This window comes from Carcharhinus amblyrhynchos, chromosome 20 (genome assembly GCF_965287045.1).
Source record: "Carcharhinus amblyrhynchos chromosome 20, sCarAmb.v2.hapA, whole genome shotgun sequence".
Classification (NCBI taxonomy): Eukaryota; Metazoa; Chordata; class Chondrichthyes; order Carcharhiniformes; family Carcharhinidae; genus Carcharhinus; species Carcharhinus amblyrhynchos.
In genome coordinates this window covers 35,583,878-35,655,966 of record NC_137343.1, presented here as the reverse complement: position 1 = coordinate 35,655,966, position 72,089 = coordinate 35,583,878, and positions in this window count along the sequence as shown.

Sequence of the window (72,089 nt, the reverse complement as noted above, 5' to 3'; positions counted from 1 at the left end):
CGGGCGCTCCGGTTTCCTCCCACAGTCCGAAAGACGTGCCGGTTGGGTGCATTGGCCATGCTGAATTCTCCCTCAGTATATACCTGAACAGGCGCCAGAGTGTGGCGACTCGGGGATTTTCACAGTAACTTCATTGCAGTGTTAATGTAAGCCTACTTGTAATATGAATAAATAAACTTTAAACTTTTCTGCATTTTCAAAATTTTGCATCCTGGTGTATTTTGTGAATCGACAGTACACTTCAATTCCATAGTCCTTGCGGAAGGAGTGTTTAATACAATAAAGTTTCTTGGCACGAATGTTTAGCTGCAGGGAGTTTAAATTATATATAGAATAATACATGACCAGGTTGATCTAAGGAGGCATATGTGGTTCTGCATTGGTTTTGGTCCTGGGTATGCAGGAGTGGGAAAGCCACAAAAACCAGCTAAGCAGCCACGAATGTCCATGATTCATCCTCTGACTGCTTGTTTGTGTACATGGAGCTGCTGCATTTTATTTCTATTACACTTATGAAAATTTGCCACAGCTAAGTTTGGCTGAGGTTATTAGGTGAACTGTTGATCAGTGCATCATTCGGACAGTGGGAGGAAACTGGAGCACCCGGAGGAAACCCATGTAGACACAGGGAGAATGTGCAGACTCCAAACTATCAGTGACCCAAGCCAGGAATCGAACTCTGGCCCCTGGCACTGTGAGGCAGCAGTGCTAACCACTGTGTCACCCACAAAGACTTGATAAAACAAATGTAATTATATGCACTCTTGTTAAGGTATTTTCTTGCATTCATGCATTCTCCTGGGGGAAGGTAGATAATCTGCTTCCTAGGTTCTACCAGGACCACGCTAAAAGCTGTTACTCGGAGGTGGCAAATGCACAATCCGGTCCATCTGACTGCCCCTTCCCTCTACTGTGTGACAGTGAACTCCTGTTCAGGTGTCTCTACAGAAACACAGCTGAGGTCAGGAAACCAACACATGGAGGGTCAGAGGTCTCCGCTTATCTGTAAAGCTGGCTTCTGAGCTCTAGGGAAGTCATTACACAGGTGTTCCTTCTGATTTCCCAATAATTGTGTACTGGGAAATCTCCTGTCACCTCCCCACCAACTCCCCTCCCTACCAGCTCCCCTCCCTATTGACATCAGGAACCCCCCCGCCATGGATATTGCCACCTTCCCTGCAGATTGCCCCATTCAAAGCTCCATTCCTCCCTCTCCAATCACTCCCCCATCCTCCCGCTCGACGGTGATCCCCCTTGCCCCTCAACCCAACAGTTTCCTCCCTTCTCCTCCTTGACACGATCCATTATACAAGTATGGCGCCTGGTGGAGAGGACCAGGATGCCCAATGGGTAGTGTGAGGGTGCCTAGTGGGCAGTGCCAAGGCAACAGGTGGACAGTGCCAGGCTGGTTACTCCATGGTAACTGCCCTGCCCTGCCCCCAACCAGCCAGGGGCATCAATGGCCTCTGATTGCTTTGGCGAAGGCTATCACGGCTTGCCTCTGTTGGTGAGGATCATGCATGATTCTCATCAGGAAGAACCTCGGCCAGTGAGGTGGTAAAGGTAAGTGAGCCCAGAACTCAAAAACGACATTCAAATGATGTCATTAATGTTTAACTTGGCTTTGTGCCTTTTAAGGACGTGAACCCAATTTCACAGGTAAAACAGGGCGGGTACAATCAGAGTGGTGAAAAACCGGCCACGAACCTCATTTTTCACCTTCCATCCAATCTTACCACCTGACATCACCAAAAGTTGGGCGGGACAAGTTTGTAAGGTCATAGCCTTAGTGTTGCTGATAATGATAAAATAGGACACTCTTCACCTACAATTCTCCAAGATGGTACCATGAGATTTTTTACTTTCTCCCAAGATGGCAGAGATTAGTATTAACATCTCACCCAAAAGGTGGCACGCCTGTGGCAGGACAACATTCACCCGGAGATGTACGGGAGAGTCAGCCTACGTTACTCTGCTCAACTCTTTGGAATCTGACATGGACCGGAACTTTCTGATTCAAAAGGCGAGAGTACCACCAACGGAACCACAGCAAACACTCGCTAAAGGTTTTCCACTTCCAGAGGAAGTGGCTTATGCTGAGACACAGTTCCACAAACATTGAAATGCTCATTCTTCATGCATGGGTCCAGGCTGTGAGTGATTTGATCATTGTGGGGGAGGGGCATCCAACTCAGTCCAGCCTTTGCTCGGTAGTTACACGCGTGCTCTCTGAATCAGGGCTTGAACTAAAGGCTGGCTGATTCTTCCCCTGACTCCAACACACAATGGACAAACGTAGTGTTCCCAACACATTGTTAGCTGACAACAGCTGACTCAGCACACACCAGGGTCAAGCATGTAGCCCTCATAATTTAAATGGTTCAGTAATACAAACACTGGGTGGCACAGTGAATAGCACTGCTGCTTCACAACACCAGAGTCCTGAGTTTGATTCCTGATTCGGGTCCCTGTCTTGGCGGAGTCTGCACGTTCTCTCCATGTCTGCGTGAGTTTCCTCTGGCTGCTCCAGTTACCTCCCACAGTCCAAAAGATGTGCATTGGCCATGTTAAAATCTCCCTCAGGGTACCCGAACAGGTGCCAAAGTGTGGTGACTGGCGGATTTTCACAGTAAGTTCATTGCAATGTTAATGTAAGCCTTCTTGTGACACTAAAAAATAAATATATTTTAAAACACTGGATTCATTTATCCACTCAACTAGTGAGAACAATGACCAAAAAGTTATGGTATTGCAGCATGCATTTTAAGGCCAATTACAGCTGTGTTTTCAAATTCACTGAATTCACTTACATTGTACTGAGGGTGAACATAGCTCAATACAACATGTTGCATCAAGCTTGTGCATGTTTCTAACATCTGCTCATTTACTGACTGAGTTCATCAAGAATGAGACATCATTGTGGGTTCAGTGAGAATGAGACATCGTAGTGGGTTCATTGAGAATGAGACATCGTTGTGGGTTCATTGAGAATGAAACATTCCACTAACGTGCAGGGCAACAATACTCACCCAAGCTGGTGACCATGCCAAGTGGTGTACCTGCTTAAGAGCCAGTTAAACCAGTTCCCAGGATACAAGAGGAAAGAAAACCAATCCAGCCCATCAATAGTAAATGCACCTCACACAGACACACAGACACATACTCACATAGACACACATACTCACACAGACACACATACTCACACAGACACACACACTCACACAGACACACACACACATACTCAAGTAGACACACATACTCACACTGACACACACAGACACACATACATACTCGAATAGACACACATACACATACCCACACAGGCACACACACTCACTTAAACTCACACACATAAAGTCCCACACCTTGTGGAATTTCATAGAGTAGTGAGGGTGTTTTGGAGTAAAGTACATCAGGGGTCTCCGTTGTGAATAACTCCAGTGGAAAATGAGTGCTGACGGAAGGGATTTTTTTAAAGAAATTAATTTGGAGTGTGACCCTAACGTTGTAATTGGTTAAAAACAGAAAATGTAGAAAGTACTCAGTAAGGCAGGTTGTGAAGAGAATAGTCATGATGTAGAGATGCCGGTGTTGGACTGGGGTAAACACAGTAAAAAGTCTCACAACACCAGGTTAAAGTCAGACCAGCTTATTTGGTAGTAAACCCACAAGCTTTCGGAAACACTGTTCCTTCGTCAGGTGTGTGGAAGGTTCTGATCAGAGAAGGGCCTATAAAGGCACACACAATTTACAGAATACTGAATAGAATGCAAGTCTTTACAGCTAACCTGCTATTCAAGTCTTAAAGATACAGACAATGTGAGTGGAAATAGCATTAGGCATAGGTTAGGCATAGGTCCTCATTTGTGCAGAACTTGGCTATCAGTCTCTGCTCAGCGACTCTGCGCTGTCGTGTGTCGCAAAGGCCGCCTTGGAGAATGCTTACCCGAAGATCAGAGGCCGAATGTCCATGACTGCTGAAGTGTTCGCCAACAGGAAGGGAACAGTCTTGCCTGGTGATTGTCAAGCGATGTTCGTTCATCCGTTGTCGTAGCGTCTGCATGGTCTCCCCAACGTACCATGCTTCGGGACATCCTTTCTTGCAACGTATTAGGTAGACAACGCTGGCCGAGTTGCAAGAGTATGTGCCGTGTACCTGGTGAATGGTATTCTCACGTGTGATGATGTCATCCATGTCGATGATCCGGCATGTCTTGCAGAGGTTGCTGTGACAGGGTTGTGTGGTGTTGTGGTCGCTGGTCTCCTGAAGGCTGTGTAGTTTGCTGCGAACAATGGTCTGTTTGAGGTTGCGTGGTTGTCTGAAGGCAAGAAGTGGGGGTGTGGGGATGGCCCTGGCGAGAAGTTCGTCTTCATCAATGATATGTTGAAGACTCCAGAGAAGCTGTCGTAGCTTCTCCGCTCTGGGGAAGTACTGGATGATGATCTGTCCACCAGGATCTTGGGTTCATGTCACATTTCAGTAACCCCCATGACTTGCCTGAAATTGCAACATCTCACTTGCTGTCCTGTCTGGAGACAACACACATCTCTTTAACCTATGCCTAATGCTATCTCCACTCACATTGTCTGCATCTTTAAGACTTGAATAGCAGGTTAGCTGTAAAGACTTGCATTCTAATCAGTGTTCTGTAAACTGTGTGTGCCTTTATAGGCCCTTCTATGATCAGAACCTTCCGCACAACCGATGAAGGAACAGTGTTTCCGAAAGCTTGTGGGATTACTATCAAATAAACTGGCTGGACTTTAACCTGGTGTTGTGAGATTTATTACTATGAAGAGAATAGACAGAGTAAATGCTTTAAGTCTATGACTTTTCATCAGGACTTGTAAACTGGGAGGAACACAGCATTCTAATTTTTGAGTTTCACCACAAACAAATGTAACAAGAATTGGAGAAAGTGAAGTATTGTTACTAAATTGTTCTGTAATCTAAACACTCCAAAGGGCAAGACAGCAGCTGCAGTTTTTTTTAGTGTCTGCTCTGTTTTATGCTTCAGATCTTGTTTGGTAGCATACATTTGTACAGACTTTTCCATTCACCTGGCACTGTGAATACGAGCTTTACGAGATTGGGAGTGGAATATATAAACTGAGTCGGAACGAATCGACCTAATTGTAGTGGGTAATGTTAAATAACAGGGTGAGACACAATGAGCATTTTGAAGTTTTGTTGTATACCGTTTGACAGTTGGAAATAAAATGAAAGCTGACCCCACCGCCACCCCTAACACAGGCACACACACACACTGAGACACTCACACTCACTCACACACGCATACACATACACACAGAGACACACACATATACACACACACACTCATATACACATACACACACAAAACACTTGGACACAGATGCACATATACACGCACACATGCACAGAAACACACACATACATACAGACACACTTACACTCACACATGCATACACATTTGAGACATTCCACTAACATGTGCAGGACAACAATACTCATCCACCCAAGCTGGTGACCATGCCGAGTGGTGTACTGCTTAAGAGCCAGTTAAACCAGTTCCCAGGATACAAGAGGAAAGAAATCCAACCCAGCCCATCAATAGTAAATGCACCTCACGCAGACACACAGACACACACACACATACTCAAATGGACACATATATACATACTCACACAGACACGCAGAAACACACATACTCAAATAGACACATATACACATACTCACACAGACACGCACAGACACACACACATACTCAAATAGACACACATACACATACTCACACAGGCACACACACACTTACAAACACACACACAAAGTCCCACACCTTGTGGAATTTCAAACTTGAGGTTGGGAGTGACAGACTGGGTTGATTAATGTGGAAATTAGACAGATTTAAGGGTTTTCTCTAAATGCGATGTGGTGGTGGTGTTAACATGTACATGGGAACCAGGTGATCTGTGATAGCCTACTCATTCTGACTCGATGCAGTAATTCTTATGATTACATTTCAATCATAGATGATTGACAGCTCTGACTTCAGAAGCATTTCAGCTGATTTAAGTAGTGAGGGTGCCCCACCCCCCCCCAACTCAAAAATCTAAAAGTCCGGCAGGAAATCAAAACTTTATAAGTGAATTGAGATTTACATCATCCATGTTGTACATCATAGCATTTGGAAAGCAAACCTGATTACATCATGCAGACATTTAGTTGGTCTACAAGAAATACAATTTTTAGAATTAATTTGAATTCTTATGCACTGATTCTACTTATGTTGCATTGAAGTACTATACTTTCTGTATAATTTAGTTTCTAGACATTAGTTAGTTTAGGAATAACCCTCATGTTTTTATCTTGTACACATCAGTCTGACTGAATTATTCTCATCTTTGTATGAGCTGAAGGAAACAATGTATCGTAATTATAAAACCCTACAACGCAGAAGGAAGCCATTCAGCCCATCAAATCTGCACCTATCCCCACAACCCCACACTTTTACCTGCTAATCCTTCTAACCTACACATCCCAGGACACGAAGGGGAAATTTAGCATGGCAAATCAACCTAACCCGCACATCTTTGGGCTGTGGGTGGAAACTGGAGCACCCGAAGCAAACACACGCAGACAAGGAGAGAATGTGCAAACTTCACGCAGACTCAAGCCGGGAATCGAACCAGGTCCTGGAGCTGTGAAGCAGCAGTGCTAACCACTGTGTCACTATGTCGCACCTGCCTATGTTAACTTGTGTCTGATACCAACAGATTCAGGATATTAAAAAAACTCTGGGTCTAAAAGTCAATGTTGCTGGGTGGTAGAAAATGGGTGGTGGTGGATAACTCATTCACCCCTCCAGGCAGACAGAGAAGTTAAAATGCAACTTCTGGTCCAAATGGGGAGTAGTAGATGCGTCTCGAGGGCGTCGGCAATGAGGAGAGGTTGAATAAACTGGAAAGAAGGGGGCTGAGGGCAGACCTGTTAGAGGTCTATAAAATTGTGAGAGGCGTAGACAGGCTGGGTAGTCAGAGGCATTTTCCCAGGGTGGGAGTGTCAGTTACAAGAGGACACAGGTTCATGGTGAGGGGGGAAAGTTTAAGGAAGATGCGCGGGGCAAATTTTTCCCACAGAGACTGGTAGGTGCCTAGAATGTGCTGCCAGTGGAGGTGGTGGAAGCAGGCACATTAGCCACATTTAAGATGCATCTGCATGGGTTCATGAATAGGGAGGGAATAGAGGGATACGGACTGAGTAAGAGCAGAAGGTTTCTTTTTTAGTTTAGCTAGGGCATCATGATCGACACAGGTTTGGAGGGCTGAAGGGCCTGTTCCTGTGCTGTACTTTTCCTTGTTCTATTGCCTTTGATACGGCCACAAGTGAGACGAAACAAAAAAAGTCAGTGGGATATTTGACCACATAGGGCACCACAGCTCAGCCCTCTCCTTAAGTCAATGACCACCCTACATGGAGCAGGTTAGTGGGTAGCAATCAGTAGGTGAGTCATTTGTCAGAGACTATTGTAATACCAGCATTGCCTCCCTAATTATTCAGTTTCAACCATCATTCTGTCGCAATATAATTAGTAAAATGTCTGACATAGCAAGGCAATGGATAGTTATTGAAGAGCAAGGTGTAAAAAAAAAACTGATGTGGATATGCCGGTGTTGGACTGGGATAAACACAGTAAAAAGTCTGACAACACCAGGTTTTAGTCCAAATCGGTTGGACTAAAACCTGATGTTGTCAGACTTTTTACTAAAAAAAAACTACCAGAGACAGGTAGCAAGATGCAGGGAGAAAGCCTTTCTATTCTATCTATGTTACAATAACACGAGGTAGTTCTCTATTTCTCAGAGGAGACACAACAATAATCTTTAGACTGAGATTGACATTTTCTGTCAAATTCTATTGAAGTATGTATAGTTTGGGATTAGATTTTGACCTTGTGTCACAGTGAATCAGAAACCCATTTTACATTTCTCCTAATGGAAATAAAAATCTGGGAGAGATGCAAAGCGTTTTTACATAAGCACACAAGGCCAGAATAACCCCCGCTGTGTTGTGGAACTGTGTTCACCAGGCAGTGGGTTGACATGGCTAAAAATCATTCCGTGCAAAACCCTCAAAGGCAGCAAGGGGAAGAGGGAACTGCAATCCCATTAATCACAGATGCCAATGATGACATAATAGTACGTTGGCTTAGCAACACTGTGCAACTTAATTCTCTCACATTCTTTCAGATGCGCCGTACCACCCTCCGGAGCCAACTGATGTTTGTTCTGAAACAACTTAAGAGTTGCTCCTGACACTTTGATCTTGCATTCACACCTCCAAGCAGACAGAGAAGATAAAATGCAACTTCCGGTCCAAATGGGGAGTAGTAGATACGCTAATGGACAGAGAAATTGAGTTGTCCTCTACCGCCCATTGGGATCTGAGTTCAACGTCCCGCTGAACCTTCTTTGCACTTAGTAAAATCTTGGAAGATATCAGCTGGCTCTGGAACTACATCCCACTGGGTACTTGCACTAGCAGAAGAGAGGTTGCTAGTAAAACACCTAATGGCATCTCCGTGCTCACTGTATTGTGCTGGGCATTGTTAGAGGGAAAACCAATGCATCAATATATAGCACTGACATTGTTTTCCCAATAACCTGCACGCTCATCTTCAGATCGGAGAAGTTAGTTGCAGGGAATGGTTAAAGAAATGGATTAAACTACACAACAAATAACCCATTTTCAGTTGAGACAAACTTTAATCAGCTCTATGTTCCCAAGTTTACACAATCCAATATTATTTTACAGACCCATAAATGAAAGCCTGCTGATTTCCAGCATTGCTTTTACTGCTGCCTTCATTGCTTCCATTTACTCCACGTTTAAAGAGTATTAAAAGGCAATGCAGAGGGTAAGATTATGAGCTCTTTTCAGGAACTTCTGAAATTGCTTATTAGTCATGTAAGAATGATGTTAGTCCTGGTACCGTGCTGTTGTATATTCTGTAGTACATGGAAAGAAGTCAAGCTGTCATGTACACACCACCTAAAACAATTATTATTCTGCTTGCACTGCTACCTGCTCCTTTTACCACTGATGAAAATCGGATTCAGTCATATCCAGCAGGATGACATTGCATGACATTATTAGTGCAGCGAGGCCTGACAGTGGTTAAGTATATTCCTCAGAGAGCAGAAATGAGATCACATTGTTAATAGAGCATTTGCGACTGGACCTTTTTCTTAATAATCCTGTAATCCTTGTTGCTATTTGGTGAAATAAAGTGTTGAAATTACGTCTCCAATTAATAATACTCTCATTTCTGTAATATCTTCCACCTCAGCATGATGTCTCTAGGTACTTCACACAACAAAATACTTCTTGAAGTACAATGTATGAAGATTCAATAAGGTATAGCTCTGGTATAGAAGTATTTGATCATTAGTCATCATCAACCTTCTCTGTATAGGGACCATATAAACTCTTCCCCTGCTAACAATCTAACTTAGACCATAAGAACATAAAACATAGGAGCAGAATTAGGCCACTTGGCCCATTAAGTCTGTTCCATTATTCAATCTTGACTGATATTTTTCTCACCCCATTCTTCTGAAAGACATGATCATAACTATCATGATGAAAGCTGGCATAGTGACTAGCACTGCTGCCTCACGGCACCAGGGACATGGGTTCAATTCTAGCCTCGGGCGATTGTGTGAAGTTTGTACATTCCCAGTGTCTGTGTGGGTTTCCTCCCACGGTCAAAAGATGTGCAGTTTAGGTGGACTGGCCATGCTAAGTTGCCCCTTTGTGTCCAAAAATATGTAGATTAGGTGGATTAGCCATGGTAAATGCGCAGAGTTAAGTGGATAGGGTAAGATGCTCTGTTGGAGAGTTGGTGCAGACTTAATGGGCCGAATGGCTTCTTTCTGCACTGGAGGGATCCTCTGGTCAAAGCTCTCTGAATACCAACCTTCCTCAATCAGCCTCAACGCTGAAAGAATATTCTGTTTTTTGATCAAAGTGGATAACTTTACATTTCTCCATATTATAATTCATTTCCTACATTGTTGCCCATTCATTTAACCAGTCTATATCCTTTTACTGTCGCTTTGGGTTCTCCTCACAGGTTACTTTCCCACCTGGTGTCAGCAAAATTGGGTCTACTTCATTTGCACCCCTCACCCTCATCGATACACACTCTAAATGGCTGAGGCCCAAACATTGATCCTTGTGGTGCCCCACTAGTTCCATCATACCAACCTGAAAAAGACCCTCTGTTCCCTACTCCCTGTGTTTTGTCCATTAGACAATCCTGAGTTCAGGCTGAACTGTCATCCTCAGTGCCATAAACTCTATCTTTGTATCATAACCTTTTGTGCCGCATCCTATTGAACGCTTTTATAAAATCCAGGTTTGCCACATCCTCCGTACCCACCTCAACCTTGTAAAACGCTAACAGATTTTTCAAACACAACTTTCGTTTCACAAACCTCTGCTGAAAGAAAGTCGGCATGTGCATTTAACTTTACCTTTCAATATCCCAAAGTGCTTTACAGCTTACAAAAAACTTTTGAACTGTAACCAGCAAAATAATCATAATAAACATCACAAGATGCTATAAAAAACAGCATGACAACCATCAGATAATCTGTTGTGGCGACATTTGTTAAGGAATAAATGTTGGTCAGGACACAAGGATTTGGATTTGATTTATTATTGGGTCACATGTATTAATATACAGTGAAAAGTATTGTTTCTTGTGCGCTATACATGCAAAGCATACCATACATAGAGAAGGAAATGAGAGAGTGCAGAATGAACTCCTTTGCTCTTTGACCATGCAGCGCTCCCTCAATACTGCGCTGAAGTGTCAAAGAACGAAGAACAGTACCGCACAGGAACAGGCCCTTCGGCCTTCAAATTTCAATGATGCCTGCCTAAACTATGCACTTATGGATTCTGTATCCTTCCATTCCCATCCTATTCATGTATTCATCTAGATGCCCCTTAAATACCAGTATCGTGCCTGCCCCCACCACCTCTCAGGCAGCATGTTCCAGACATTCACCACCCTCTGTAAAAAACAAAAATGCCCCACACATCTCCTCTAAACTTTTCCTCACACACCTTAAACCTAGTTCCCCTAGTATTTGACTTTTCCAGTGTCACTCTAGATGTTGTGCTCAAGTCCCTGGAGTAGGACTTCAATCGACAATCTTTTGACTCCGAGTTAAGACTGCTACCACTGAGCAGACTCTAGACCCACATATGTGGTGGCGTACTGGTATTATTACTGGACTGGTAATCCAGGGACCGGGGTTCGAATCCCATCATGGGAAATGGTGAAATTTGAGTTCAATAAAAATCTGGAAATTTGAAAAAAACAGGCCTACTCATGAGTGGACTGCTCCTGAAATAAAGGTCTGTAGGCAGTTTCATTCAGTCTCCTGGTGACTTGAAGTGCTGGTGTAAAGGTAACATTGTAGAGCCACTTACATGTTGCTGTAACCTCACTCACTCGTTTGCGAAAACTTGGTGAAGGGGAGGGGTCAGAATGGTTGCACATCAGTCAGCTAAATGATCTCAAATGATGCAACTATTTGAAACTAGTCCAAGATGCATCTGAAACAGTTCCAGATCATTGCATCGTGCTCCCAGTATAAAGGGAGCTGTTAGCGATGATGTGACCTATTTGAGTTCTGAGAATATAATTACTACAGCAATGTGTCCCTTTACCCCAGTCGCTGAAACTGCCAGAAAACTTTTCATTCGCCACCATTAATAAGGTGACAATCCTTTAAATTTGCAATTCCAAGGGTGGATTTGAATTTGGTCTGAGAGCAATGCCTCAGAATCTTTTTCATTATTTACGTTACAGTTGTAAATGTCCGTTGCTGATTTATGACAACCTTGTGAGTTTAAGCAGTGTGCAGTTATTTACACGGTCCTTAATTCTAAATAAAAGCTTAATGCACTTTGATGTCAAGGACTCTCTGGGTCTGTTTAACTTGCAAACAGAAGTTGGATTCATCCCAATAGCAGGCCAAATACATTCTCTCTTTTCCATCATAAATCATCCAAATTGTACATCTCGAATCAGTAAACCAAACTAACCAAAGGGTAAATCTCATTCTGATACTTACTACTTTACACTGACAGCAGACGTGTCAGCTAAGCTCAGTCCTCCATACTGGAGGGCACAAGAGAAAAGCTTCCTTTCAGTTGATACATTTCCCCTTGTACCACCCGAATAATCCAGCCTGCACTGTTCACCATCGCTTGCCGCTGCAGTCTTTGCTGATCATTCCTTAAAAAAATTATTTGTTTAATATTACATATTGTCGAGCAAGCAAGTTTTAATTTCATCCTCAGGATAGAAACATAATCGGGTCCTTAAGGCCGGATTTTCCAGCTGCATCCGCCCCAAAACCGGAAAATCCCACCTGAGGTCAACGGAGCTTTGCATGATCCACCCCCATCACCCCGCCCACTATGATTAGTGGTGGGCGGGGTGGGAAAATTCCCCCACAGAAACTAGAAGCAGGAGTAGGCCATTCAGAACCTGCTCCGCCATCCATTTTGATCATGGTTGATCATTGAATTCGACCTGATACATCCTTCCCCCTATATCCCTTGATCTCTTTAGCCCCCAGAGCTATATCTAATTCCTTCTTGAACTCACACAACGTTTTGGCCTCAATTATTTGCTGTGGTAGTGAATTCCACAGATTCACCACTCTCTGGGTGAAGAAATTTCTCCCCATCTCAGTCCTAAAATATTTAGCCCTTATCCTTAAACTATGACCCCTAGTTCTGGACTCCCTCACTATGTTGGCGTTGCTAACAAGGGCCAGCATTTATTGCCATCTCTTAATGTCCTGCAGCGAATACATTCATTCCTTATTACATGGCCAGAGAGTATTTGATACACACTGAGTACAAAGCAGCACCGATTGAAATAATTTGACAAACCTTGGAACTGCCCTGTTGGAGCAACAAGGTAATCCCACTCAATCTTTCCATGTGGATTCCGTTGCCGAGCGCAGATTATGACACCACGGCTCAGCATGAGCGAGGCAAATGTGATTCAGTTCAGGCGAGGTACAAACAGTCTTGATTTAAATCCCTCGGTCACTTCCTACCCAGAGGAAAACCACAGCACATGCACTGGGCAGTAACTTGATTCTCTCTGACACATGAACTGATTTATGGCAGAGGTGAGTGTAAACACTCCAAGATCACATTCAGTTCAGATCAACATAATCCTAAATAAATGTGATAGCCTAGCGTATCAGTCCAGTGTCTCCCCCTCAAACCAAACACACCTCAACAAATATAATCAAAGGGCCCTCTTTTGAAATCGTAACTCAAGGAATGATAGCAATAATTTTGTGCAACACTGTTAGATTAAGGAATAATTACAGTATCCCTTCCTTTATTTGTTGTTTCATTGTTTGCATTCTTAGGAAAGGTGACAAATTAGCGACACAATGTTATTAGTGAGACTTGGAGAGTTGACTTTTAATCAGACATAACCTCACTGACAAAAGCCTTTTACAACCAGCAGGCTTATTGTTTTCTCTTTAAACTGAGGAAACGCTAGGGTGATTCTTTGAAACAAAAAAATGCCGGAAACGCTCAGCGAGTGTGGAGAGAGATTAGTTTCAGTTCCAGCCTGCCCTTTTTTAGAAATCTACACCTGAGTATGAAATATACATTCCTCTGTTGTATTAAGAAATGCTGACTGATGTGCTGAGTTTTTCATCCTAGATTTATACCTTAATGAGGGGAGGTTGGGGTGGGGGGGACACGCGTTGGGGTATCAGATCAGCTATCCACTAAAATGTCCTCTTGATATTCATGATGTTGAAATTGGTGGAACTGAATATTGGGCAGGTTCTGTAACAGATATGAGAAATGATATTGTCCAGTTTATGCCCCCACCACTGTCCAATCACACCATCCCTACAGTGCAGAAGTGGCCATTCAGCCCATTGAGTCTGTACTGACTTTCTGACAGAATATCTTACCCAGGTACACCCTATCTCTGTAACCTCACAGGCTAAAACCCCTAACCTACACATCTTGGGACTACTAAGGGGCAATTTAGCATGGGCAATCTACCTAACCTGCACATCTTTCAGACTGTGAGAGGAAACCAGAGCATCCAGAGGAAACCCACCCAGACACAAGGAGAAATGCAGACTCCACACAGTGACCCAAGGCTGGAATCGAACCCAGATCCCTGGTGCTATAAGGCAGCAGTGCTAACCACAGTGCCACCATACCACTCTTTGTGTTTATCTCAGACTTCTGGCGTCTGCAATGTTCTTGCTCGTGGTTTCTTGACTGTTTACTCTTGCCAAGAGGATGTTTTCTATCTCAGGATGACCAGAACTGCTTGCTAGTAACATCCAGCCCAGTCATGTGGTAGAATTTAATGCCCCCCTCCCCCGAGGCAAGTTTAGAGGTGGGGGGCATTTAATTGGGCAGGAGTATGCCAGGTGGGGACTCTGCCACCCTCCCACCTCCTAAGTCTGGAGTGGGAAGACTTGTGGGTGACCTTTGCACTCTGCCACCAATTAATGCCCACTTCAGGGTCTAATCTCACCGTTGCTGGTATTAACCAAACGGTGAGCGGGCAACTTGCCAACCAGAATGCCCAAAAACGAATCCTATTGTGATTGCTTTATTGCGGGTGCCCAGAGGTGGTAGTGTGTGGGGGAGTGCGGGTAGGGGGGGAAGGTTTGGAGTAGCCTAGTTCAAAGGCACTCAATGCCTAAGTGAGGGAGAGGCATTGGAAAGTGGAGAGCACCCCCGCCACCCCCCCACCACCCCTCTCCACTAAGAAAATGAAAAGATGGCTGCATTTGTTTAGCAGACGGTGCTGATCTAACCAAAGATGCAACCATGGACAGTATCAATATATACACACCTTTTCAAAAGCTACTTTTAGGCGTCTAAGTTGGACTGCCAAAACCTAGTTCATAGCATTTCTATTATCAAATTCACCTTCCTTATCTGACTAATGAAGTCAGAATAATGAGATCAGATCTTTATGGGGCTGAGTGTAAGGATACAAACATTGTGGCGGGGGGCGGGGTAATAACTGATGGATTCTGGATTTCATAAATTTTAGCTAAGCAAACTCCATTATGAACACTTGGACAATCAAAACCATTATGCTCATCTCCTCATGTGGTGGGAGATATTGAAGATTTGGAAAAGGTACACAAGATGGATTCTTAGTGCATCAAATTTACCCTAGGCCAGGCCCCTCAGGAAGCCCGGGCTGCAGGGTTTGCGGCCATTGTGATGATGCCTAACGTACATCGACCGCACACACCTCACCCTCAAGGCCCCTCCATAGAATCCACGGAGATTCATCAACAGAAAGGGGTTCCACTCCCAGAATGTTCAACTAGTGTGCAACCATAAGATAAATGTTATGCATGTCTGTGCAAGACATCCAGGTGGTGTGACTCCAGACCTAACTCAATGTTGCTGACTCTTAGAAGACCTCTGAAATGGCCTAGTGAGCCATTCAGCTGTATGTAACTGCTACAAAAAAATGAAACCAGACGAACCGCCCACTTCAGCATCAGAAATGACAATAACAAACCCAGCCCTGTCAATCCTACAATGTCCTCCTTACTAACAAAGTTGGAAGATGTCTCACAGACAAGTCAAGCAACAACCTGACATAGACATACTCATGGAATCATAGCTTACAGATAACGGGTGAGATTCTCTGGCCTCCCATCTGCATGTTTCTCGGCAGTGGAAGGTAACGTGTTGGCTAGCGGTGAGGTTCTCTGGCCCTGCTGCTGCCATGGGACTTCCTATTAATGTCACCCCATGCAGCTGTGAAACCCATGGGCAGACTGCGCTGCTGGCTGAACCGGAGAATCCCGCCGGCATGAACAGCCGGAGAATTCCGACCAATGTCTCAGACACAACCATCACCATTTCTGGCAGGACAACCCCAGAGGTGGCGGCACTCTGGTATACAGTCAGGAGGGAGTTTCCCTGGGAATTCTTCACATCAACTCCGGACTCCATGAAGCCCCATGGCACCAGGTCAAACATGGGCAATTATGCTGGTTACCATATACCGTTCCCCCCTCAGCTGATAAATCAGTACTCCTCTGTGTTGAACACCAGTTGGAGGAAGTACTGAGGGTGTAAAGGGCACAGGATGCATTCTGGGTGGGTACTTCAATGTCCATCATCTAGAGTGGCTCAGTCATACCATCACAGACCGTGTTGGCCAGGTCCTAAAGAACATAACATTTAGACTGGAACTGGGGCAGGTGAGAGAACGAATAAGAGGGAAAAACATACTTAACCTCATCCTCACCAACCTGCTTGTACCTGTCCACGATTGTATCAGTAGAAGTGATCGCCACACAGTCATTGTGGAGGGAAAGTATCACCTTCACACTGAGGATAGCCTCCATCGTGTTGGGTGGTACTATCATTGTGCTAAATGGGATAGACATTGAACAGTTCTAGCAACTCAAAATGGCTTCCATGAGGTGCTGTGGGCCATCAAAAGCAGCAGAACTATACCCTACCACAATCTTTAACCTCATTGCCTGGCTTATCCCCCACTCTACCGTCACCAGTAAACCAGGTAATCAAGAAGGCAGCAGGCATGTCAGGAGCAGCATGAGGCATATCTAAAAATGAAACGTCAACTTGGTGAAGCTACAACACGGAAGTACTTGTGTGCCAAACAGCGTAAGCAGCAAGTGATAGACGGAGCTAAGCCACAACAAACAGATCAGATCTAAGCTTTGCAGTTGTGCCATATCCAGTTGTGAATGATGATGGACAATTAAACAACCCACTGGAGGAGGAACTTCCACAAATATCCCATCCTCAATGATGGAGGAACACAGCATATCAGCAATGGTCCAAACATGAAAGAGCTGAATGCTCTTTCCATTCATACCCTGAGCTCCTAAACCTCCTATACCAAATTTTGCTTTCAACCCACCCATCCATGGCCCCTCATGCCCCCATCCCAAGATCTTCTCTTACACTCATTCACCATGACTCCTCATGCCCCTGTCCTCCCCCATCCCCCACCATGGCCCCCCATGCTAAGCTGTGACAAGTCCATGCCCATTGACCCACTATGCAATACCACAATATTAGTATAAATGTGATTTACATACAGTTCATCAAAATATATGTTAGATTTGCTTTGTAATAAGATGGATACTGTGGGGATCTTGATATATTTGATTTGATTTGATTTATTATTGCCACATGTATTAACATACAGTGAAAAGCATTGTTTCTTGCATGCTGTACAGATACAGAAAAGGAAACGAGAGAGTGCAGAATATATAATGCTATTGCTGGGTTCTGTCTCACTTTTAGGACATGCGTCTTACCACTCAAATGTGACCATATACGCATGTTTTTCAGCGTGTATTTCCTTTACAAACTCATGCCATTCACAATTGTAGAACCACAAAGAGAAAATAAAACAAAGATATTATCAGTCATTATTTTTAATTTACAAAATTTATTCCAAATTATTTTTGATCTTTACATGCTTATCATTCACATGCAGCAGTCTACTTTTTTAAGCATTCAAAACTTTCTTTGTATTGATCTGCTGGTAGTGTTGGAAGTTGTTCAGTGCAGCAACATGTCAAGAGGGTTATCGCACAGGGCAGCACTTTTCCATTAGTCTCTGTATATCATGATATTCAGTATCAGTTCCTAATCTTAGCGGCTATTATGTTTCAGCAACCCATTTGGACGCGACCATCTCGGTTCTCCGCCAATCAGCAAAATGAATAGATCCTCATAAAAGCTCTGACTTTCTCTCAGTTCCAGCTTCAACGTTTGTGACACTAAAATAAAGCTGCATATTTGAGAATGAATGGAGACGGATTATGATCTATCTCTACCTTGAGATAAACGATCTTTATGGTATTCAGTCTCACTTGCCAAAAGTATTACAGATCAGAAGAAAAGAGAGATAAAGAAGCACATTGTGACTTGCATCCTTGCTGATTATTATTGAAGACATTGCTAAAAGCCAGGTTTATTGATAGTTTTCATAGTTAATCATAAAGAAGGCTACCAAAGATATCAATATTTGATCTGGCCTGCTTTTTTTGAGAACTCTCCTCTTATGTTACTGAGCGTAAATGAATATTTCTGGGAGAAGCAAGAGAGAGCCTTGCTATGTGAAAATGACCCACACAGAGAAAGAACAGTGACACTTCCTGAAAAGATGGGGAGAAACATTAGCATTGTCCTCTCACCCTTTTCTGACCTGAGTGGAATAGACTGCATTCCACATTCCATTGTCCAAACTGTAAATGGTGATAAGGAATGCAATGTGTCTGTCATTCCATTAAAGATGTCCTAAGTTGATATGAATCTTTGATTCTTTTATACAATTATTGCCTGCTATCAATCTATACACGGTGAGGCACTAACTTGCAGGCATTTTAGTTGGCAGACGCATAAAGCATTTGTATTTGTTTTTATTCTATTTTATTCCTGCCATTCATTAATTCACACATTCAGAAAAGTTGATTCCTTCAAATGTCAAAGGCCACCAATCATTTCTCATTTCCAGATACAAATTAAAGCAAAGTTAAAGTAAGCTTGGGGAGGGGGGGTTTGTTTCTGTGTTGGTGAGGGGCTGGGGGGAGGGGGGTGGTCAGGGTGGAGGTGAGGCGAGGCAACAGAAGACTGAAAACCGACAAAATGAAATTGCTATGCAAACTCCGGTGAGTGAGCGCTGCCTGTGCTAATCCTGTCCATGTCCATTAATTTGCTATCAATAATGTATGAATTGAAATCCCATATCCCCCAGTGAAACACTGAACACTGAGCATCCTGCAAAATGGATAAAACACTGTCCAGCAGCAAGCGAGGCACACAGGAGACTGTAGTCAAAGAACAATGACCCAGTTTCATGCTGGGATTTATTAAGCATGTGAGAGAGTGTTCATTTGTTCTCAATCATACGGCTTAAAAAGGCCTCAGTTACACACACTATCTGAAGCATACTAAGTTTTAATATGTATGCACATAGTTGGATTTGTTTGTTTAAAGTATCATAGTTTTTTTGGCAATGTAGCCTTTTTCTAAAGCTTTGACTAACCAACGTGTGTTAAAAGCTTATTAAAGCACAAGAGGCCCCCAGTACGGTATCAGAAACATTGATGATGCTTCATCTCTCTAGGAGGCAAGATTATGCTGATTGAATCTCACAAATGTTTGGTACACTGGTTAGCTTATGATCTATGTGTGTGCTAGGAATCTCCCATCTGTGAAGAAAATTATAAGTTAGATTGTCAGCAACACGAAGGGCATGGCTAGTTATAATCCCAACATTACGAATAGTGATGCAAATGCTTCAGATGAAATGACTGAATACTGGGGCACTGTTGAATACACAGGGGTTGAATTACCCCTTGGAGCACTGATACGAACATTATTGTTGGCACAAAACATGCTTTTATCAGTCATGCAGAAGTAAGTGTTGGGCAATAAGTTTAAGTGGTTTATTATCCATAAACACTGGTCCCTGATGTATTCTCTATTTATATAACATTAGCTTTTCAAAAAAGAGTCTGAGCTTGTTCTTTGCTATTCTCTCAATTTTAGATTTACCAGACCACGAGAAGAGTCAGGCTTCAGGGTGGCACATACACTGACGTCTTTCTCAGCAACTGAAAATCTTCAAGCAAATGAAACAAAGCAATTCTTTGAGAAAAGAATCAACATGTTAAATACATTTGTTGGGAGTGAATTCCTCTCTTCCCATCCGGAGGAGGGATGGGGTTCTTGCTGGAGAAGGCTTCTGCCGGTGTCTTGCTATTTCTGGTAACTGTATCTAAATGGCCATTTGGCTAATGTAAACCTAGACAGCAAGTATCTGTCGACTGCTAGACTGTGAATTCTTGCCTTGCCTGAAAGTTTTCAGCAGTGGACACTGGCTGGTATTCCAACATCCATCCGTTTCCCCCCCCCCCCATCCCAGCCCAGGAATGCAGTAGCAACTTTAGAAGCGCAGCCCCCACCCCCAATCACTATTGTCATTCTAGCCCAGATCTGCTAGCACAGTACATGCTGAGGATTGAACCTGGAATTGTAAAGCATTGCTTCACCCCAAGCAGTGCCTATTACAGCTGAGCCGTTGCAGGAGTAGGGTGTGTTTGTATGTGTGTGTATATGTGTGGGAAGGGGAGAGGGGTGCTATTGGAGGAATTAATCCACTTTTCCCCTATCAAGGTTTCTTGCTAGTAGTTGGACGGAGGCATTAAGAAGAAGTTGTAAACTACTACTATATTCCAGACATGCTCATTTTGATAGTGCGTGCTTCACTGTGTACAATGACCTCTCTGACATTCTGTAAAATACAACATGAGCCAAGATCATATATGTTTGAAGAAAATCACTGCTACAATCAGTTCCCACTCTAAAGCAAGTTTTACTTTCCAAATCAGTCAATTTTGTACTTACTTGTGAAAAGTTCAGAAGTACAAATCACATAAAAAAAATAGTAATCAAGCAGCAAATAAAGCTGCAGAAAGCGAATTGTTACAGTATAGATTTTTTTAAAATTGCTATTTTTGAGATATAACAGGGGAGGGGGGAATGATCAATAAATAGTAGTCTGAACTCACAGAACTGCAATGTGACCTTTCAGGGCAAGGCAAAGGAACATATGCATAACATTAGCAATGTGTTCAAAGTCAAGAAAAATGCCCATAATTTATGGAAACCCACAGAGGAGGACTCTATTTTTGTACTTGAAAAGCTTGGCAATTCTCTTGCTCTTTTTCTTGTGCTGTGCTTTCTCAAGGTTTGAAGTTCTTGTAAATGGATTGTCCTGAAATAAAAATACTCGACGCTAAGTGATTTTAAAACGTTACTTAAGCCAAATTCAACATTTTTAATAAATGTCTCTGATGAGCCAGGTCTCATCGTAGAGTTTTAACTAAAGTTAATCTCGGCTGTTTTGCTAATTTGTTTAACATGGGGTTTTCTGGTCTTTCTCTTGCTCGACTGGATATCTTAATCTGTAGGTCAGTAACCTCTGACGTCACTGTACTTGCACTGCTTTCTGCCCCCGACCAAGGGAATTCTTGCAGACCTTGGTTCGTACACATTAAAATTACATGTGCATGCTTTGCTTCCCTTGTTATGAGCCTGAAGTGTGCCGACGCATGATCTGAAGTTGATCCAAACATGCACACAGAGACCGGACCATTGACGGGTTTTATAGGCATTTACCATCAGCATCTCCTCGTTACTATATTATTGTATACCACATTAATTTTAAATGGATTTCTTTGTTCTTTCAGCTTTGAATTGTAAAAAAAACTTTTATTGAAGCCAGTTTGTTTAATAATCCAGTTTAAATTGTCATAGATTCATTACTGTAATTGCCCCTGTGTCTGATTGCACCATTAACAGAAATTACAGGTGTTCTATTTATTTCCTTTGGCCAATTTTGACACTCTATTTACTTTCTGACAAATATTTTTTGATGTTCTGATCCGTTAGATAGTTATCAATGGAAAACAGAGTTTTCAAATAGTAATTTTCAGAACAAAGGAATATGAGAACACAGTTCTGCAACTGATCCATTAGCTGTAAGCTTCATTGACAATGTTTGATGAGGAGGGGTGAATATAGATTTGTTTCAGTGTAACCAGCATAGGCCTGTTAGTTTGAATGGCTTCTTTGTGTGCTGGAAATTTTATGTAATTCTTACTTAATAAAGGCTCTTTGCTGCAGAGGTGAGTATTTATTTAGCAGCTTTTTTCAATTTTGCTGATTAGTCCCAAGGTTTTTTAAAATTTTTACAGTCTTCTCCTTAAAACTGATCTTCACCTACACCTCAGCCTCTTTAACCGGACTTTTTCCTGACTTTTGTTTTTGTTTTTCTGCTCATCAGGGTTCGTGATGTTCAGGGCAGGGGTGGAACTCTTCCCAGTTCAGGTCTGCAGGGCAAATTCTCAGGTGAGATATTGCATGGTTAGCTGCAGAGGAAAGTTTCCTTAACCACTTTGGTCTATACTGGCAATGCTTCATGCAAGTATCAGCTCACACTTTTCCATCTAATTCTTCCGACCTAGCCTTGAATTCCTTTCCCTTTCAAGCGCTTATCTAGCTCCCCCTTAATGCATATTCAACTCTTTCATCCAATATTTTACTTTCTCGGGGGCTAAAGAAATTTGGCGTGTCCAATACGACTCTCACCAGCTTTTACAGATGCACCATAGAAAGCATTCTTTCCGGTTGTATTACAGCTTGGTATGGCTCCTGCTCTGTCCAAGACCGCAAGAAACTACAGAGTCATGAACAAAGCCCAATCCACCACTCAAACTAGCCTCCCATCCATTGACTCAGTCTACACTGTCTGCTGCTTTGATAAAGCAGCCAGAATAATTAAGGACTCTACACACCCCAGTCACACTCTCTTCCACCTTATTCCATCAGGAAAAAGATACAGAAGTCTGAGGTCATGCACCAACCAACTCGAGGACAATTTCGTCCCTGCTGCTATCAGACTTTTAATTGGGCCTACCTCGCACTAAGTTAATTTTTCTCTACACCCTAACTATGACTGTAACACTACATTCTGCACTCCCTCCTTTCCTTCTCTATGTACGCTATGCTTTGCCTGTATAATGTGCAAGAAACAATACTGTTCACTGTATACTAATGCACGTGACAATAAACCAAATCAAATGAAATTTTGGCCCAGACATTAAATCAAGGTCCATCTTCCCTCGCAAGCAAATTTAAAAGATCCCATGGTAAATTCGATTAGTTAACATACCTCTGGCAGACTGGACAATATTTATCCTTCAGTCAATATGGCAAAAGCAATTTGTCTGGTCATTATCACTTTGCTGTTTGTGGGAGCTTGCTCTGTGCAAATTGCCTGCCGCATTTCCTAGGTTACAACAGTGATTACACTTCCTATTGGCTGTAAAATGCTTTAAGGCTTATCGAGGTTGTAATGCATATTAATACAACCTCCATTTTCTTTTCTTGTTACTCTGGTCCAACAACATGCTAGAGTCCACAGCAAAGAAGCAATTTCTACCCCATCAGAGAGGCATTTTCTTTCCCATTTACCACACAACCAATTCATGGCCAACTGAACACAATTGTCCACCAGTGCAGTGCTGGGAATAGTTCTGTGTGTGACCCCCAAGTCCATGAAGCTGGATTGAGGCTGTCCAAACTTACTTCGCACTGGACCCCACAACTAAGAGAAGAGACTTTCATCCCACTAGTCAGGGCTGACTTTGACATCTGGCATCATGAGTGAAAAGCCAGCGTGACCTGGTGCCCCATATGGTTCCACACAGACCAGGATATTTCAGGAAGTGCTGTCCAGTAGGGTAACTCTAACCTAAACTCATCTCCTAGCAAGATACTGATAGAATGGGATCAGATGTAGGCATTGCTGGCAATTCCTAATTGTTTTTGAACTGAATGACTTTGTCGCCCATTTCAGAGAGCAATGATGAGTCAACCAAATTACTGTGGACCTGGAGCCAGATAAAGGCCAGATTTCCTTCCCTAGAATGTATTATTGAACCTGAGGGGTTTTCATGACAATTGATGCTTGTTCCATAGTCATTAATGTCAAGACTAGCTTTCAATTCTAGATTTCATTTATTGAATTTAAATTGCTTCAGGTGGGATCTGAGTCCTTGTCCCCAGAACATTACCCTGGGGCTCAGATTTGTGAGTGCAGTGACATTATCACCAGGCTACTGACTCCACCTAAAAACAAAATTGAGCAGGGTACATATCAGACAGCACATCCAAATGCATTGGTTTCCTGCCAGGAAGATTTAGTCAAAGTGACACCCAACATATCCTGAGATTGTTCCATTTTTAAAGGCTTTGAAAGGAAAGAGTCAGAAAATGGTAGTGCACGTTGAAGGCAATATGCTTAGTTAGAATCTGCTTTTGCGCTGTCTCATGTTCGTACAATGGACCTTTACAGAATCATAGAATCATTGTATCCCTACAGTGTAGAAGGAGGTCATTTGGTCCATCGAGTTTGTACCGACCACAGTTCCACCAAGACCCGATTCCCATAACCTCACATATTTACCTTGCTAATCCCCCTGACACTAGGGGCAATTTATCATGGCCAATCAACCTAACTTGCACATCTTTGGACTGTGGGAGGGAACCAGAGGGCAGACACAGGGAGAAACAAGATCTGGACAATATCCAGGCTTGGGCTGACAAGTGGCAAATAACATTCATGCCACACAAATGCCAGGCAATGACCATCACCAATAAGAGACACTCTAACCACTGCCCCTTAATATTCAATGGTGTTACTATCACTGAATCCTCCGCTGTCAACATCCTTGGGGTTACCATTGACCAGAAACTCAACTGGACTCAACACATATACACAGTGGCTACAAGAGGAGATCAGAAGCTAGGAATACTGCTGCGAGGAACTCACCTCCTGACTCCCCAGAGCTTATTCACCGTCGACAAGGCACAAGTCAGGAGTGTGATGGAATATCACCCACTTGCCTATATGGAGACAGCTCCAACAACACTCAAGAAGCTTGACACCATCCAGGACAAAGCAGCCTACTTGATTGGTACTACATCTATGAACTTTCAATCCCTCCACCACCAACACTCAGTAGCAGCAGTGTGTACTATCCACAAGATGCCCTGCAGCAACTCATCAAAGATCCTTAGACAGCACCTTCCAAATCTACGACCACTTCCATCTAGAAGAAGAAGGGCAGCAGATAAATGGGAACACCACCACCTGCAAGCTCCTCTCCAAGCCACTCCCATTCTGACATGGAAATATATCACCATTCCTTTGCAGTTGCCAGGTCAAAATCCTGGAATTCCCTCCCTAATGGCATTGTGGGTCAACCCACAGAACACGGACTGCAGCGATTCAAGAAGGCAGCTCACCCCCACCTTCTCAAGGGCAACTAGGAATGGGCAATAAATGCTGGCCAGCCAGAAACACCCATGTCCCACGAATGAAATTTTTAAAAGTGCAAACTCCACACAGACAGCGACCTGAGTCCGGAATTGAACCTGGGTCCCTGGAGCTGTGAGGCAGCTGTGCTAACCCCTGTGCCACCATAGCGCCGTAACTGGACTGAAAGGAGGCCATCATTTTTGTAACTACATTAGGAAGGAGAAGATGGACAGGAGCAATGTGAGCTCCTTGAAAACTGCTCATGGTAATATTGTTAACGTTGAATTATTGCTTTGCATTTGCAGTAGAGGAAGAGGTTAATATTCTGACATTCTCCAATAAAATCTTGAGTCAGGGACAGAAACTCATGAAAATTCTTAACAGTAAAAATAACAGCAGTGAAGAAATTAATGGTATTAAGGAGTGCCGAATACTTGTGAGTCCTTGGGCTTTAAAGGAAATCGGTGAGAACATTGCAGATTCATCAACTATGATCTTCCAAAGTTTGGGAGCTTGATTTGAGAACTACTCCTGTAAACTGGAAGATTCTGAATGTTGAATGGAAGTTATAGACCAGTTAGCCTAAAATGTATTGTTGGGAAATTATTGAAGTCTATAACGAAGCATAGAGTGACGGAGCATCCCATAACTTGTCAGCTTAAAGGACAGAGCAGGCATGGATTTTTAAATGATAGGTCACACTTGACAAACCTGACTGAAATTTTTGAATAGGTGACTGAAGTTGGAGAAAAGAGAATGTCTATTGATGTTATTTACACGGAACTGCAGAAGGTATTCGATAAAGTCCCTCAGAAGAAATTGTTGGATAAAGTTGAAGCTCATGGGATTGATGAGTAGGTTAGGAGATTGGCTGAGTGGCAGGACACACAAAGCAGGGAGAATGGGCAGGCACTTAAAATGAGAGAATGAGTTCCGGAAAGATCTGTAGTAGGACCTCAACTATTCACTGAATTTATTAAAGACCTAGATGATGAGGTAGAGAGCCCCATATTCAAGCTTAGAAATGAGCAAAGATAAATGTAAAGAGATGTAAATAAAAGCAGAAAATACAAAATTATATTGATTATGTTGCAAAGCCATGATTTACATTGAAAATAACATTATTTATTTACTAGCTGAGAAACCACTAATTGAGTTTTTTTAAAAATCTGAAACAGAAGCTGCTTAGATGGCCACCAGCAGTCAGGTAACCTTAGGTAGCTGGAAAGTTTTTAATTCAGTGGCCATGGGTGGGATGCCCTCCATGGAATAGACCACTTATGAAGTTTACACTTCCTATTGTCTGAGTGCTTACCAATGCGCAAACTCCATGGACCTCCAGACTCACTGGGCGGGATTCTCCAGCTACGTGAGCCTTGAAACCGGAAAATCCCACCTGAGAGCATCGGGCCTTTGTGTGGCCTGTGTGACACCTGCTCCGATTCCCGTCTCAGGTGGAGTGGGAAAATTCCACCCACTGTCTCTGAGCTCAATACTTAACAAAGAGAGCTCCAAAGAAACCTGTTTATCAAAAGAAGGATTGAACAACCATCGTGCATTCCCTATTGTGTAGCAATGGCTTCTGAATCATTTGTGTAGAAAATAGAGACATTGATCATGTAGTCACATGATCGAAACTGACTTCAGACAACTGATTTTATCACTCCAAGAACCAGGGAAAGTATAGCCAGTCTGAAAATCAATAGCCCAGGGCACAGAAAGTCCTTAAGTGGACACCTTCTCTCTTGCTCTCTCTCCAGCCATGTTGCAAGCTCAAACACCGTCTGCTGTTTGACCATTCATGCGCCACAGGCAAAGGTTTTAAAACTTGACCTGGCACCTGCTGTCTCTCGAAGTAAAGGTAAAAAGACCTTTAAATCACCTGGACACCAAATCTGGGGAGCCAATGAACCAGACTGGAAACATGCAAGTCATCAAACTACAAGACCAGTATATATTTAATTCATATCAGACTCTGAAAAGTCTGCTTAATCTGTCATCCCACTCTGTAATTCATTGCTGTGTGTGCGTGAACTTCAAGTGCATGTTTTTCATTACTCTTACTTAGACTGGATTAAGTACAATAAGTACTACATTATCATAGAATTATAGAATCCCTGCAGTACAGATGGAGGCCAGTCGGCCCATCAAGTCTACTTAAGGCCATCTGTCCCATCCTATCCCTATAACTCAGCATATTTCCTTGGCTAATCCATCTAACCTACATATCTTGGTACACAAAGGGTCAATTTAGCATGGCCAATCCAACTAACATGCACATCTTTGGGTTTTGGGAGGAAACCGGAGAACTCGGAGGAAACACACACAGACATAGGGAGAATGTGCTAACTCCACACAGACAGTGACCCAAGGCCAGAATTGAACCTGGGTCCCTGGAGCTGTGAGGCAGCAGTGCTAACCACTGTACCACAATGCTACACTCTTTTAAAAAAAACCCAGGGAAACCTGGTTGTGTGTAAATATTTAAACACTTACTGAATTAAGCATCCCTTTCGAAAAAAACTGTTGTGGTCAAACAAGGAGTGGGAGAGGTTCGAAGCCATTCTATCTTGCCTCATCTGCTCGATGGAGTGAATGGGCAAAATGGTGGCAAGACAATTTCAATGTCGGCAAACATGAGGTGATTCACTTTGAATCTAAATGAACCAAATGAGTTAAATCTAGAAAGAGCATCAGTGCAAAGAGACTTACAGGATCCATGTTCAAAGATCATCAAAATATCATCAACAGGTACCGAAAGGGATCACAAAGTCTGGTGGAACATGGCCTTCATAAGTACAGGACAAGATCACCAGGGCTAGAAATATACAAAATACAATTGCTTAGACCACACTTGGAATCCTGTGAGCAGTTCTGGGCACCACATACTGGCCTTGGAGGATGTGCGCTGTAGATTTACCAGAATGATACATTGATTCCAAGTTAAATTGCAAGGAGTGTCCCTGGAATTTAGAAGGTTAAGGGGCTGATTTGATCAACATTTGCAAGATATAAATAGTTCAGACAAAGATAAATTATTTCTGCTGGTTGGAAATTTTTAGACCAGGAGGAACACTCGGGCCTGACCTTTCAGGAGTGGCAGTAAAAAAGAATTCTTTGCACAAAGGGTGATAGAAGTTTGGAATTTCCTTGCACAAACAGCAATTGATGCTGGACCATTGATGCTAAATCATTGTTCATTTTACATCTGAGATTGATAGATTTTTATTAACCAAAGCTATTAAGGGATATAGGACTAAGGCCAGAATGTGGAGTTAGATCTTAGATCAGCCATGATCCTATTGACTGGTGGAACAGGCTTGAGGGTATAAATGACCTACTTTCCATGTTCCCATCTGGAGACAGTGACAATGGTTCCCCCAGGAAATTGCTCCTGAACTGGACATTGTCCTGCAAACCATTTTCAGGATGGAGATTTCTCTTTCAGCCGCTGTCAAGGTAACTGCTACCTTGAACACTAACTCCACAAGGGTTCTTCCAAACCACATCTATTACAAGCCCAAATCTCACAATCTGTGGGCCGCAGTTGAATTACTTTCTTGAACTGCTGAGTTCTTCCCATCGCCCCATGGGAAAACAAGCAGCCAGACAAATTTCACTGGACAATGGGGACTTGCCATTGGGGCAGCAGGAAAAGCTGGGCCGCATTAATTATTGCCAGAATACAACTTTGACTAAAAGCCAAAAGATACGTCTACTTAACCAACCCTGCCATTCAGCTGAAGTGTAAACATAGACAACAATAGATAATATATTAATTTCTATACCTGAAAGATCCTATGCAAACAGCCTTTTTCACATGTGCCCCACACTCTATCCAGGTAAACTATTGTGGTTATTTTCCTATCTCACAAAACCAATCACCATGCATGACAATCCAAGAATCTAAATTTCCCCATTTTAAGTGATGTGTCAGGATGGATTATAATTCCAGCTATCCAAAATGTTAGTAAAGGTAAAAGTCACCATAGTCCCAGATGACCATACCCTTTGAGAAGGAGAGCTGACTAGCAGTGATTTAACTGAGGATCATCACACCTCCGGCAAGGGGCAAATTTAAGAAGGGGCCTTCATGAATAACCTCAGTCGGGACAGGAATTGAACCCACGTTGTTGGCTTCGCTCTGCATCACAAACCAACTGTCCAGCCAATTGAGCTAATCAACCATAACCAAAATGTCATTCACCCCAGTATCGTGTATTTCAGGTGTGTAAGGTGTATTTGACTTTGAAGCTTCATCTTTGTGATAGTGTATTTTCTGAGCTTTATTCCAAATATCTGCTTCTTAGGAACCTACAGCACAGAAGGAGGGTGTTTGCCCCATCGAGCCTGTACTAACAAAACGTACTCAATCCCCGTAATCTTGTGTATTTACGCTGCTAATCCCCCTGCCACTAAGAGATAATTTAGCATGACCAATCAACCTAACCCACACATCTTTGGCGTGTGGGAGGAAACCAGAGCATCTGGAGGAAACCCACGCAGACACAGAGAGAATGTGCAAACACCACTTAGACAGTCACCTGAGGCCGGAATTGAACCAGGTTCCCTGGAAATCTGAGGCAGTAGTGCCAACCACTGTGCCACTCAATCTACTAAACATCTTTGCAGTGTAGATAAAATGATGGCTACTGAACATTAGTACATAGTCTGGTAACCTAGTAAATCCTCAACTGGGGGCTGGAGATGTCTCTACAATTCCAGGTGCCATGAAGTTTCAGGAAGTGCACCCACAAGTTCTCAAACACATCCACTGTCATTGAACGGGAGCACTGATTTGTAGCATCACCCTGAGAGCCACCTCCCTCATCTACGGTGACCCCTTCTCAGATGACCCGAGTAGCATTTGGTTACTTGGCTACATGACGTGTTGATGCTGAGATCTGAATCTCTGAAATCATTACTCCATGGTATGTTTCCTCCTGGGTGCTAGGGTCAAGGATGTCTCAGAGCAGCTAAAGAACGTTCTGGAGGGGGAAGACGTACAGCCAGTGGTGGTGGTACACATGACATAGGTTAAAAAAAAGGAATGAGGTCCTAAAAGCCAGATAGAGGAAGTTAGGAAGTAAGTTGAAAAGTTGGATCTCAGGGATAGTGATATCAGGATTACCACCATGCCACGGGCTAGTCAGATTAGAAATAGCAGGGTTGGCACAGTGGTTAGCCTCACAGCACCAGGGACCCTGGTTCAATTCTACCCTTGGGTGACTGTTTAATTGGAGTTTGCATGTTCTACACATGTCTGCATGGGATTCCCCGATTTCCTCCCACACTTCAAAGATGTGCAGGTTAGATGGATTGGCCATGCTAAATTGCCCCTTAGTGTCCCAAAATGTGTTGATTAGGGGGATCAATGGGGTAAATATGTGGGGTTATGGGGATATAGCCTGGGTAAGAATGCTCTGTCAGGCTGAATGGCCTCCTCCTGCACTGTAGGGATTCTACGATATATCAGATGAATTTGTAGCTGATGCATGGTGGCTATGTAAATGGTGCAAGGGGAGATTTCAGATTCCTGGGACATCGGGACTTGTTCTAGGAGTGGTTGGACCAGTACAAATTGGATGGGTTACACCTGGGCAGGACTTGGACTGGTTTCCTAGGGTGAGTGTAGCTGGGGAGAGTTTAAACTAGAAAGATAAGGGAATGGGAATCTAAGCAAAGTGACAAGGGAAAGAGAGATAAGGACAGTAATAAAAGTAAGAACAGTGAAATGCAAAAACAGTAGACTGAGCAAAAACGGCTAATGTTTGGGGGACTCTACGTACAACTCCTAATAAGATCTTCTTTCCCTTACTGTTATTTTACCTCCATCCCAATGGACCCTGACATTCAAGGGAAATCTTGCTGAAACTGTACAAGGTACAGGTGAGGTCATATCTGGAGTACTGTGAATAGTTTTGGTGCCCTTATTTCATTCGAAGCAATTCAGAGAAAGGAAGATTGTCTTAGCAGCAAAGGTTAAACAGTTTGGGGCTCTACCCATTTGGAGTTTAGAAGAATGAGAGGTGATCTCATTGAAACATAGAGGATTCTGGAGGGACTTGACAGGGTATGAGATGATGTTTCCACTCATGGAAAGAACCTAGAACCAGAGGACATAGTCTCAGAATAAATTGGTGCCAATTTAAGACTGAGATGTGGAGGAATTTCTTCTCTTAGAGGGTTGTGAGTCTTTGGAACTCCTTGCCACAGGGATCTGTGGGGGTAGAGTCCTTGTGTATATTTAAGGCTGAGATAGATAGATTTTAGATCAGTTAGGGAATCAAAGAATTATGGGGAAAGGGCAGGAAAGTAGATATGAGGAATGGTGGATCAGGCACGATCCTATTGAATGGCAGAGCAGGCTCTAAGGGCTGAATGGCCTACTCCTGTTCCTATTTCTTATGATCTTAATCCACTCTGTGTATTAATTACCTGTAGCTATGCTGTTGGATTCTCCCACCTTTTCTGCAGCTAGGATTCTCCAGTCCCGCTGTAGTAAACGGAGGATTGGCTGAACAGCCTCCTGCTGCAAGCGGATATAAAAGGCACACAGTTAAGAAATAGCAATGTGAGAGAAGATGAAATGCCCAGGATACTAACCTCCTTTATGTGTGAGTGAACCTGCAACATTAGAGTCAGATGCTGCCATTGCACTTGATTCTTGTTACTTGTCACTTGTCACAAAGCATGGTCTGAACTATGATATAATAACATTGCACAGTGCCGGGGAAGAACATGAGTAAGCCTGGGCATTTAGAAAGATGAACAGTTAGCAAAGTGCACTACATTCTCCCTATGTGATCACGTAACACGTAGCTACAGCACAGAACCTGGCCTTTCAGCCCAATATGTCCAGCTGATGTTTATGATCGACACAGGCCTCTTCCCTCCCTTCTGATGGTGCATTCATCTACAAAGATGATGCTTTGCATGGCAACATATTAGCAAGCAATATATTATTGTGTAGCCTAGTGTTTGCACTTCAAGAAAACTCGCACAGAACAGTAAATGTCTTTCTCATGTGTTTCCAGATTTTAGGCCACACTGAGACTGTGTTGGTATATTCTATGATATTTTTATTGCTGGGCAGCCATCTCGTTTGAAGCAAACCTGGTTGCTGCATGCCTTCCTACTATTTGTGTGACAACTTCCTGCCGTAGTCTTGCCAACCATCTGGGATTGTCCTGAACTTTCCTGCTGTCCTGGACACTGCAACTATTGTGTTTTATTTTTCATTTTCTTTGATTATAATAATATTGGAAACGGGGAAGGAAGACTATCTGAAAAGTAGTCCAGAAGTATCCATTTGGGTAAAGGTGGGTTTGTTTGGTTTCCGTGGCCAGAATTTTCAGGAGACACCCCCCCCCCCACCAACCATCCAAAGTGTTGATGGGGAACACACCCTCACTGACTCCAGCAGCACTGATGCCATATTACACTACAATAAGAGTTGATTGATATGAGCTGTGACTTCCTCTCCTCACTTGGGAGGAAGTCTCGCCACGGAGAGCTGCCAGCCAATCAGACTGGCCAGCAACTCTCCAGTCCCTCCTGGCACAGCGCTGCAGTGGCTGGAAGAGGCACTGCAGGGAGCTGCCTGGCACTAAGTTTTGGGAACTGGAGCAGAGATAGAACAAAGAACAAAGAAAATTACAGCACAGAAACAGGCTCTTAGGCCCTCCAAGCCTGCACCGACCATACTGCCCGACTTAACTAAAACCCCTTAGCCTTCCGGGGACCATATCCCTCTATTCTCATCCTATTCATATATTTGTCAAGATGCCCCTTAAAACACTATTATATCTGCTTCCACTACCTCTCCTGGAAACGAGTTCCAGGCACCCAGCACCTTCAGTGTAAAAAACTTGCCTCGTACATCTCCTTTAAACCTTGGTCTTTGCAACTTAAACCTATGGCCCCTAGTAATTGAGTCTTCCACCGTGGGAAAAAACTTCTGACTATCCACTCTATTCATGCCCCTCATAATCTTGTAGACTTCTATCAGGTCGCCCCTCAACATCCTACGCTCCAGTGGGAACAAACCAAGTTTCTCCAACCTCTCCTCATAGCTAATGTCCTCCATAGCAGGCAACATCCTGGTAAATCTTTTCTGTAACCTCTCCAAAGCCTCCACATTCTTCTGGTAGTGACCAGAATTGAACACTATATTCCAAGTGCGGCCTAACAAGGGTTCTATAAAGCTGCAACATGACTTGCCAATTTTTAAACTCAATGCACTAGTCGATGAAGGCAAGCGTGCTATATGTCTTCTTGACTCCTTCTCCAGCTGTTTTGCAACTTTCAGTGACCTGTATACCTGTACACCCATATCGCTCTGCCTATCAATACTCTGAAGGGTTTTGCCATTTACTGTATATTTCCTATCTGTATTAGACCTTTCAAAATGCATTACCTCACATTTATCCAGATTAAACTCCATCTGCCATCCCTCCGTCCAAGTCTCCAACCGATCTACATCCTGCTGTATCCTCTGATGGTCCTCATTGCTATTCGCAAATCCACCAACCTTTGTGTCATCTGCAAAGTTGCTAATCAAGCCAGTTATATTTTCCTCCAAATCATTTTTGTATATTACAAACTGCACTGATCCCTGAGGAATGCCACTTGTTACAGCCCTCCAGTCAGAGACACACCCTTCCACTGCTACTCTCTGCCTTCTGTGACCGAACCAGTTCTGTGTCCAAATGAAAGATAAATGGAAGGAGTGCCAGGGCAGGGAGGGTACAGAACACCTGGGGGAATTGCATGGGGGTGTTGGGGGTCAGACTGAGAAGGGATGGTTGGAAGAGGGCCTCTGATGGAGACATCACGATCACCATCACCACTCTCTCTCTCTCTGTCTGTCTCTCCACACCCCTTCCCACCCACGATTCAGCTATGTTCACTCATGCAGTTCCCCCCAAGCTATTATCTATCTGCAGCTGAAAAATGAAGACGAGTGGGAAAAGGCCCTTAAGTGGTCAATTAAGGTCTTTAATTGGGACAGGGACAGGCTTCCTGCCTGAGGCTCTGCCCTCCCCGTGTAAAATCACAACGAGCTGGGGGGGGGGGAATGCTTTCCGTGCAAGTTCACACTTCTCCCTCACCACTTTAGGAACCCCCCACCCAACCCCGGCACACACTACCACCACACACACACCCCCCCCACCCCCACCCCACCCCGGCACACACTACCACCACACACACACCCCCCCACCCCGGCACACACTACCACCACACACCCCCCCCCCACCCCGGCACACACTACCACCACACACACACACCCCCCCCCACCCCCCCCCCCCCACCCCGGCACACACTACCACCACACACACACACCCCCACCCCCCGCACCCCCCCTCCCCCACCCCACCCCGGCACACACTACCACCACACACACAGCCCCCCCCCACCCCGGCACACACTACCACCACACACACAGCCCCCCCCACCCCGGCACACACTACCACCACACACACAGCCCCCCCCACCCCGGCACACACTACCACCACACACACAGCCCCCCCCCACCCCGGCACACACTACCACCACACACCCCCCCACCCCGGCACACACTACCACCACACACACACCCCCCCACCCCGGCACACACTACCACCACACACACACCCCCCCACCCCGGCACACACTACCACCACACACACAGCCCCCCCCACCCCGGCACACACTACCACCACACACACAGCCCCCCCCACCCCGGCACACACTACCACCACACACACCCCCCCCCCGGCACACACTACCACCACACACACAGCCCCCCCCACCCCGGCACACACTACCACCACACACACAACCTCCCCCACCCCGGCACACACTACCACCACACACACAGCCCCCCCCACCCCGGCACACACTACCACCACACACCCCCCCACCCCGGCACACACTACCACCACACACACAACCCCCCCACCCCGGCACACACTACCACCACACACACACCCCCCCCACCCCGGCACACACTACCACCACACACACAGCCCCCCCCACCCCGGCACACACTACCACCACACACCCCCCCACCCCGGCACACACTACCACCACACACACAGCCCCCCCCACCCCGGCACACACTACCACCACACACACAGCCCCCCCCACCCCCCCCCCCCACCCCGGCACACACTACCACCACACACACAGCCCCCCCCACCCCCCCCCCACCCCGGCACACACTACCACCACACACCCCCCCACCCCGGCACACACTACCACCACACACACAGCCCCCCCCACCCCGGCACACACTACCACCACACACACAGCCCCCCCCACCCCGGCACACACTACCACCACACACACCCCCCCCCCCGGCACACACTACCACCACACACACAGCCCCCCCCACCCCGGCACACACTACCACCACACACACACCCCCCCACCCCGGCACACACTACCACCACACACACACCCCCCCACCCCGGCACACACTACCACCACACACACACCCCCCCACCCCGGCACACACTACCACCACACACACAACACCCCCCACCCCGGCACACACTACCACCACACACACACCCCCCCCACCCCGGCACACACTACCACCACACACACAGCCCCCCCCACCCCGGCACACACTACCACCACACACACAACACCCCCCACCCCGGCACACACTACCACCACACACACACCCCCCCCACCCCGGCACACACTACCACCACACACACAACACCCCCCACCCCGGCACACACTACCACCACACACACAACACCCCCCACCCCGGCACACACTACCACCACACACACAACACCCCCCACCCCGGCACACACTACCACCACACACACAACACCCCCCACCCCGGCACACACTACCACCACACACCCCCCCACCCTGGCACACACTACCACCACACACACAACACCCCCCACCCCGGCACACACTACCACCACACACCCCCCCACCCCGGCACACACTACCACCACACACACAGCCCCCCCCACCCCGGCAGACAGGGGAGTGTAAAATTCTGGTTCACATTGAGTGAGAAGACAGTGTGCCATGAAAGTGGAAGTGTTGGCTAAGCAATATCGGGGACATAAAGCAGTGTGGTGCAAAAGGCAATAAAATCTCCTGGAATACATCCAGTCAAAGTTGACAACTCTTTGCTGACATTAGTTTTAAATTTGCAGTGCATTTGTTTAAAGCCAAATCACCTTGTCCTGCCATCATGATTTACTCTGAGACGACATTACCAATTTATCTTTCCTGTGCTGTCCGCTGCTGATTTACTGTTGTGGTTACAATGTCCAAGGCGCCCTCATGTTTTGAGCAAATATGCTCCATAATAAGTTGGTTTGTACAAAATGGCATTAATGAAACTGGAGATTAATGAGGGGCTGACAATACGCTAATGATTCAAATGATTTAAGAATCCGGTCGCACTGCATAAGAGGCAAACAAAGTGTTGTGGTGAGAGGAATTAGATAACACTGCTGACAGTGCGTTAGACTTGCACCTTACCACTGAGAACACAGTGTTACAACCTTTGACCCCCCTCGAGGCAGCCAGGAAGAAAGATAAAAAGCCTGGCTTCCAACATTTTCCCTGAAGAAGGTTGGAAACTATAGTACGAAAGCATTTAATGATGTTGCATGCAGAATAAATAGAAGCCAGTCAGCATTAAGAAGTGACTGGGAAGAATAAGCAGCTCCATGGTGTCTTGACCCTCCTACTTTGATTTCATCCAATCTATCTCAGGGGTGGGCACAGGGCACATTTGCCTCCAGTTCAGAGTCAGTCAGGTGGCCGGGAAGGACATAAGGGTAATGGATCTACTGGGAGTCAGAGTACTGGGAGAGCGTCAAACACAATGATACACCAACACCTTCAGCAGCCAGTGAAGCTTCATTCTTCATCACAAGAGAATGACGGCAGAGTCCCACCAGAACATATTGGTGAAAAATAACTCAATAAACTGTTACAATATTTAATGTGAAACTTTTACCTACATTTAGTCCATTTTGACATGATCACCCCAACCACACCTAATGGTATTCCATCAAATGAATAGGGCATGAACTTGAATTGTATACCCTTTAAATGTTTAATTGCTAAAATTTTGCATAATTTCCAACGGGTTTTCTTTTTTACAATATTACAGCCATTTTAGATTTCTAATTACTTTCAAAAGCAATTATTCTATTGCTGCACAGAATTCTAATGTTATATACAAGTTGTGGTCAACCAATGACAATACATACAGTATATATTCAAATTACCTCTGGCAAAGCCCACACTTGGATACATCATTTGATGGAAATGCAACCTACAGAACACAACAGCAGTGGAAATGAATTTTCATGGGCTTGAATACAGAAATAAAAGTTATCACGGAGGTCAGCAAGCAGGAGAGCCTGGACATACTATTAACTCTGGATGAGTTGACTTCCAGATGAGTAAAACTCCTGGAAGCGATGGCTTACTGGCCAAACTGTATTTGGTGCTGTTGGGACTGCATCAGTGATGTGGAGATGCCGGCGTTGGACTGGGGTAAACACCGTAAGAAGCCTGATGTTGCCAGATTTCTTAATGGGACTGCATCAGCCCAGAGGTATATGAGAGTATGGTTCCTGCCAAGAGCCTGTTAGAATCCATGGGGAAAGGCGTCTTCTACGAGTGGAAGGGAGAAGGGAAAAAAATTAGAAATTGGTGACCCATCTCACTGTTGAACGTGAACTATAAAATTCTGTCCAAAGGCATCACTATTCGAGTCAGGCCTGCACTGGAGTGGGTGATCTACCTTGATCAGACCTACTTTGTTTCCAGCAGGATGATCTCTGATAGCTACTCAAGAATACAATCATTTATGTGCGGAACAGGGGTGTGGATACCTGCCTCATCAGCCTGGACTAGGAGATGGCCTTTGACAGAATATCACATACCTACATGATGGATTTGCTCTCCAAAATGGGGTTCAGGAGGAAATCTACAATTGGATCCACTTGTTCTACACAAACAGCAGTGGGACAGTTTCAACTAGAGGATGGGAATTGGACACTTTTCCAATTAAATCTGGAGTCAGATAGGGACGCTCTCTCTCCCATCCCATTCATGTGTTGCATAGAACCCTGTGCTGAGTCCATCAGGAAAGACTTGGGCAAAGAAGGAGTGATAATCCAGGGCAGCGAAGGCACTCAGGTCAAACCCTCCCGTATATGGATGATGCCACTGTCTTCTGCTCGGGTCTGCTGCTGACTTGCAGACTGATCAACATCTGTGACCAGTTCAAACTGGCCTCAGGTTGACCGACCCACTGTGGAGTCAGATGGCATTAGAAACTGAAAGGAACAAGTAAGTTTAATAAACCAAAAACTGGTCATGTGGGAGCGATATGCCCTGTCCATTGCAGGTAAAAACCTGGTTATCAGGTGTGAAACTCTCTCGGTATTGCTGCTTGTGGCACCGGTCTGGCCCATTCCTCACTCCTGTCATGTGGCATTCATCCGAGCAGTTGTCCACTTTACCTCGGGGTCAAAAATGAATCATATTCGTAGGCATTTGATGAGCAAACTCCTAGATAAAGGGGGGAAAATGTGGCCAACATCACCCTAATCCTGTGGAGAGAAAACAGAGCCAATGTTTTGAGTCAGGATGTGTGTTTGTCAGAACTGGCATGGTGCTTTGACAGCTCTCAGGAAGAGTCACCTAGACTCAGAACTTTTGCTCTATGCTCTCTCCACAGATGCTGTCAGACCTGCTGTGTTTCTCCAGCATTTTCTGTTTCTGTTTCAGATTCCAGCATCCACAGTGTTTGCCTTCCCCTAATTCTGATGGCCATCTTTGTGTTTGGCTGCATCAAGCTGTACATAGATCCTCAGTACATAAACACCAAGTGCTTGTTGAGGTTCAACCTGTCCCAGGTGTTGCAAAGGATGGGTCTCAACATGGAGTAGTGGAATGCTCCATGTACCTGGACTGCACAGTAATACCTGTCCCTAGTGGAAACAGTCATGCGGAGAAACACTTTTAACCACAAGTCCAGCAGGCAGCGATCTGCGCGTAATCCCCTAGAGGTCCTATGGAACAAGGAAGTGGTGGGTCCTTTTGGCAGACTGCCAGAGTCATGCAGCAGAACGCCTCATCACCAGGGCCAGAGGTCTCTGGCCGTTCACGCCTGCGGGATTCTCTGGTCCCACTGACAGAGCACCCCCGCCCGCAGATTTCCCACCGACATTGGGTGACGTCAGTGGGAATTTCCATTGACAGTGGTGGGATCAGAGAATCCCGCCACGAGCAAACAACGCACCTCCTCCCACTGATGGGAAACCGTCCCCCTGGGAGGCCAGGGAATTTCACCCCAAATTTTTCAAACAAATACCAAGCCCTAGCTTGGCTAGTGGTGAGGAAGAACCTCCCTATCAGATCATTCCTACACACCTACAGTCTCACCCCATCTGCGTATTGCTCTCGAGGTTACTGTGGTGGGGAAGGGACCGTTGTCCACTTCCTTGTGCAATGTTCCTATGCAAAGTTCTGGAGAGAGAGGTGATGGTTTTTGACAAAGTTCATTCCAAGCAGTTCCATGCTGCAGGACTCTGTGGCCTACGGGCTGTTTCCAGGGATGCACACCGAGACAAAGTTCACTGGAGGATCATCGACTTGGTGAAAGACGCTCTTTGGGCTTATTGAATTCTCAGAAGCCAACAGCTTCTTGCCGTTGGTGACAACTCCAAAGCTGTTTTATTCAGTGAGAGGTTTAGCGCCACTGGGGATGTCAAGTGTGTCCTCTCTCCCTCACTTGTGTCAAAGTCTTTGAGATGTGTCTGAGTGACATTGCGTATAGTAGCCCTCTGATACCAAAAGAAAATTCTGCAGATGCTGGAAATCTGGAATAAAAACAGAATCTGCTGGAAATACTCAACAGGTCTGGCCTGCTGAGTTTTGCAACATTTATGTGTAAATTTCAATAGTCTTTTGAATGATTTCTCTTCACAAATGACGAAATCTCCCTGGGATACTCAAAGAAAACCATCATACCATCAAGAGATACAGTTCATAGAAATCATAAAAACCTACAGTGTAGAAGAAGGCCATTCGGCCCATTGAGTCTGCACTGACAAGAATTCCATCCAGGCCCTATCCCAGTAACCCCACATATTTACCCTGCTAATCCCTCTAACCTACGCATCCGACACTAAGGAGAATTTAACATGGCCAATACACCTAACCTGCACATCTTTGGATCATGGGAGGAAACCAGAACACCCAGAGGAAACCCATGCAGACACCGGGAGAATGTGCATTCTCCACACAGACAGTGACCCAAGCTGGAAATGGAACTCAGGTCCCTGGAGCTGTGAGGCAGCAATGCTAACCATTATGCCGCCGTGCCACCCGAGTTTATTTATTGTTGTTACAAGTAAGTTACATTAATATTGCAATGAAGTTACTGTGAAAATCCCCTGGTCACCACACTCCGTCGCCTGTTCAGGTACACTGAGGGAGAATTTAGCATGGCCAATGCACCTACCCAGCACATCTTTGAGATTGTGGAAGGAAACCCACAAAGACACAGGAAGAACATGCAAACTCCATACAGACAGTGACCAAAGGCGGAAATTGAACCTGGGTTCCTGGTGCTCTGAGGCAGCAGTGCTAACTACTGTGCCACCATGCTGCCCACATTGTAAGCACTTCCACCCAATTTATGATACATTAAACAGAAAGTCTACAATGATTTGAGAGAGATTCCAGCTGGCATGGATTAGTTACAGATAATTTCGGTTCTTTGTGACTGAATTGAACACTGAGGCGTCAGGCTTGAGGAAGTATCTCACCCCTCAACTAAATGTCATTGACCAAGTCGATGACTATCTGGAGTTCATCTTGATGCTTTTCTGTTGGCGCAGGCTGCCAGTACTTTCCTGCTCTCCTGCAGAATGTCCACTGTGGGAGGACTGAATCACTGCAGTTGCTGAAGTAGTTATATTGCAACTGTAAACTGTCATTTTCTCTAAGGGCTCCTCTAACACTGCTTCTCCTGGTAAGTTCACAATTATAGCCCTCAGTTGTTCAGGAACTGAAGCCAAATGGTGTGTCTGGGCAAACAGCCAAGACAAGAATACTGATACTTCTGTTGTTGTAAATGCAAAAGATATGTAGCCAGTGGTATGGATGAGATGTGTAGATAATAAATAAATGCTACTGATTTATCATCATTGGGATTTCCATATGTTTACTTTATAAACATTTCACCTATAAATTTCATGGCAACAATAAACACTAATGTAATCCTAATATAGATGGAGGGCCATGAACTCCCATTAGCTCAGCAAGATTATCTGACAAGGAACTGAATTATACAGAGCATGAAGGTTGGATGTTCAATCCCCAGGTTCCACTGCGTTTGCTGATCTCATCTGTCTGGTGGTCAGCAAATGTTACAATTGACCAGAAACTGAACTGGACCAGCCATTTTCGTACCATGGCCACATAACAGTTGAGAGGCTAAGAATTCTGCAGCAAGCAACTCATCACCAATTCCCCAAAACCTGTCCGCCATCAACAAGACGCACGTGTGGGGGAATGAAACAGCTGATGTTCTGGTGACCTGTGTTTGAATCCTGCCATGGCAGATGGTGGAATTTGAATTCAATAAAAAAAAATCTGGAATTAAGAATTACTGAAGGCCACAAAACCATTCTCGGAACAACCCATCAAGTTCACTAGTGTCGTTTAGGGAAGGAAATCTGCCATCCTTACCTGGTCTGGCCTACATGTGACTCCAGAGACACAGCAATGTGGTTGACTTTCAACTGCCCTCTGAAATGGCCTAGCAAGCCACTCAGTTCAAAGGCAACGACGGACGGGCAATAAATGCTGACCAGCCAGTCACGCCCATGTCCCACGAATAAAAAAAACTTTGCTTGTCTGGATGTGTGCAGCTACAACAGTCAAGAAGCTTGACACTGTTCAGTTCAAAGCAGCCCACTTGATTGGCACACAATTCACCCTATTAAACATTCAATTCCTCCACTAATGATGAACAATGACAACAGTATATTCAATATGTAAAACACACTGCAAAGCACCTACCAAACCCATGACCTCTACCACCTAGAAGGACAAAGACAGCAGAAGCATGGGATTTCCACCATCTGGAAGTGCTAAGCCACGCACCATTGCGATTTGGAAATATGTTGTTTCTCCTTCAGTGTCACTGGGTTAACTCCCACTGCAACAGTGCTATGGATGTAACTAAACCGCATGAGCTGCAGCAGCTCAAGAAGCGTTCTCACCACTATCTTCTCAAGGCATTTAAGAATACGGAATCAATGAATTTTAAAAAAAGCATAGCCACTGGGCTTGGGAAAATAAACATTGGTTCTCAGCCAACATTGAAGATATGTGGATGTTGGGTCAATGAAAGATTGGGCTCAAATGCAGTGTTTCCTACCTTGAGTCATCTGTCAACATTCAACTTTTGTCTGATTACACTCCTATGAAATGCCTTTGGATGTTTCCCTTTGTGAAAGTCACTTCCTATATTACAAGAGCAACTATAGTTCAAAAGTACTTCATTGGCTGTAAAGCGCTTTGGAATGTCCTGAGATTTTGCAAGGTGCTATATATATATACACACACAAGTTTTTCTTTATTTCTTTTTATTGTTATGACCCTTGTAAAGACAAGAGAAGAAATGAAAGAACTGAATTCCAACGCAACCCTAACAGAAGAAACCAATGGACAGGTTATCACTTTTAAAATCTTTTACTGTAACAACTCAATCAAAATTAACAACAATTGAATATGAAGTAATAGCCATGGAAACTATAAATTAGACTTCAAATAGTCAACAAAACAAAGATAGGTTTCACAGATTTACTGGGCCATTTTCCCCAGTACAAATGAAATCCCCAAAGTCTTTCACAGTTCAGCTTCATCAGTTTAAGTTTAACTCTTCTTGATACAGGATTTAATCTTCTAAAAGCCCTTCAAGAACTGCTTCACTTCTGAGTTTCAATGATATGATTGTCACCAAAAAGGCACATATCTGCAGAAACTCCTTCACTCATTTCGTGACAGATGATATGGCATAACTTTCCCAGAGTCTTCACCGACCACCCAATAACACCTCCGGTACACAGTATGGTTGGCTCTGTTGATAATCACCCAGCCTCTCAGCATGGCTGCACTGTTCACAAATCTTTTCAAGTTTCAATCTTTTCAGCTGTTTCCCACATGTCACTTTACATCCATTGTCCTCATTCTGACCAAAAACCGAGATCTCCCAGCCTTGTTTATTTTTCCCAATTAGCTTCCATTTCCCTGGCAACATACCACAGGCTGATCTCTCCAAATTCTGATGTCACAGCCCAGAAATGCAATTCAGAAACCCCTTGTAGAAACCAACTTTATTTCTGTCGCAGTTAAGGTACTATCTCAAAAAATATAGGGTGGGATTTTCCATGTATCCCGCCACGCCTTTCAGGGTGCAGTGGCAGCCTGCTGTTGGCCAGTGGCAGGATCTCCTGGTCCTGCCATTGCCAATGGGGTTTCCTATTGGATGCACCCCTCACCGCCAGGGATGCGCCGTCTGTGAGACCAGAAGATGCCGCCCGTGTGAACAGCCGGAAAAATCCGACCACAGGCTTTAAAACTCCATTCGATGCAGATAACTGTTTGCAAACGACGGATTTCGTCACATTATAGAACTCCCAAGTTGTTACGGTTACATTATCAAGCCTTGCACATTAGCAATAGCAAGGTGGATAAACAGCAATTGCTATTTCAAGCAAGATAGTGGAGAGCACAAGGTGACTGTGGAACAAAACTCCATCAAGAGCTCTGTGCTTTTGAAAGAGAAATAGATTGGTGAGTAAATGAAAAGGAAAGAAAAAAAATCAAAGAACAGATACAATGATTTTACTGAAAGTGGCTGAAATCTGAGACACAATTGATTTTTGCAATACTATTTTCAATCATATTAACCATCAGACAACAATATGGAGATCCATTGTCAGAATGTAACTCTCTTTCAGTATATTATAAGAAAATAACATCATTGGCACATAAGATGAAGTGGGGAAAAGCTCTTTAGCACTGCTTTTGCAAACTGGTTTACATTATATTATCTGAAAATGTTGTTTAGATTAGATGAGCGCAGAAATACTTTCAATAAGGTCATAAACTTGCACAGGATTTGCTGGGAGAATTGAATATGCATTAGTGGTTGTGATTGTTTACGATGATGGGCTGCAGGATGGCACAGTGATTAGCATATTGCCTCACAGCTTCAGGGACCCAGGTTTGATTCCCGGCTTGGGAAACTGTCTGTGCAGAGTCTGCATGTTCTCCCTGTCTCTGCGTGGGTTTCCTCTGGATGCTCTGGTTCCCCCCCACAGTTTGAAGGACACATTGGTCATGCTAAATCGTTGTGGTTAGCTGCATTGATCATGCTAAATTCTCCCTCTGTGGACCCGAACAGGCACCGGAGTGTGGCAACTAGGGGATTTTCATTATAACTTCATTGCAGTGTTAATGTAAGCCTACTTGCAATACTAATAAACAAATATACAGATTGAAGAGAAGTTCAGTGTGAGCAAAGTTGGAGGCACAATCACAAGCTCCATGGAGAAATATTCACAAATATATATGATAGTAATGCTGTAAAATTCCACGTAAATGGTGCAGTGCCATTATGTGTAATGAAAGGAGCTGTTAATGACAAGTGTGAGATGCATGGTGGATCGGTGAGCCGACACTCTGATAAGCTACAATCCCAAGTGGCAAGCTCACAGTTGCGATTCGTCACTGGGTGGTGATGAGGTGAGACTTGCTCACACTGGGAACAGGGATATCAGAGAGGTGCAGGTTCCAGGTAGTACCGACCTGACCTTAGAGCGGATCACTTGTTCACACCTCTGTCAGGGGATGGTCTGTCAGGGGATGTGACAATGGATTTACTTTTATGAGTTTGTAATATATTGTGATTCACGTAACTAAGTCTTGAATCTTTCAATAACACATACTTTGTAAAATACTTCCTCTTTCTGCCTCAGTATAACTGAAAATGTACAAAGATTTCTTCCGCATTTCTGTGTCATAAAAGTTGGCAAAACTACTAAATATATAAAGGTTTGACAACATTTTGCTGAGTTATGACTGCTATAGCAACAGAGCTTTGATTCTATAATATTAAATTACCCCCAAGGTATTTCAGAAGGCTCGAGGAAGATGGGATTTAATGGAATAGGCACCACAGGAAAGGTAGAAGACTTAAGGGGAGATGATTGTAAGCAGGCATGACAAGCTGAGTTCAGAGGAAGAGATGTAATGGGTTTAGGGAGACAATTATAGAGCATGAGGGTGTCTTGGCTAAACGCTCAGCCATCAGTGGAAGGAATGTGGAGAATCCACTGGGGTAGATCCAGAAGAAGACAGAGACTGTGATTTTGAACTGGAGGAAGTTGGGTGCAGTTAAGCCATGAAGAGATTGATAGGCAATGATTTGGGCGGCACAGTAGCATAGTGGTTAGCACTGCTGCTTCACAGCTCCAGGGACCTGGGTTCGACTCCTGGCTTGAGTCACTGTCTGTGTGGAGTTTGCACGTTCTCCCCGTGTCTGTGTGGGTTTCCTCTGAGTGCTCCAGTTTCCTCCCATAGTCCAAAGGTATGTGGGTTAGGTGGATTGGCCATGCTAAAAGATTGTCCCTTAGTGTCCTGAGATGTGTAGGTTAGAGGGATTAGTGGGTAAATATGTAGGAATATTGGTGTAGGTCATGGGTGGGATTATGGTTGGTGCAGACTCAATGGGCCAAATGGCCTCTTTCTGCACTGTATGGTTTTTATGATGATTATGAATTAGATATCAGTACGTGTTGGTGATTGGGAGCTCGTGGAGGTCATGAAGGACAATGGTAATCAGCGACTGGGAGTTACAATGGGGTATGATGAGTCCGTGGAGTTACAGAAAGGTATGTTTGGTGGATTGCAAGTAACCCTTGACAGTGCTGGACAAGGCAATTTAGCCTGAAATACTCTTGTTGTAAAACAGGCCAGAAGCCTTGTTAGCTGTGAGCAACTTCTTCTCTGAATAGAATGAAGAACAAAGAAAATTACAGCACAGGAACAGGCCCTTAGGCCCTCCAAGCCTGCACCAACTATGCTACCTAACTGAAATAAAACTCCTTACCCATCCTATTCATGTATTTGTCAAGACGCCCCTAAAAAATCACTGTTGTATCTGTTTCCACTACATCCCCCGGCCGTGAGTTCCAGGGACCCACCACTCTCTGTATAAAAAACTTGCTTTATACATCTCCTTTAAACCTTGCCCCTTGCACCTTAAACATATGCCCCTTAGTAATTGACATTTCCACGCCGGGAAAAAGCTTCTGACTATCCACTCTGTCCATGCCCCTCACAACATAGATCAGTTCTATGGATGAGACAAGTGGAGTGTGTTAATCAGAAGACAATTATATGGAATTATAACATCGTCAGGATGAATTAACACTTGGTGCTGGGGTTATTTTCTGTGTATAATTCTCACTTGTATTTTCTAAAACAAGGGAGAATTGTATTTCTTTTTGAATTGAGAAACCTAGGTGATGGATGAAGATCTGAGGTGCAGGACACTGACAAAGTTCAACAAAGGTGAAAAAGATACATTTGGCTAATGCCAAGTTCTGGTTTGAAATGTTTGCTGAAACTCTATCTCGCTCACGAGGGATTGTAATTTTCACCATCTAAGGTCTCATCTTGGAGTTCTCTCCAAAAGTCACTCCAACTTGGACAACCTCAATGATAGCCCATTTCACAGGGTTTCAAACTCGCCTCCCATCACTGTTCCCCTGGGTTCAGACAGTACTCCAGCACCAACTCACAAACACAACCTCCGTAATTTGGCCATGCCAAACAGAGTATTACTACTCAATAGCCCGCAGCACAAAGTCACAAACTTTCTGCTGTCTTCTTGGATCACCAGGACTTTGCCCAAGCCCTCAATGTCAACCACAGCTCTTTATTCTATTTTATGCCTCTTTCTCTGCTCCTTTCTCTTTTGTCTAAACTGGGACCTCTCTCTGTCTCCTCTCCGTGTTCCTTGACTGTGACTTTCCTTTCAAGGCCTTTCCCTGTTGCCACTCCTTGCCTGTGACTGGGCCTTCCCTTTTGGTATTTGTCTCTGTCGCCTCTTCTGGTCCCTGTTTGGGACTCCCCATTTGACACCTCTCTCTGTCTCCTCTCCTTGCACTCCATCTGGGATTCTCCTTGATTGCGGCACTTTGCTCTCAGGTCACATGATCTAGTTGTCATTCCACTCTCTTTTCCGAAGATGCACTGGGACCATCCTTGGCCCAGAGAATTGCAAAATTCTGGATTGTGCGTCCGCTGCCCCAGTCCATGTACACACAAAGCTTCCAAGGCCTGTCAGGACTTGATGTTCCCAACCTGCCGTTCAACGAGATCTGGGCATTGGAACAACTTATTCAAATACAATTTATGTTCCCTGCTTTTTATCTCCTGCTTTGTCACTTAGGAAGATTCTTTAATTAGATTGGCTGATCAGACTCCCTGCTGCCTGCCCTGTTTCTGGATGTCGCAGGATGCCTACCGATGACGCCAAATTCAAATTGCATTCGGAAAAGAGGAAGTCTGCACTCTGAGGCCAGCAGCAAGCACTGTTCCTTTGCTGCTGGCCTCAAAATTCAGGTGAATCTGTTTGAATATAGTTATGATGAGAAAGTACTTTGGATGTTCAACCATTTCCTGTATTCATTGGAGTTGGAATTTTGAAACAATGAAGCCATGGGAAAATGAGAGATTTCTCTGCTCTGTTGGCATCTCTAGTCAGTTTCATAATAAAATTACATTAACTACTCCATCTAAAGTGAGTGTTGTACATTAAATGTGTAGTACACTGCAAGATAACCAGTCATTTTACGAACAGACACAACCTCAGCATTCTTTAATCAAGTTAATTCAAATATAAATGCAGGCAGAAGTTTTTTTTTGCCATTAAACTACATTTACGTTCTTGATAATCAGGCAGTTAGTGTGCAGTGAAGGATTGACAATACACAGGAAGCTATGCCCCAGCTTTTAAGTATGTTGTATAAATCACACAACAGCACATTTGCATGGCTGTGTAAGTCATTTCTTTGTGCTTAAGGGCTTTAGGACATGCATTATAATTTAATTATTTAAAATTAGCATTCATGTTTTTCCAAACCTTATTCTCAGAAGTGTTGCTTGTCCTTCAGCAGTCTGAATAGTAGGGTTGTTTGGCCCATGTGTTATGAAGTGCTCTCTGTATTCAGTGAGCTTGTCATACAGCAAGTTGACTTTCCCTATTGTTGCAGCCCTCCTCAACAGAAGTCCCAAAATGTGGCAGGATTGACCATTAATTTTCAGACAAATCTGATTTTGCTCTGACTGAATTCCCCAGGGAACAAAATGCATCACTTTTATGTTGAAATTTTAACTGGGAGCAAAAAAGCACACCTAAAGTTGCCACCAAACCACTCCAACATCACCACTTAACATCAAGGAACTTTGCAGATGATTATAGAATTGTGAACTGTTTTTGGAATAAAGGCCATATTTTGGTGAAGGGACTAACTCTGTACTTCAAAAGAGTATCACATCCAAATCTTAAACATGTAGGAAATAGAGTGTATATTCCATTAAGCTGACCTAAGTCAGAGGTGCATGCATTTATCAGACCAAAACCAATCAAGGCACGCCTGGCAGCATTATATATCGTGTTGGTAAGAGCACATCTGGAGTGTTGTGTCCAATTTTGGCCTCCTTATTTGAGGAAGAAGTGGTGGCATTGGAGGCAGTTCAGAGGCGATTCACCAGATTGATTCCAGGGATGAAAGGGTTGACATATGAGGAGGGATTAAACAGTTTGGGCTTATACTCACTAGAATTTATAGAAACATAGAAACTTGAAGCAGCAGTAGACCATTCAGCCCTTCGAGCCTGCTCCGCCATTCATTTTGATCATGGCTGACAGAAGGATGAGAGGAGATCTGATTGAGGTACATAAAATTTTAAAAGGGATTGATAAAGTAAGTGAGATCAAATGTTTCCTTTTATGGAGCAATCTCGAACAAGAGGTCACAGGTATAGGTTCCGAAGTGGTAGATCTAAAACTAAGATCGGGCAGCACGGTGACAAAGTGGTTTGCACTGCTGCCTCACAGCTCCAGGGACCTGGGTTCCATTCCCGGCTTGGGTCACTGTCTGCGTGGAGTTTGCATGTTCTCCCTGTATCTGCGTGGGTTTCCTCCCACAGTCCAAAGATGTACAGGTTAGGTGAATTGGCCGCGCTAAATTCTCCGTCAGTGTACCTGAACTGGTGCCGGAGTGTGGCAACTAGAAGATTTTCACAGTAACTTCATTGCAGTGTGAATATAAGCCTACTTATGACTAATGAATAAACTTTAATTTTTTACTTTAAGATGAGAAGGAACTACTTCTCGCAGAGGGTGGTGAATTTGTGGAACTTGCTGCCCCATAGCGCGGTGGAGTCTGAATCATTGAATAGTTTCAAAAAGGAGATAGATATATTTCTAATAAATAAAAGGATATGGTGAATAGGTGGGGAGGTGGGTTTGTGAACAGGGAGAGATCAACCATGACCTGATTGAATGGCAGAACAGACTTGAAGTTCCTATTTCTGCTCCTATTCCAATGTTCCTATGTAAGCTGCTTACATTCTGCAAAGGTCTTATCCTGTGTGATAGGTTAAATGAATTGTGCATTGAGGCATGTGCTAGACATAAAGGCTGGGTGCAAGCAAAAGTGGGTAAAGCCCCTAGAATAGAGCAGGCTTGCGGCCAGCCAATGGCAGACATGTTTCCTCACTGTGGTTCTTTCAAATTGGGAAAGCACCGTTTTTTATAAATGGAATAGTTTCACCATTGGCAGCTAAAGCCTCTAAATGCTCGTGGCTGCACTCCAACTACAAAACCTAACTCAGTTTAGTCATGGAGGATTGAAGCTGTGTTTGCCAGCTGGCAAAAACCATCCATTTGCACTTTCATTTAAAAGCAGCGAATGTTCAAATCTCCATCCTTTGGCTGTACTCTACAAGGACGGGCCCCTGCTTGTGTAACTAATGGTATCCAAATTCTGGAGATGTTTTATCAGATTAGAGAACCCAGTTTAAAGAAAATAAATACAGGGCCTAGTTATTTGTGATGCTGCAAAGTAATCCAACCTTCAACATTCTAACTGGCAGTGGACCTTGTCACTGGCATGAATGCAAAACTTAAAGGGACTGAGACACGTAAGAGGTTCGCCCTCCATCGATAGGGACAATTAAATGGGCAATGTCAGAGCACCAATAGAAGAAAGGGAAACCCTTTTTCTTTCAGCTATACTTCTTCCTCAACCAACACAATGTCCCCCAAAAAACCAGACTGATTACTCATCACACTGGTTATTTTCATCTTTGTGAGATCTTGCCTTCCACAAAATAATTGCCATTTTCTCCACATAAAAATAGTCACTGGTGCATAATGTGAAATTCTTGCCTTGTTTGTGAAAGATGTGATAAGTCCTTGCCGTGCCCTTCATTTTCTTACCTTTTTTTTGTTGCATTGTATTCTAGAATTTTTCCTGATATTGTCGGAATCTCATTCTGGAATATCTCATCTGGACATTTCCATTTTTGTCAGATTAAATTTCTGTGAAGCACCTCGGGACTTTCTAATGTTAACGACATGATATAATTAGAAGTTGTCTTCCTTGTGGTTTGTAATTAGACTTGTGACAGAATAGTCAAAATTCTGTTGTTATTAGGATTTTCTTTCCCCTGCCCCAGGATGTTTCACTGGTATTAGGTCACCTTGGGATAGTTAAAAACCTACAAGTCAGAGATATTGCACAGCATTTATTTCTTTGTAAATACTAGTCCGTGTGTACTTCAGCTGAATACTTGCCAAAACTTGAAGCAATACAGAGGATTAGTAATTGGGATGATACACAAATTCATGATGTACTACTGATTTTCATCAAAGCACTAACATATGGAACTCAAGTGGTACGAGTCTGGAATTCTTTTTCTGTCAACCCATATGATGGAGGTACTCAGTTGCAAATAATAGAAACAGCTCCTGGAGTCAGATTGAGAGCTGATAAAGCTGATGAAGCTCATTTCCCGCTGCCTTGGAAAAGCAGCCAGCAAAATCAAGGACTCCAAGCTCCCTGGGCATTCTCTCTTCCACCTTCTTCCGTCAGGAACAAGATACAGAAGTCTGAGTTCACACAACGGCTGACTCAAGAACAGCTTCTTCCTTGCTGCCATCAGACTTTTGAATTGACCTAATCTCACACTAAGTTGATCTTTCTCTACACCTTAGCCATGGCTATAACATACGTTCTGCATTCTCTCCTTTCCTTCTTTAGGTACGGTATGCTTTGTTTGTATAGCGTGCAAGAAACAATACTTTTCACTGTATACTAATACATGTGGCAATAATAAATCAAATCAAACTAAACCTCAGCATCAAGACATCCTATCTGGTAAACTGGCACGATCCTACCTCAAGAATTCATCACTTTTATCCTGATAATGTGCAGTTCCTAGTAGGTTCACAACCAGATCTAAATGCGCCAGTGGCTTTACAAAATATATACATGGATTATTTCCTATTAAAAGAAAATAAATAATGATTTTTGATTTTAAAAATGGCTTCAGGCATAAGTTATGTTTTTGAAAGGCTTGTTTTAATTTGAATGCCTGCAAATGCTATTTGCTTTCCACGAATGTATGCTTTCTAGCCAGACTTGTACAAAGAAACAACTTATTTTGAAGACGTTAGCCTCACATCATATGCTGTTACAAATCTAACCTATCATATTTAAATGAAGCTTCCACACTGCACCCTTAGAGATATAATTTGCCAGCTCGGGGATTTATTAAAAAAATATTTTGAGTCTCATGCATAAAACTGGATTAATATTTAAAAATTCCTTCAGGAGCAAATGGAATTTTTCAACAAAATATTGCCCTTAACTGAAATCACTCTTATGGGGAGCATGCATTCCCCTCGTTAATAATTAATCTAATCGTGGCACGTGGGCAAATTGCTGTTAAACCAGATTTCCAGCACTTGCAGTTTCTTCTTTTTATCTCTGTTGTTAAGTCAGCTGCTTTTTAACTGGAACTGTACTGTAAAATGCAGAGCATTGAATCTAAAAGAAAGGCAGGGTGGATTTTACTTGACGTCTACTAGTTGGATGCCTCAGTAGGTAAATCCCTGGGTCACTGAAGTAACAGAACAGACACATCCGTTTGCTCTCGTCCTGTTAGAATGGCCTAATAACACATTCTGAAGCTTTTGTTACATGACTGGTAGCTGTTAATGGGTAATTAATGGTGTATGTACACTGCAGGACTAAAAGAGGCAGGGTCATTTTAGATCATTAGGATACATTGGAGCTAAAAAAAATTGCCAGCTTTAAATTTATTTGTCTCAGCCTTTTCACCCCATCCTCATTTTGTCTGCTATTTTACCCCTGCCTTTGCAGGTTTCCCAGTGTCATACACCATTCTCGAACAGATAGGACCAAGATAAATTTTTTTCCCAAGCCGACTTGGCAATGGAAAGTGTTTCGAGGTGAAAGTGCTCATTCTCAGGCAAGGATGTCAGCAAGACCTTTGAAAAGAGTGAAGGTAAAACTAACCACATAAGCCAAATTTGGTTTTAAATGGAAATGGCTCTCACTTGTTTGTTTTACAATGCCGATAGTTAGAAGAAGCATCTGGAAGAACAAATTGCTCAGGTTCTGATGAAGGGTCAACCAGACTCAAAATATTAACTCTATTCCCTCTCCACAGATGCCGTCAGACCTGCTGAGATTTTTCAGCATTTTCTGTTTTTGTTTCAGATTTCGGCATCTGCAGTTTCTCACCTTTATCTGGAAGAACTTATCCTTCTATGTTTTTGAACTTGCATTGCAATTTCAAAATAAATGCTCAGTAGGAAGTCTCACGACGCCAGGTTAAAGTCCAACAGATTTATTTGGAATAACAAGCTTTTGGAGTGCTGCTCCTTCCTCAGGTGAGTGGAGAATTGGGTTGACAAACAGGACATATATAGACAGAGATGCTATTGCAAGATCAAGGTTGGAATGTGAGACTTTACAGGTAATCAAGTCTTTACAGGTACAGACATTGCAAGTGGAGAGAGAGATAATTACAAGTTGAAGAGGTGTGAATTGTCTCAAGCTAGGACAGTTGGTAGGATTTTGCAAGCCCAGGCAAAATGGTGGGGGATGCATGTAGTGTGACATGAACCCAATCAATAAATGCTGGAAGCGGGCTGAAAGAGCATGAGCTATGTAAACACACAAAGCGAAGCCAAATGTCACAATGCAAACTTTTGCTTTGACCAACTTGATGACATTTCAGTGGTTTTACTGGTGATTTTTCTCAAGATTGATCTGGCACCAAAGCAGCTTCAAACAGTTTGGGCTTGTGACAGGGTCAGAAGGATGGAAAGCAACTGTTAAAGCTGGCCAACGGCAGTGTTGAGTGCAGTTTTCAATTGTTCTGTTCTTGATTTATGCGAGTCTGTTTACTACTGATGCTCACTGTGCTTGGCTGGTTAACCCTGGGTGCGGTGTGGACTTGGGAAAAAATAAACAAACTATGGAAGTTAGAACTGGTAGCATGGAGCAGACATTTTAAAGCACTAGGAATAAAATATGATATCTATGTGGGGTTGGATTTTACGTTCCTAAATTTGGGGCTGATGAAAAATTCGGCATGATGCCATGAGGTCGGCAACCTAACATGCCAGTGTCCAATAACACAAACGGCGCACAATCTGGAGCCTGCCTGCCATTTTGAAATTATTAATTAGCTATTAATCTTGTTGACAACCCAATCATTCACAATTTTTCATTGCCCACTGTATTTTCTGGACATTGGACATAAAAGTTTGGGAATCTTTCATACCAGTTGGAACAAAGTGGTACAAGGGCAGTGGAAAAGGCTTGTCACTGGAACCCATGGCTGAATGTGCCAGCAGATTCTGCTGGTGGAGGTGGCAGCATCTGCATGATTTTTAAAGACATTTTGGTTTCTTTTTTCACTCCTTGAATGAATCATACAGATTGATTCTTGGAGCAGAGGACCTTTACCATTCTAGCCATCACCACGGCATTATCCCTCTGCATGATTTCCTGGAGTGCAGTGCCAGTTCTCGGAACCCACAAATTATGTATTCACACTGCGGTGTGATTCATATTCCACTGTGAATGCACCTGCAACAAGAACTCATCACTATATTATTCTTATTTACATTAATCAGAGGTCACAAGAGGTGACTATAATGTGGCATCTAAAAACAGGCCCTGATAATAACTGAAAGGGGCATAGGGAAGGGTTTGTAATTGGGAAGCAAACTTCCCATAGATGATAAAGACAAAATACAGCGGGTATTCGAATCTGAAACAAAAACAGAAAATGCTGGAAAATATCAGCAGGTCTGACAGCATAGAATCATAGAATTCCTACACCGCAGAATGAGGCCATTTGACCCATCAAGTCTGCACCTACCACAATCCCAGCAAAGTGCTTATCGCCATAACCACACACATTTACCCGGATAATCCTCTTGGCAGTAAGGGTCAATTTAGTATGGTCAATGCAACTAACCAGCACATCTTTTGAATTGTGGGAGGAAACCGGAGCATCCAGAGGAAACCCACACAGACACGGAGACAACGTGCAAACTCCACATAGACAGTGACCCAAGTCCAGAATTGAACCCTGGCACTGGGAGGCAGCAGTACTAACCACTGTGCCACTGTGCTGCATCTTGTGCAGAGAGAATAAAGCCACTGTTTCGAGTCTGGATACCCCATCCTGACTCAAAACATTAGCTTTATTCTCTCTCCACAGACACTGTCAGACCTGCTGAGATTTTTCCAGCATTTTCTGTTTTTGTTCCGACATAAGGGCAATTGACCTCTTTCCCACTGGATGACCTCTAATTGGCCACCTGATGTTTGATTGGACACACAGAGATGTCTGGGTAAGAGTAAGCAGATCCCTCAGATTCCTTTCTGATAAATTGCAGTCAACATGTTGTTGTTCAGGAGATGCCTGCATGTGACCACTGGTGCACTTAATGTGGGCCTCACATTTACCAGTACACCTGATTCCACTTGACATATCAGCCTGCTACTATCTCATTATTCCAGGGTCACGGGAAATCCAGGCCTGAGAGTCACTTCTACACCATTGGTTTTGTTTGCAATAGTCAGAGACACCAGCTTCACAAGACAGAGTGGAAACCCTTGTTAATTGGTCATGACCTAATTCATGGCCTTTCCATTACATTATTGCTGGTATTGTATTGCAGATGCACAGACAGACTGTGAATTTTTAGTCTCATTTAATTTAAAATTTCACATTGCCTCGTGAGCTGGATAAAATGAAGCCTTAAACTGCATGTAGGAACACAAAGGACAGGAAAAGACCAGATATCTCCACTGAGCTTGTCGTTTACACTCACATTGCAGCTCAGCAACATGACCCCAGTGCTACCAGCCAGCGGCAGCCACATCATCTTCAGAGGAAAACAAAACAGCAAGGAAAAAGATTAACAGCCTCGTCGGGGTAGTTGGGCAAAATCTGAGAAGTATTTGTCCCATCCTTCATGGCACAGCAGAACCACATCTGGCTATGGAAATAGAATTGAAGGGGAGGGGGGTGGTTACAGCCGTAGCAGGAGGCAGCCATAAAGCTCAAGAGACGAACAATTAAAAATACATTTTGGTATGAACGTATAGAAACTATCTGGAATTAAGAATCTACTGATGACCAATGAAACCACTGTTGATTGTCGGAAAAACCCATCTGGTTCGCTAATGTCCCTTAGGGAAGGAAATCTGCCGTCCTTACCTGGTCTAGCCTACATGTGACTCCAGAGCCACAGCAACGTGATTGATTCTCAACCGTCCTCTGACCAAGAGCAACTAGGGATGGGCAATAAATGTTAGCCAGCCAACAATGCCCATGTCCCACAAATGGATAAAAATAATTATGATCACTATACCATCATAATGATGCATTGCCTACAAGAACGAAACCAAACATATCCTCTTTAACACGCACTTTTTGGTTTAATATGAAAGATATGGACGATCATCCCATTTTCCAATGGCATCAAGTCCAGTGTTACTCTTTTTCTTGCTCCTCAGAAGCTGCCTGACCTGCTGAGTACTTCCACCATTTTCTATTTTTATTGCAGGTTTCCAGCATTTACAGTCTCTTGCCAATACAAGTGCTATTCTACTGTGATTTACAATATGGTGTTGCAGAAAAAAAGCAAGGAAGAAAGATAGTTAAGAGAAGAGAAAGTAAATGTAGAGCGACCAGAAGGCATCTCAGAGGCAGTCACATCTTATGGGGAGTTACTTTATCCTCTCTCTACCTCCCATCACTAAAGCTGGAATTTCACAGCCTCACAGCACCAACAGAGTGCATCTTATTATCTATTCCGCATCTGTTAGAGAATTTTCAATTTTCTCAGAACAAAAGACCTTAAACTCTTTATAATCTTTTATCTTTTATTACATTTGTCGTCTATCTTTTAAAAATCTAAATCTTAGCTGTACCTCTAGTGAGAACAAAAGATGTTAACTCTTATTTTTGGAAGTACATAGATAACTAATCACTGAGATACCAATCTTAGAATTTAGATCAAGTTTGCTTTCGTGCTGAGCTTCAGTGATGCATATATCCTAGGACTCACTGCAGGAAGCCGCATTTATTCTTCAATATATCATTCCCTTGTTGACCAGCAGAATTGTAGGGTTGGGTCTATAAATCAGCTAGCCTCTGATTGTTTTGTCAATTAACTGTGTCCTCTGGTCAACAATTCTTCTGCCACCAGAAATGGTTTACTATAGAATCCCTACATTGCAGAAAGAGGCCATTCAGCCCATCCAGTGTGGCTCAATTCTCTGTCAGAGCACTTTTCTCAGGCCCTCCCCTCTGCCTTGTCCCTGTAAACCCATGCATTTACCATGGCCAATCCACCTAACCTACACATCCCTGGACGCCAAGGAGCAATTTAGCATGGCCAATCCACCGAACCTGCACATATTTGGCCTGTGGGAATAAACCCACAAAGACACAGGAGAACGTGTAGACTCAAAATATGCAGTCACCCGAGGCCAGAATCGAACTTGGGCCCCCAGTGCTGTGAGGCAGCAGTGCTAATCACTGTCCCACATGATTATTTATCTAATCAATGCCCTTCATAATTTTAAACAGCTCTATTAAATCTACCCATTAACTTCCTCTGTTATAAACAGAACACCCCCAGCTTTTCTCATCCATTCATTTAACCAAAGTTTCCACATTCCTGTTACCATTACAGATGTAGCTATTGGAACCCATAATGTGAAAGGGTGACAGAATGTACATGGAGATGTAAGACTTATCAATAGATTAGCAAAAGATAATCATTCTACTGGGTGACGATACTTTTCAATGTATTATTACGCCAATGCTGATTGGAGGGTCTCAGGTTCAAATCTGGGACTACCAATACCTGTGGCATCAGATTTCAGCATGTATCTGTTTGTCCAGAGAGTGAATGAGAAAAAATATCAAAACAAAACTATATAAGAGTTGACTAGGCTTTTTATTAAGAGTATTAAAACCTATGTGGAAAATAAATTAAAGTTTTAAATGTTACAGTTAACATGATGATGATGTGACTTGTGATTTGAATCTGTAATTTCACTGGCTGACCAAATATATGCTGAATTGATGGAAGCAGACTTTTCAAACATAAGAAATTACACTAATCAAAGATGACTGCCACAAGTCACCTGACATCTGAAATTGTAAGTTGACTTCTGGAAGGTGCACTGCAAATTGCAGTTCAGACATGCCCAGACACCCTTATGGAGTTTTACACCTGAGATTTTCAAGAGTTACTTCAAAAGGATTTACTGAAAATGTACAGAACATACCTTTATGTTTCTGCAAGATTACTGCCTCAGCAGAGACCAAGGCCAGAATTTTACCTGCATGCCTGCCTGAGGCTTATTAGATCACACCTGAAGCCAGTGGAGAAAACCATTCTGTGAGCCTGCCGGAATCGGGGCAGGTGTGCTGGTAAAATCAGGGCCCAAAAGTCTGCAAAGACAATAATATGTTTTCCTATTTCATCAAGGTGGATAATTACTCATTTAGGGGGTTAATGGTTGAGACATTACAGCATCTACTTAACCCACTGCCATTAACCAAAAGCACGGTCAGTTCAGACATTAGATAAACAAACACATGTGAAATCTTTATGGGAGAGGGCTTGAGACTGAAGTAACCATTTTGGAATTTTTTTAATACACAGGCAAGTTGCAGAAGCAGCCACAGTCTAGAAAAGCTGCCAGTGAAGCATTAAGGAGACTCCTTCTCTCCTCTCCTAAGTTAAAATCTTGGGTGGGATTTTCCAGCTGCATGCACCCCAAGACCAGAAATTCCCATCTGAGCTCAACTGACCTTTCAATGGTCCATCGAATTTTCTGTCTCACTCACTACAATCCCCGTGGTGGGCGGGACAGGAAATTTTCAACCCCTTTTCTTTTACTTTCTGAAAATCCAGCACAGATGCAGCAAATATTGCATCAAAAGAAACCTTAGGTGCAATGCTACTCAATTTCTGGATTGAAAAGAAATTCAAAGAAATCATAGAAACCCTAAAGTGCAGAAAGAGGTCATTTGGCCCATCAGGTCTGCACCAACCGCAATCCCACCAGGCCCTACCCCAATGTCCCTACACATTTACCCACTAATCCCTCTAATCTATGCATCTCAGGACACTAAGGGGCAATTTTTAGCATGGCCAATTGACCTAACCCGCACATCTCTGGATTCATGTAGACATGAGGAGAATGTGCAAACTACACACAGACAGTGACCCAAGCCAGGAATCGAACCCAAGTGCCTGGAACTGTGAAGCAGCAGTGCTAACCACTGTGCTACCGTGCCAGCTGGCAGTGTCTGGCAATTGTGTCCGGCAATTGTAGTTAGGTGGGCTTCAACTCAATTCCTGGAATATAAGTGTTATGTACTAAAGTGGTCAAATCACTTCAACAGCACAAGACAAAGGAATGAAAAGGTTGCCATGTGGTGGTGGGTTACTTAACTAGTTTGTGGAGCTTTATTAGATAGCTGTTGCTTACTTCCAAGATGTCCAAGATGGAAGAGAGGGAAAATCTCCCAAATGCCTCTGATAGTATTACTATGTATTCTATGTGACATACTACACAGAGATGCACTGGTTTACAATACATAACATTAAAAAAACTTGGAAAAATGTCCGCTGCCGCTGCGGCTATAGTGAGCAATCAAGGACTGATGATAAGTGAGGGGTGGCACGGTAGCAAAGTGGTTTACACTGCTGCTTCACAGCTCCAGGGACCTGGGTTGGGTCACTGTCTGTGTGGAGTTTGCACTTTCTCCCCATGTCTGCGTGGGTTTCCTCCAGGTGCTCTGGTTTCCTCCCACAGTCCAAAGATGTGCAGGTTAGATTTATTGGCCATGCTAAGAAATTGCCCCTTAGAGTCCTCAGATGCGTAGGTTGGAGAGATTAGCAGATAAATGTGCAGGGATATGAAGGTAGAGCCTGGGTGGCATTGTGGTGAGTGTAGACCTGACAGGCCAGATGACCTCTTTCTGCACTGTAGGGTTTCTATGATTCTATGAACTCTCAAATTTTCAGCTTTCAGCATTGAATTGTAATTTGGTTAAGAAAGTAATTACCCACAGTATAACCTGTAAATTTTGTATTCTTGTCTGAATGTGGTTCATGAAAGTTTGAGAAGCTTGAGTTTACCTTTTTAAATATTTTCCTATCTTTATCTGGGTGGGTTCTTAACTCAAAAAAAAAATTGTGTTTTGGACTTCAAGAAAGACTTGTTCCTTTGCAATCAGTATGTAAATTGTTAAACACAGACATGGAGTAAAATTCCTTCACCCTTCTAAATATTACAAAAAAAAACTAGCTATGGTCAGACTTGGAGTGATAGGAGAAGCGAGTCATCTTTACCCCTCCTCGCATGGTGTAACACAGTGACTTGCAAAAACCAAAAGCAGTTCAAAACTGCAGTAATCTAATAAGTCATCTGAAATGTACACTTACCTTGTGCTGCTCTAATGCGCCTGCCCCTTTAACATGGTGGTCACACACCTCAAGGAAAGCTTGTTTCTCACCTCCAATCATTGGTCAACTCCAATTCACCCTGGAAGTCCCTCTGTGGGCCATGAAGTATTTCCCTCAAAGCCCTCCATCAACCAAACCCGCATTTTATTTTCACAACTCCTGACTGATCAGCCAGACACCAGGAGCAGTTACACACGTGCATTCGTCACACACTTTGTCCAATAGTGGAACTTGCACATCTTACTTGCTGCAGCCACGGGCCAGATTGGAAGCACCCACAAGCTGGATGTGGCCCACAAGCCATAGTTTGCCATTATCTGTTTTAAAGCAAATGAAATAAGTTCAGAAGATCATAATGGCCATAAAATGCATTGCCCAGTAGGCTAGCTACTTTCTATTGCAGTTAATCCAGCCATAGCCTGGATCTTATCTCTTTTTGCACACTTTGTAGAGAATTTGCAATTACTCTATCAGCTGGCAACTTGTTCGACCTGCAACCAGTAAAAGGTCCTTGACATTTAACCTCATCTTGTACTTAAATGACTTATATGCATACCCTCTGATTCTTCCTAACCTATCTACATGAGCAGAGACAGTAGCTGGAATTTTCCAGTCTCGCATGCCCTGCTACTGCTGCCAGCAAGAACAGAGAATTTGGCACTCAGCCAAATTTCCATTCAAAGAGGCGGGACTGGAGAATCCCAGCTGCAGGCGAGTTCGGAGAATTCCAGCTAGTGTCTCTTCATTATGTTAAAGACTTCAATCAAAACGTCGTAAAATCTTTGTTCTGACAGAGAGCAAAAACCTTGCTCTTTAAGATGCTTACAATAACCTAAAGGGAGAAAATTTTAATATTAATCTAGTGACACCCCTCTGAACCTTCTCCAGATCCTTTCTTTCGCCCAACATACAAGGAGATCAGAGCTTGACACAATAGGGCTTAGACATAAACTAATTAGTAAAAGGGATAAAAGTGATATGAGGTGAAATGTTTTTACCCAGCAAGTAGCAGAGTGCAGTGAAGGCAGGTTCATTGAAACATTCAAAAGGGAACTAAATTTCTACCTGAAAAGGACAAATGTTACAAACCTAAAAAATAGGAGCAGGAGTAGGCCATTCAGCCCCTCAAACCTGCTCTGTCATTCAATAAGATCATTGCTGATCTGATGGTAACCTCAAATCCACACTCTGCCTACTCCCATTAACCTATCACTCCCTTAAGAATCTGTTCACCTCTACCTTAAAAATATTCAAACGCTCTGCTTCCACAGCATTGTCAACAATCCTCCCAATGAAGGGATTTCACTATTTCCACTTTAAGTGGGAGATTCCTTGGCCAGGATTCTCAGGTGAATACGAACCTTGCTACAAGCTCCCAGCTGGTGTCTCCCGACCCACTGCGCTGCTCAGAACCTCCCATTTAAAATGGAAATAGGGGAAATCTTTTCATTCAGAGGATTGTGAGTCTCCTGGGTGCTTTCCTTGAGCGTAATCAGCTCTGTGCCAGAAATCAGTGTGGAGCTGATCATTGTAATTTCAATATGATTAGTGGGCCCAGGACAGTATTCTCCAGGCCCACTAGAGCCCCCCCAACCCCACTGGGAGTGGTTCCCTCCAGTGGTGTAATAGGAAACAGGAATCCTGACCCTTCTGGTGAGTAAACACAGTAAGAAGTCTTACAACACCAGGTTAAAGTCCAACAGATATATTTCGTAGCAAAATCCACTAGCTTTTGGAGCGCTGCCCCTTCATCAGGTGAGTCCAACGCTGGCATCTCCACATCCTGCTGGTGAGGACAGAGGCCATTAAGGCTCCTCAGGGTGCTCAGGGGTAAGGTGGTGGGTGCCACTTGGGCAGTTCCACCAGTGTCACTCTGGAGGGTGACCCACAATCACTCTGCACTCGGATCGGTGGGGGAGGGAGGGAATGAGGGCTTATCGCACCTGTTCATTGGGTTTTGGGGTAGGGTGTCAGGGCTGTCAGTGCAGGTGTCATGGCTGGCCATGGGGTGGGGGGGGAGAGATTGGGGCTGGTGGGGAGGGGAGATCCAGTAGGCCAGTGATCGGGGGCTGGGAGGTTCGGAAGGACAGCAATTACTGGGGTTGCGGGGATGGCCGGTAATCGGAGACCAGCGATTGGGAGGCTGGCAATGAGGGGCTACTGCACATGCACCAATCTCCACTCTGACAGTGGCGTGCCCAGTGCTATGCTGCTGGCTTCTTAGGTGGGAATAGATGCTCCCCCCACTTACCATAGTGAATCACACTGAGGCACTCTGCAATGCACAATGACAGAGATTCACTCTGGTAAGTTCACCCAAAAAGCGGAGGGGAAATATTCTCGTTTTTCCACCCGTTGGTCATTTAGTTTTCTTTAGGAGAATCCAGGCCCTTATTTTGAAACAGTGACCCATAGCTCTAGATTCTAGATTCTCCACATCCACCCTGTCAAGACCCCTCAGGATCTTATATGTTTCAATCAAGACGCATTTTACTCTTTAGAACTTTAGTGCACACAAGCCCAGCCTGTCCAATCTTTCCTCATAATGAAACTCATCCATTCCAGGTCTGGTAAATCTTCTCTAAACTGCCTCCAATCTGTGGTCTCATGGGTGTCTTGTACAACTGAAGCATAATCTCCCTACTTTTTTGTATTCAATTTCCTATGCAATAAATGATAATATTTGCTTTCCTAACAAGAAGAATAGGGTTACAGGGAGAATGCAGCGAAATAGAACTAGGTGAGTGGTTCATTCGAAGAGATGGTGCAGACATGATGGACTAAATAGTCTCCTTCTGTGCTGTAATAATTCTTTGATTCTGTGATAATTTTAATGAGGCTTACCCAAGGTTTTATTGTAGGACACGATAGTTTTTTTTAGTTTTGTATTGAATTGTCATCTCCATACATTCTAATACTCTGCTTTTGCTGTGGGTTGATAGCACTGGGTATGAATATTTAGAGATTCAGGCACTATTACGCTTAGATTGTTGTCTCACATGAAAATACTTACAAGTATAAACCTACATTATACACATGTGAATCATGCTACATTGACCCGTATTAAATGTATTCTGCCTGAAGGCATGTTTTTGGTTCCTAATCTGTTGATGCCACGTCCTGAGCCATTTGCTTGGCAGTTTTGCCAGTGGTGGTTTGCCATTGCCTTCCATTCTGAGACAAGGCAAGGTTGTAAGTCTATCTCAGTTAGAACAGGAATCCAGCCCATGCTATTCTTATTATTTTGAACCACATGCTAGCCATCTAGCCAATTAGGCTAATTTGCCTCTTACATGTTATGTAATCTGCCCACCCTGAGTTGTTCCCCATGACGTATAAATCTAATTGTCGTCATTTTATCCAGGAAAAGTCTGAACAATTGCACAAATCTGTCAGTTTATTAGGCTTGTAGTATAACAATACTGATGTGCATAATAAAATGTCTGACTGAAACTTTGGAATATGGGAGACACTTAAACGTCTTAATATTGTGCCTTTACTCTCATTCCTGCCATAACATTATGGCATCATTATTTTATTAATCATTTTTCTGTACAAATGTCACAATAAAAGAAAACATATCCATGATCTGCTTAAATGGTTCACTTAAACTCATATTTTAAGCTGTCATTTGAAACTTTGGCTGCCTCATTTTAGCTGCAAATTTGCAATGGGAGAGAGGCTCGGCCATTTAGTATATACAAGCCCTGCCTGTGTATTGCTAGCCCATTTTGTTTGTGTATTTGTGAGTCCTGTGTAACATATAACTCGGGTGAAATGATCTGAGTTCACTTATTGTCTTGCGAGCACCCCAATTACATCTAAACTGAGGGCAGGCATGGAGCATTGGCATGTCGGTTTATTGCTCATTTCTGATTTTTCTGTGGGCCTGGGTTTCAGTGGACAGAGCTCCCAAATGAAACTGGCAGCAACTACATTAATATATGTAAATCAGGACTGAATGCTGCAGTTGCATTCTCAATGCCACTTTTGTCCTGTTACCATCAGTTCTTCATCCTCCCCTCCAACAAACGACGATCTCTACAAGGTGGGAAACAGCCACTACTTAGGAAGATATTGATTACAGAACTTGCTGGATTTTGTTTCTCAGTCTCCCAGCATTTGGGTGTGTCTCTGTATTTTAGCGAGGTTTTGGGTTTTAATCCCCTTGCTACAACCATGTTGGGAGTGTATTGCTTACAAAATGGTATGTCTTAAAGAAATCTCTATATTCTTCTGTTGGTTAAGTATTAGTTTTTATTAACTACTGAAACTATTTACACATGTACAGCAGAGGGTGCAGGCTAGGAGATGTCTCCATACTTAGGTCCATATGCTTCTCTGCTCAGCACCACCCTGACCCTGGGGTCATGTGCTCTCTTACATCACTGTATGGGCCAAACTGTATTCAGTCCCTCATTAACCCTTTATACAACACCACAATATTCAAAGGAATCCGTAACTGAAGTAAGGGGAAACTGAAAGCAATTATGACATTCATCTTGTTGGTCACAGTTCTGCTTTATTTACACCTCCTCCAGACCCATTTATGCTACATTACTTGTTCCATTGCTATCAGATTTTGCCACGTACCCTCACCCTTTAGTCAGTTGATGTCTCCTTCCCTTTTGTTTTTGTAACCCACCCACACACACACACACACACACACACACACACACCTGCCCCTCCACTTCCTTGCCTCTGTTACTGGTTTAAAACATTTTACATCTCTATTTTTTCCAGTTCTAAGAGGTCAATAAACTGAAAAAATCAAACTGCTTTTCTCTCTTCTAATTCTGTGTGACTTTGCTGAGTGTCCTCTGCATTTCTGTTATTATTCCAGATTACTAGCGTCTGCAGTATTTTACTTTTGTGTTTAAGAGCTTGGCGTAATGCCAAGGAAATCTTACCAAATCTCATCTTACTGAGCCTCAATATCAAAGTAAGAAAGGAAACAATGGGAGAATAGCAACATGGCAGCGACCTGTCTGATTCAAAGACTTGTTGATACCTGGTCGGGTGTATTCTCAAGTTGACCTTACACAATCACTCACCACAAACCAGCTCTGGGCCCATGCTCTTAACATTGGTCCCTCCTCCAGGTATACTGCCTTCCCACAACAATTGAAAATGGAAGCGGCTGCTTGCTACCCAATTGAATTCACTACAACTGTTGGTGAAACAGCTTTTCTTTTTAATCCATCACATATATTTTGATATCTAACAAAATAAATTATTCAAAGAAAATGAAACAAAAGGGATCATATTTCTTAACATTTCTTCGATTGTTCTCCTGAGCTGCTTGCGGCACTGTCCTGGAGACTAATTAAGTATAAGTTTATTTATTACTGTCACAAGTAAGCTTACATTAACACTGCAATTAAGTTACTGTGAAGATCCTTTCGTCACCACACTCTGACGCCTGTTTGGATACACTGAGGGAAAATTTAGCATGGCTAATGCACCTAACCAGCATGTGGGGGGATGTGGAGGGAAACCGGAGCACCCGAGGAAATCCGCACAGGCATGGGGAGAATGTGCGGACTTTGTACAAACAGCTGGGAATTGAACCTGAGTCCCTGATGCAGTAAGGCAGGAGTGCTAACCGTTGTGCCACCCTGGAGGGTTGGCAATCCTCAGGCTAAGGTACACATTAGCAACTTCCAGCAGTTCGGTGTTGGATTGGAGAAATTAAGTGAAGAGATGGGGTTAGCAATGTGCAGACATTATCCATGCCCTTGCTCTGAAGCCAGGATTAAGTTTGTGCCACAGTTTATGAGGAGATCAGCCTACCACTGAAATTATCTAGGAAATTCCTGCAGAAAAATTACAGTTCTGAGTACACTCAGATGCTGGGCACTGCATCTTATTGTTACCGATGCAGAACTGAATTTAAGAATTCAGCTGTTTAAAACTGACAGCAAAATGGGTTTTTTTAATGCATCTCAGAAGTAATTGCTGGGTTTGTACTGATAGGTTATATTGATAAGCTACCTAAATGTCAGGTGCTGGACTGGTGCCAGACACCTAAATAATACAACAAAAATTGATTAGCTTACCCAAGTAATATTCCTGCCTTAGTTTCCTGCAGTTAAAAGGTTCACTTTAAAAAAAACAGAAAGAGAGGTTCTGACAAGCAGACACTTAATTAAAGGATCAATCATTTACTCTGTGCTATGAAAATCTGTCAACCAGCAACACAACAGAATGTACAGGAGCCCCAATTGGGAAATAGATTAGACGTAATTATATTTCTGAAATCAAAAACAAACTCCTCCCATTCAATAACTGGGTAAGTAATATACAAGGGAAGAAAACTTAACTCTTTATCCACATTATGGATAATTTTAACTGTGAACACTTGTTTAAAATTGGCTTGATAGAATCACCACACATTGCTGACTTCCTTTGAAACATGGAATTTGTCAGTGGGTCATTTTCTTTTGTGTGCGTGTGTTCAGTGTTGTTCAGGAATGTGACTCAAGTCTTGAATTCCTTGATATGCTCACCATTGTGTCTGTGTTCACTTCAAACCGGTTGGACTTGATATTTAGCTCATGCTGACATTAAAACATTTTTGACATCCCTTTCAGTAGAACGACAGCTTATCTAAAGTAATTAGGACCAGGGGATGTTTGGATAATTGATTAGTTTAGATAATCAAACACCAATTAGGAAAACATATACATGACACATTAGCCTTCACTATTTTATGCAGCAGCACAGTGTATATCTGATTCATTTCACTGGGGAATTGATTTAGCTGTTTTTGTGCTTTTTTTTCCCCTAAATTCCACAATGGTTGTTATCAGCTGATGTGGTGTGATTTCCTTTAACCAATGCAGAAGGAAGTAGTACCACCCCCACCTCCTCTTCCAAAGTAAATGAATCCCAAGGAAATAAGGTGTTTCAGGTCAACAGTATTCCATGAATTGATATCCTACTGTATATTGTCATACTTCTGATTAGGCATTTTAAAGCCTCCCTTATAAGATCCTGAGGGGTCTTTACAGGGTGGATGTGGAGTAAATGTTTCCTCTTGACTGCAGGTCACTGTTTAAAAATAAGGGATCGCCCATTTAAAATGGAGATAAGGTGAAATTGTTTCACTTAGTGGGCCGTAAGTCTTTGGGACTCTCTTCCTGAAAAGGGTGTGGAAGCAAAGTCTTTGAATATTTTTAAAGCAGAGGTGAATAGATCCTTGGTTATCAAGAAAGTGATAGGTTATAGGGCGTATGTGGAAATGTAGATTTAAAGTTACTATCTGGTTAGCCATGATATTATTAAATAGATTCCGATGTTCCATTCTCATGGGAGAGTTGAATAATTGCAGATCATCACCTGTTTCTTCAGACTGTAGTTATCAGCTACCCCATTTCCACTTCCTCTAGGCGCACCCTTTGGATGGGATTTTCGGATCCTGCTAGTGGTAAATTTAATGGCAGGCAGGAGTGGAAAATTTAGAGAAATTGGAATCCTACCAGTGGAAGTCAGTTTGGAATCGTTCCCTCACCACTTTCATGGCAGGCTGATGGCGGGTCAGGTTTCTTGTTGATCCATATTGGGAACAACATGTCATGAATTCTCGTTAAAACGCAACTCACCATAACCACATTCTTCTTCCAAATTACATGCCACGTCAGTGGGAAATTACATCTAAATCACCATTGGGTATAAGTGGCCTGTAGCTGTCTGTCCTCACTTTGCCCATGATTTTGAGCTGAGTGTACCATTCAAAACCTACCTACAACAGCGCTGCCTCGCATTCTCAGCAATGCCAATGTGACACTGCACTGGCGGGGGTGTAGGGTGGGTCTGCTCACAGTGGGTGCCTCAGGTATAGGGTGGGTCTGTTCATGGTGGGTGACTCTGTGCTCGAGGAGGACAGCAATCAGTGTGACTCTCAGGCAGGACTGCACACAATGGGACTTTAACCTGGTGTTGTGAGACTTCTTACAATGAGACAGAGACCAGCTTTGCAATTGGTGTAGGGGAGGAATGTGGGGTGAGGCAGTGTAAATATGAGAGAAACATGAGGGACAATGTGATCTGTGGGGTTGAAGAGGGTGGACAATGGCAGACAGAGGGAAGATTGAGGATGGTGCCTGACATGAAAGACTCGAACACAGACACGGAAAGGGGTAGATTGGAAATTAAGCCATAAGAATGGAAGGGAAAAGGCACAAACTCCAGAACAGAAAGGGAGAGAGAGTGGAACAGGAAAAGTGGGGACTTGTGCTAGTGTGACAAAAGAATTTAATGTTGGCAAGTGTGAGGTGGTCCACTTTGGTAGGAAGAATGGTAGGAAGGACTATTACTTACATGGCGAAAAACTGCAGCAGGCGACGGTGCAGAGGGACCTCAGTGTCCTTGTGCATGAGTCGCAAAAACCCAGCTTGCAGGTGCAGCAGGTGGTCAGGAAGGCGAATGGGATGCTGGCCTTCACAGCGAGGGGGATTGAATATAAAAGTAGGGAGGTCTTGCTGCAGCTGTATAGGGCATTGGTGAGGCCACAGCTGGAGTACTGTGTGCAGTTTTGGGCGCCGCACCTGCGCAAGGATATTTTGGCCCTGGAGGGAGTGCAGAGGAGGTTTACTAGGCTGATACCGGAGTTGAGGGGATTGAGCTATGAGGAGAGGCTGAATAAACTAGGCTTGTACTCGTTAGAGTTTAGAAGAATGAGGGGAGATCTCATTGAGACGTATAAGATGATGAATGGGATGGATAGGATAGAGGTGGAGAGACTCTTCCCGCTCAAAAAAGACAGTAGGACTAGGGGGCACAGCCTCAAGATAAAGGGGAGGCGGTTTAGAACGGAGTTGAGGAGGAACTTCTTCACTCAAAGGGTGGTGAATCTCTGGAATTCTCTGCCCGTTGAAGTGGTGGAGGCTGCCTCGCTAAATATTTTTAAGAAGCGGGTTGATGGGTTCTTGATAAGAGAGGGGATTAAGGGTTATGGGGAGAGGGCGGGAAAGTGGAACTGAGCTACAACAGATCAGCCATGATCTTATTGAATGGCGGGGCAGGCTCGAAGGGCTGGATGGCCTACTCCTGCTCCTATTTCTTATGTTCTTATGTTCTTAGGATGGGTTGCACAGACACATATACAGGTGGGGGAGGTGAAAGGGTTGCACACAGACTCATGGAGGTGGGGGAAGGGAAAGGGTTGCACGGAGACTCATAGCAAGGGCGTATGTCATGGACAGTCATGAGGAAATGGGAGAGCTACTTGAAAAGTAGTTGTAGTCCCTTGTCTGGGGCAAGAGATCAGAGTGAGAGTATAAAGGCTGCCTGGGAGCTTTGTGCACCTCACTGTCAGGGTGAGTAATTAAAGGCAATCCTGGAGCTTTGCAGGAGAGATGGAAGGTAGGTAGGGGAGCATGCATACCTCCATAGTGAATTGAGCTCTCCCCAGCGAGGACTGAGGATGGAGTTTATGCAGCATGATAGATGCGATACTGGTTAACGCGTCCGTGAGACCATCAGTACTGGCGTCTCCCCTGCTAATATTGTGTGAGATGCCTGCGCAGCATAACCCTTTATATGCGTGATGTTATTGTGAGATTGGATTGAACTGAAAGGTGACTTACCCTGGCAGACTGGGTGAAATCATTCATCCTCTTCCTGCACTGTGTGGTGTTTCTCAAGCAGGTGCCTAATGAACTGACTTCCCTTGCAAACTGCCTCCCAGACTGGCAGGGTGGGGGCGATGGGCTTCCTGGAGACATTTGTCAGGTAGAGGACATCCCCATGCTAGTATCCTTCACTGATGAGGGTCTCAAAAGAGTCACTGCTGAACCACAAAGCAGCTTTTTGCTTTAGTGCAGCCATATCAAGAAGTTTCCTGCACTCTGTGTGGAGAGCAATGTGTGTGTTGGAGTGATATTTAAATATAGATATAACTTTGACCCCGTTAGGTAATGGTGTGATGGACAAATCAGTGCCAACCCTGTCATGTGATACATAGAGCTACTCGCTGATGCATAATTGATGAACTTCTGAGTGTGAAATTGGGCACAATTTCCCCACATGCCATTCGGCAAGAAACATGCCACGATACCCGCCTGCCACCGCACTTAGTCCCTGGAACACAAAATTCAACCCTTTGTCTCTTCATATCTCTATTTATGATACAAAATCATCAAACTGAAGAGCTAACTCTATTTTTCCCTCTTTGCAAATGGTACCTGACCTGCTGAGTATTTTGAACATTTTCTGTTTTCATTTTGTTCCTTTGCTTGTCCCATTGCCATCCTCTTTTTTGCCTTCTATCATTTTCTCATTTCATCTTTCCTGGCTTCCACCATATCGCAAACCTTCCCCTTTGTTCTTTCCCCTGCTCCCTCCCTCGTCTTTCTCTGCCACTATAATTATTTAAAACCTGCGAACATTTCTAACCTTTTCCAATTCTGGTCAAAAATTGTCAATCTGAAGGGTTAACATTTTTCTCACTCTCTCTCAAGAGGTGCTGCCTGACCTGCTGAGTATTTCCAGCATTTTCTGTTTTTATATCAAATGCAGTGCTAAAATTAGGTTCAAGTAGGTGTTATTTTCACTTTTAAGTGGAATGATAATTGTCTGCATTGAAAATTGAACCAGTAACTCACATCAGTACAACAAATCTCTATCCCAAGCCACTGTGTCATTATGCATCAGCGAGTAGTTCTATGTATCACATGGCAGGGTGGGGGCTGATTTGAGCATCCCACCATTACCTAATGGGGTCAAAGGTATGAAATATCACCCAAACACACACATTGTTCTCTACAATGTGCAGGTGCATAATCCGTTACCTAAAGTGTGTGTGTGCAGGCATGCATGTGTGTGCAAGTGACCCGGTGGCCTTGAATAGAGATTGTAATATTCTCCTCACCTATACAAGCAAAAAATATCTGAAATTAAGAATCTATTGATGACCCTGAAACCATTGTCGATTGTCCGAAAACCCCAAATGGTTCACTAGTGTCCTTTAGGTAAGGAAATCTGCCATCCTTACCTGCCTATCCTACATGTTACTCCAGACCCACAGCAATGGAGTTGACTCACAACTCGGGCAATTAGGGATGGGCAATAAATGTTGACCAGCCAATGACACCCATGTCCCAAGAATGAATTTTTTAAAAAAGCCCCAGGGAGACCAACAGTGAAACCTGCCAAACAGGGAAAAAGAATTTGTGTCCTCCGGACATCTTCCAGTCCTTTGGGTTGCTTTTATTGTAGTTATAATTCTATTTCTTTCCAGGTACAATTTATCCACAGTAAAATCCCCAAGATATCCGTGGATAAACTTCTTGCTTTGGTATTGGCTGAATTTGGTATTGAGTGGCACGGTGGCACAGTGGTTGGCACTGCTGCCTCACAGCGTCAGGGATCCGGGTTTGATTCCTGGCTTGGGTCACTGTCTGTGCGGAGTTTGCACATTCTCCCAGTGTCTGCGTGAGTTTCCTCCAGGTGGTCCAGTTTCCTCCCACAGTCTGAAAGATGTGCCAGTAAGGTGCATTGACCCGAACAGGTGCTACAATGTGGTGACTAGGGGAATTTCACAGTAACTTCATTGCAGTGACCACTACTTAATTATGACTAATAAATAAATAAGCTTTAAAGAAAGAAAGACATGCAGTTATATAGTGCCAGGCATATCCTCAAGATGTCTCAAAGTACGTAATCATCAATGAAATACGTTTTTAAGTGTTGTAATTGTTGCTCTGTAAGCAAACACAATAGTCAATTTGCAGACAACAGGGCCACACAAGCAACAATGAGATGAATAATAGTTCATCTGTTTCGGTGATGTTTGTTGGGGGATGAATGTTGGTTGGGACACTGGGTAAACTTCCCGCTGTTCCTTAGAAAAGTGCTAAGGGATCTGTTACATCCAACTGAACAAGCAGATGGGCTTCAGTTTAACACCTCATCTGAAAGATGAC